The sequence below is a fragment of the Chionomys nivalis genome, chromosome 18 (assembly GCF_950005125.1).
Source record: "Chionomys nivalis chromosome 18, mChiNiv1.1, whole genome shotgun sequence".
Taxonomy (NCBI): domain Eukaryota; kingdom Metazoa; phylum Chordata; class Mammalia; order Rodentia; family Cricetidae; genus Chionomys; species Chionomys nivalis.
In genome coordinates, this window is record NC_080103.1 from 10,876,797 (window position 1) to 10,948,885 (window position 72,089).

Below are 72,089 nucleotides of genomic sequence, written 5' to 3' on the forward strand. Positions count from 1 at the left end.
CTGTGATTCGATTTCATTGGTCAATGTCTCTGTTTTTATGCCAATACCAAGCTGTTTTCATTAGTGTAGCTCTGTAACAGAGTTTGATGTCAGGGATGGTCATGCCACCGGAAGTTCCTTTATTGTATAGAATTGTTTTGGCAAGCCTGTGTTTTTCGTTTTTCCATATAAGTTTATTATTGTTCTCTCAAGGTCTGTGAAGAATTGTGTTGGGATTGTGATGGGGATTGCATTGAATCTATAGATTGCTTTTGGTAGAACTGCCATTTTTACTATGCTGATCCTCCCAGTCCAAGAGCATGGGAGATCAGTCCATTTTCTGGTGTCCTCTTCAATTTCTTTCTTCAAAGACTTAAAGTCCCTGTCAAGTAGATCTTTCACTCTTTTGGTTAGTGTTACCCCAAGATACTTTATGCTATTTGTGGCTATCGTGAAAGGTGATGTTTCTCTGATTTCCCTCTCTGCTTCTTTATCATTTGTGTATAGGAGAGCTATTGATTTTTTTTGAGGTGATCTTGTATTCTGCCACATCACTGAAGGCATTTATGAACTGTAGGAGTTCTCTGGCAGAGTTTTTGGGGTCACTTATATACACTATCATATCATCTGTAAATAATGCAAGTTTGACTTCTTTCTTTCCTATTTGAATCCCCTTGATCTCCTTATGTTGTCTTATAGCTATTGCTAGACTTCAAGCACTGTGTTGAAAAGATATAGAGAGAGTGGACAGCCTTGTCTTGTTCCTGACTTAATTTTTCTCCATTTAATTTGATGTTAGCTGTTGGCTTGCTGTATATTATATTTATTATATTTACTATTATATTATATGTTCCTTGCATCCCTAATCTCTCCAAGACCTTTATCAAAAATGGGTGTTGAATTTTGTCAAATACTTTTTACCATCTAATGAAATGATCATACGGTTTTTTCTTTCAGTTTATTTATATGATGGATTACATTGATAGATTTTCGTATGTTGAACCGGCCCTGCATCTCTGGGATGAAGTATACTTGATCATAAGGGATGATTTTTTTATATGTTCTTGGACTCGGTTTTCCAGTATTATATTGAGAATTTTTGCATCGATGTTCATGAGTGAGATTGGTCTGTAATTATCTTTCTTGGTTGAGCCTTTGTGTGGTTTAGGTATCATGGTAACTGTAGCTTCATAAAAACAGTTGGGCAATGGCTCTTCTGTTTCTATTATGTTGAACACATTAAGGAATATAGGTATTAGCTCTCGCTGGAAGTTCTGGTAGAATTCTGGATTAAAACCATCTGGCCCTTGGCTTTTTTTTTTGGTTGGGAGGTTTTTGATGACTTGTATTTCCTCAAGACTTATAGGTCTATTGAAATTGTTTAGCTTGCCTTGATTTACTTTTGGTGTGTGGTATTTATCTAAAAAATCTTCATTTCTTTACATTTTCCAATTTTGTGGCATACAGGCTTTTGTAGTAAGACCTAATGATTCTCTGAATTTCCTCAGTGTCTGTTGTTATGTCCCCCTTTGCATTTCTGATCTTGTTTTTTGAGTGTTCTCTCTCTGCCTTTTGATTAGTTTGGATAGGGGTTTGTCAGTTTTGTTGATTTTCTCAAAGAACCAGCTCTGTATTTCACTGATTGTTTTGTGTGTGTGTGTGTGTGTTTCTATTTAGTTGATATCAGCCCTCAGTTTGAATATTTCCAGTCTTCTAGTCCTCCTGGGTAAGTCTGCTTCTTTTTATTCTAGATCGCTCAGGTATGCTCTTAAGTCTGTAATGCTATTAACTCTGTTTTCTTTATGTGGACACTCAGTGCTATGAACTTTCCTCTTAGCACTGCTTTCATAAAGCCCCATAGGTTTGGGTATATTGTGTCTTCATTTTCGTTGAATTCAAGAAAGACTTTAACTTCTTTCTTATTTCTTCCTTGACCCAGGGGTGGTTCAGTAGTTGACTGTTCAGTTTCCATGAGTTTGTAGGCTTTCTGGGGGTTATATTGTTGTTAAATTTTAACATTACTCCATGGTGATCCGATAAGACACAGGTGGTTTACTTCAATATTTTTGTATCTGTGGATGTTTGCTTTGTTACTGAGTATGTGATCAATTTTTGAGAAGGTTTCAGGAGGTACTGAGAAGACAGTATATTCTTTTTTTTTTTTTTTTTTTTTTTTTTTTTTTTTTTTTTTTTTTTTTTTTTTGGTTTTTCGAGACAGGGTTTCTCTGTGGTTTTGGAGCCTGTCCTGGAACTAACTCTTGTAGACCAGGCTGGTCTCGAACTCACAGAGATCCGCCTGCCTCTGCCTCCCAAGTGCTGGGATTAAAGGCGTGCGCCACCACCGCCCGGCCAAGACAGTATATTCTTTCCTCTTTGTGTGGACTGTTCTATAGCTGTCTGTTAAAGTCCATTTGATTCATTCCATCTATTAGTTCTCTTATTTCTCTGTTAAGTTTCTGTCTGGTTGACCTGTCCATTAGTGAGAGAGGAGTGTTGAAATCTCCAACTACTAGAGTGTGGGGTTTCATATATGCTTTGAGTTCTAGTAATGTTTCTTTTATGTATGTGGGTGCTTTTATATTAGGGGCATAGATATTCAGGATTGAGACTTCACCTTGATGAATTGTTCCTGTTATGAGTATAAATGTCCTTCTCCATCTCTTCTGATTGATTTTAGTGTGAAATCAATTTTGTTTGGTATTAGGATAGCCACACCCGCTCGTTTCTTAGTTCCTTTTGATAGGAAAACCTTTTCCCAGGTCTTTACTCTGAGGTAGTGTCTGTCTTTGAGTTTAAGGTGTCTTTCTTATAAACAGCAGAATGTTGCATCCTCTTTTCGTATCCATTCTCTTAACCTGTGCCTTTTTATAGGTGAATTGAGTCCAATGATATAAAGCAATATTAATGACCAGTGGTTGTTAACTCTGGTTTTTTTTTTTTTTTGGTGGTAGTATTTGTGTGTTTCCCTTCTTTAAGTGGTGTTGGTGGAGGGTTATCAGATGTCTGTGCGATTGTGGGTATTTTTGGCTTCCTTGGGTTGAGGTTTTCCTTCTAGTACTTTCTAGCCCTTCTGTAGGGCTGGGTTTATGGATACATATTGCTTAAATCTGTTTTTGTCATGGAATATCTTGTTTTCTCCATCGATGGTGAAAGAAAGCTTTGCTGGGTTTAGTAGTCTGGACTAGCATCCATGGTCTATTTGTGTCTGCAGCACATCTATCCAAGACCTTCTGACTTTCATGGTTTCCATTGAGAAGTCAGGTTTAATTCTGATAGGGTTACCTTTATATGTTACTTGACCGTTTTCCTTTGCAGCTCTTAATATTCCTTCCTTATTCTGTATGTTTTGTGCTTTGATTATTATATGGCAAGGAGATTTTTTTTTTGATCCAGTCTATTTGGTGTTCTGTAAGCTTCTTATACCTTCATAGAAATATCCTTCTTCAGGCTGGGAAAGTTTTCTTCTATACTTTTGTTAAATATATTCTTCCAATATCAATTTTCTTAAAGAATACCAGGTAAAAAGCAGAGTGTGTATGAAGAGCAAAATGAAAAGTGTTCTTTGTTTCTTTGTGGGATGACAAAATAAGTCTGGTGAGCTATATATTTCTCTTGCCTACCTCTGACTTTTTCCCGACATCTTAGGGAGGCGGCAGTGTCCTTCCCACTCTCCGAGCTCTGTCACGCCGCCCAGGGGCGACAACAAGAAGAAAGAAGACCGAGATTCGGCCCAAAAGGACACAGGCCCAGTAAAGAACTCTGGTGGCAAGGCCAAAGGGAAGGAGTGGTCCAGAAGCAAAGTTCAGGGCAAACTCAACCATCTAGTCCTGTTTGACAAGGCTCCATATGACAAACTCTGTAAGGAAGTCCCTAACTGTAAGCTTTTTACTCCAGCTGTGGTCCCTGAGAGACTGAAGGTTCAGGGATCCCTGGCCAGGGCAGCCCTTCAGGAGCTCTTAGTAAAGGGCTCATCAAGCTGGTTTCAGAGCACAGAGCCCAAGTAATTTCCACCAGAAACACAAAGGGCGGGGACGCCCAAGCTGCTGGTGAAGATACTTAAGTAGGTTCAATTGGCTGTACATATAGAAAAATAAAACTATTTAAATCAAAAAACAAAAGAAAAGAAAGATAATGGACCTCTGTAACTGTAAGCCAGACCTAGTTAAATGTTTTCCTTTCTAAGAGTTGCTGAGGTCATGACGTCTCTTACAGCAACAGAACACGAAATAAAACTCAGACCAGAGAGGACACCAAATGAGGGAGGGACGACCACACCAAAGTGGACAGATTTCCAAGAACTGAAAACTATAAATCTTGGGAAAAGCCACGAAAGCACAATAACTCATGTTAGTAGCCATGAATAAAACTTAGGCTGGATTGTCGGCTATAGTCTGTAATTCTACAGAGGCTCCTAGGCAAGAGGACCAGGAATTCCAGTTACATCAGCCTGGGACCCTGTCAAAAACAGAACAAAACAAAATGGAAAAGGCAGTGGGCCTTATTTTTTAAAGCTGGATGAAAAGACTCTCCAGCAAGCCTATGAAGCCCAGCTCCTTCAACTCTGAATACTGTCCTCTGACCTTCATATCTGCACCATGGCTCCCTCTCCCTGTTCCCTTTCCTCTCTACCCCTCCCCTCACAGGCTTGCTGGGAGGAGAATTCACAGAAACTTGGTATAGAAGTTGACTTTTAAAAACTGTTCTATTGTAAGATACTTTAATACTTTTGTTAGCATACAGATATGAAAAAGGGAAACTCTGTTTGCTGACTGCCTGCTGCAGACGGAAAGGATGAATTTAGACGTTCTTTCCTATTTGATGTAAAATTTCCTCAGTGATGCGAGGGACATCAGTGAGGCTGTGAGTGAGGCCCTAGTGTGAGGCTGCCGCCAGCTCCTCTGCTGCTGTAGGTGAAGGAGTGGAGGAAGCGGAGAGGGGAGTGTTGTTGCCATCCCAAGGCTTGAGAGCAGCTCCCGGTGTTTGCAGAGCAGAGGAGAGCTTGGTGGATTTTCTTCCTTGCGGAGAGCTGGATGGAGTGTTGCAGGACCAGAGACAAATCATCTTGAATTTTCTCTAACCCACAAATAGCCAATGGCTGTTCACAGTCGTGTACTAACAGCCTTGTCGCTGGTTTGTGTACAGGCAGACTCCTATCTTCTGCCAATAGGAAGTCAGAGAAGTCAGGAAGTCAGAGAGCCAGCCCTACAGCAGAGGTGTCTCCACCACTGCATTTTACAAGGCTTTTGATGTATGGATTTCTCTGTTCTCTTCTACAGAAACACCATGAAACTGACACTAAGTCGGGACATGGTATCCGGTATGACCCGAGTCTGTGCTCCTGGTCCAGGGATCTACTCTTCTCTCTCTCGGCCTCCTAGGCTCCTGCATGTGTGCCGTGCACACATACAAACAGCACAAACACACATACACAAAATATGTAAGTGCTTTTTTCTGTGTTGTGTTTGTGGGGGATGGGCAGGTGTGTGTGTGCCCTGATCGTGTGTGGACGCCAGCAGACAGTTTGCAGCAGTCGGATCTCTTTCTGCTGTGCCTGTTCTGTGGATCAATCTCTTGGATGGTCAATCCTGACAGCAAGCCCTTGCCTGCAAGCCATCTCTCTGTCCCTTTAAAATCTCTCCCTCTCTGTCCTTCTCTGCCTCTCTGCATTCCCCCCACCAGACCCAACCCCTATCCCAGACAGGGTCTGTCTACATAGTGATGGCAATAAGAGCTTTGTGCCACCGTGCCTGACCCCCTTAAAACCTCTTTAGCCCACGTGCAGACATAATACAGCAATTTAAGGTTTTCAAATGATCGTATCGTTTATCATTGCATCATACACGACAATTTCTCTTCTGTTTGGGTTGAGGCCACACCTCAGCCCCTGGCATCCATATACACAAAAAGTCTGGAATGTTTGAGTGGAAAGTTCTACCTCAAATCCCCTCTTCTGGTATTTGCCTCTGTCCAGAATTCACCTCAGAGAAAGCCTGCCAAAGGGTGATCCCTCCTCAGAGATTCTCAAGACCACTCCCACAGGGTGTTTAAACTGCCACTCCCCCCAGGGACAAACTTGTGGTTTCTCTCTCTTATATCCTCATCTCCTCATTCAAAAACAGGGGCCTTTTCTGATTCAGTTTAATTTGGTCTGATTTGGATTATTGCATTGGTAGAGAGGTTTATTGGGTCGCAAAACCTTTTCAGAATGTTTTTGAAACAAGAATTTATCTGTTGCTTCAGGTGCAAAGAAGGATAAAATGATTCAGCTGAAATACTCATCCAATGATGAACATACACACCACAAAGGAGAAGTTATTGGGTGCAAGACAGGATCACAAGCCACACAACGGAACCCACTTTAACAGGTTTTTTATTTTATTTTATTTTATTTTATTGAGCTATACATTATTCTCTGGTCAGCTCCCTTCAACCCTCTCTCATGGTCCCCATGCGCCCAATTTATTCTGGAGATCTTGTCTATTTCTACTTCCCGTGTAGATTAGATCTACGTATGTCTCTCTTAAAGTCCTCATTGTTGTCTAGGTTCTATGGGGTTGTGATTTCTAGCCTGGTTTTCTTTGGTTTATGTTTCAAACCCACTTATGATTGAGGACGTGTGATAATTGTCTTTCTGGATCTGGGTTACCTCACTCAAAAATGATGTTTTCTAGTTCCATCAATTTGCCTGCAAATTTCAAGCTGTCATTATTTTTCCTGCTGTATAGTACTCCATTGTGTAAATGTACCACATTTTCCTTTTTCATTCTTTGGTCGAGGGGCATTTAGGTTGTTTCCAGGTTCTGGCTATGACAAACAAAGCTGCTATGAACATGGTTGAGCACATGTCCTTGTGGCACGATTGAGCTTCCTTTGGATATATATACAAAAGTTTTATTGCTGGGTCTTGGGGAAGGTCGTTTCCTCCAAAAGGGCTGTACCAGCTTGCACTCCCACCAGCAATGCAGGGGTGTTTCCTTTACCCCACAACCTCTCCAGAATAGATCATTATTGGATCATTTGTTCTTTTGACGACCGATTTCTTGAGTTCTTTGTATATTTTGGAGGTCAGACATCTGTCTGATGTGGGGTTGGTGATGATCTTTTCCCATTCTATAGGATGTCATTTTGTCTTGTGGACCATGTCCTTTGCTTTACAGGAGCTTTTCAGTTTCAGGAGGTCCCATTTATTAATTGGTTTCCTCGGTGTCTGTGCTGCTGGGCCTATATTCAGAAGGTGATCTCCTGTGTCAATGCATTCAAATGAACTTCCCACATTCTCTTCTATCAGGTTCAGTGTGTCTGGCATTATGTTGACGTCTTTGATCCATTTGGACTTGAGTTTTGTGCATGGTCATAAATATGGTTCTATTTTATTCTTCTACATGTTGATATCCAGTTATAAGCACCATTTGTTAAATATGCCTTTTTTCTATTTGATATATTTTGTTCTTTGTCAAAAATAAGGTGTTTAAAGTTGTGTGGCTTAATATCTGGGTCTTCATTTGGCTCCATTGGTCCTCCTGTCTGTTTTTAGGCTAATTAATAGAAATGGGTTAAAGTAAGAACTAGCAAGTCATTGGCCGAATAATAGTAATTAATATTAAGCCTCTGAGTATACTTTATAAGCAGTCATGGACCGGGCAGAACACAGAAAAGCTTCCGGCTACAGTTAATTGTGTTTCCCTTCAGTTTGCTCTTCATGATGATGTCATGAACATGTTGTACAGTGTGTGTACCACATTTTAATGGTAGGGAAATATATGACCTCAGGGATGCAATATGTCTAATTTTCTGTAGACTAGTGGGAATACAAGGAGCAGGCAATGACGTCCGTATCCACATCCAAGGTGCCATCTGCCTGTGTAGACCATGGCTGGAAAATCATTGTGTATTCCAAATTGCCTGGAAATTGCTGATATTGATCCACACCTGTGAGTTGTGGGTGTGCAGGACTGTGACAGCTCATTTGGCTAAAAAGAGTCTTAAGAGTGAAAAGTTGAGGGTATGGTCCCGAGTCCGGGCCCGGGACCCATGATCCCAAGCGTCGGCCAGTGAAAGACGCCTTCTTCTTCCTGCCCTCTTCTTTCCCTCGCTGGCCAGCACCATGGGATGTAATATGTGCGTTGTCCAGAAACCGCAGGAGCAGTATAAAGTGATGCTTTAGGTGAACAGGAAAGAGCTCTCCAAGCTGTCTCAGGAACAAACCCTAGAGGCCCTGCGTGCCTCCAAGGAGCCCCTGGTGATCCAGGTGCTGAGACGCAGCCCCCAGCTGCAGGGGGACAGCTCCTGCCTTGACCTTCAGCTGGTGGACAGTGGCACTCAGACCAACATCACCTTCGAGCATATCACGGCACTGGGCAAGCTGGGCCCACCCACCCCACCCATGGGCATCTTGGAGCCGTCCGTCCTCTCTGAGCTCCCCCCCCCATCAGCCATGAGTATTATGAGCCAGCGGAGTTCATGGAGGGCGGCCTGCAGGAGGCAGAAGGAATGGAGGAGCTGGAGTACAAGGAGGTGGAGCTGTGTAAAAACAGTCACCAAGACAAGCTGGGCCTGATGGTGTGCTACCGCACAGATGATGAGGAGGACCTGGGCATCTACGTTGGAGAGGTAAATCCCAACAGCATTGCAGCCAAAGATGGCCGGATCCGTGAGGGAGACCGAATCATCCAGATTAATGGAATGGATGTCCAGAACCGACAGGAGGCAGTGGCTATCCTGAGCCAGGAAGAGAACACCAACATCTCCCTGCTGGTGGCCCGGCCTGAGAGCCAGCTAGCAAAGCGGTGGAAAGACAGTGACAGAGATGACTTCCTAGATGACTTTGGGTCTGAGAATGAAGGGGACCTTCGTGCCAGGAAGCTGAAGTCACCCCCTGCCCGCAGACCGGAAATGATGAGAAGGGTGCTCCTGATGGGCGCCCGGGCTTGAGCAACAGCCAGGAGCTGGACAGCGGGGTGGGCCGGACTGATGAGAGTACCCGGAATGAAGAGAGCTCTGAACATGACCTGCTGGGGGATGAGCCCCCCAGCACCACCAACACCCCTGGAAGCCTGCGCAAGTTTGGCCTGCAAGGGGATGCCCTGCAGAGCAGGGATTTTCACTTCAGCATGGACTCTCTCTGCTGGCTGAGGGGGCAGGACTGGGTGGGGCTGACCTGCCTGGGCTCACTGATGAGGAGTATGAACGCTACCGGGAACTGCTGGAGATCAAGTGCCACCTGGAGAATGGCAACCAGCTAGGCATCCTCTTTTCCCGGGCCTCCAGTAGCAATGGTGCCCTGGACGTCAACCGAAATGAGAGCCTAGGCCGTGAGATGTCCATGCTGGAAGAGGAGCTTCGGCACCTAGAGTTCAAGTGCCGCAACATTTTGCGGGCACAGAAGATGCAGCATCTGCGGGAGCGCTGTATGAAGGCTTGGCTGCAGGAGGAGGAGAGCCTCTACGACCTGGCAGCCAGTGAGCCCAAAAAGCACGGGCTGTCTGTTATCTCTGAACTGCCAGAGAAATCAGACAAGGATAGCACCAGCGCCTACAACACTGGGGAGAGCTGCCGCAGCACTCCCCCGCTCATGGAGCCTTTGCCTGAGATCCCCCTGAAGCGATCTGCTGCAGGCAATTCCAATTTGAACCGGACCCCTTCTGGCCCTTCTGTCACCGCCCACCCCAAAGGGGCTTCTTCACCTGGAAGCCCTGCCAAGTTCCAATCACTCTCTCGGCATCCTGAGGTGGGCCGGAGACAGCACTCAGAGGAGCGTGTCCGATGCAGCACCAAGACAGGTGTTACTCTGGAGCATGTAGTTCCCGAAGGCAACCCTTACCTTTCCAGGCATCATCGTGGCCAGGAGAGCGAGCATTACCAGAGCTGTGTGCAGTTGACCCTGCCACGTACCCTGGAGGATCTGGGCCATGGCTCCTTGAGCTTGGCTAGTGGTCCTCGGGTGGGTGGGGTGGTGGCCGCAGCTGTCAAAGTACCCCCGCATGGAATGGAAGGTGAAGGTGAGAAGTGATGGAACCCGCTATGTGGCCAAGCGGCCTGTGCGAGATCGGCTGCTGAAGGCTAGGGCCCTGAAAATCCGGGAAGAGCGCAGCAGCATGACCACTGATGATGATGCAGTGAGTGAGATGAAGATGGGCCGCTACTGGAGCAAGGAAGAGAGGAAGCAGCACCTGATCCGAGCATGGGAGCAGCAGAAGAGGCGTGAGTCATGATGCAGAGCCGCCTGGAGTGTCTGAGGGAGCAGCAGAATGGCGACAGCAAGCCTGAGCTCAACATTATTGCCCTGAGCCACCGTAAGACCATGAAGAAGAGAAACAAGAAGATCCTGGACAACTGGATCATCATCCAAGAGATGCTGGCCCACTGTGCCCGCTCAGCTGATGGAAGAAGAATCTATAACCCTCTGCTCTCTGTCACCACTGTCTGAGCTGCCCCAGCAAGAGCCCAGTCCAGGCCTAGAGCGCCTGACTCTCACCCTCCCTTAGAATTTAGTGTGTGTCTATGTGTGTGCTTGCACGCTGTGCTCATGCACACGCCTGTATTTGTATGTGTGCACAGAACTTTGGTAGTAGAAAGCCCCTAGAAGGGACACTTGTCTTCCACCTATTTGCTGCTCCCCAAGAGGCTGTGTCAACAGCCAGCATAGAGGGCATACTCATAAAGGCCACCTGTGTGTGCCTACATGTTTGCATACATACACAGTGTTCTTGATATGTTCTTGGAGACAGGGAAGTCCGTGCAGAGAAGTGAGGTGGACTATCTTAAGCAAGAGAGAATGTCCAGCTTTTTGCTGAGCATGGTCTCTTCCCACCCCTGGAAGCCGCAGTTCCTTATAGACAAAGACAACCCTGAATTTTGTGGTTTTTCTCCTTTTCTGTGCTTGCCAATAGTTGTTTTCTGTTTGGTGGACCTGCTCTGGGGGTTGGCAGATCCTTCAGGCAGCCTGACAAAGGTGGACCACACCGAGTCTGGCTGGAAAGGAGGTTGGGAGGAAAAATGGGAGGGCTGGGTGGGAGGGAAAGGAAAGGGATGGGGAAGAATAGGAAGCAGCTGTCCTGGTGGACTCTACTCCGAGGAATGGCAGGAAGGATGTGAGTTGGCTTTTGAGGTGCACCCATGTGAGTGAGAGTGAAATCACAGGGATTGTGGGCACAGTATCCATCCAAAAAGAATTTGTTGACCCCCTGGCCTATGCCACCTGGAGCAGAGCCACTTTTAGTAACCTGAGCAAGAAGCTTAGATGATCAGGGGTTTGAGAAGCCAAACCCAATTGGCAACAGGGTAGACCTCACCTAGCCTAGAGATCTGGTGGGAGTTGGGAGGCCTGGACCCAGTGAGAAAGGAAGATGGGCTGAGTGAGAGACACCTAAAACCTCTTCCAGTGATGCAGCTCTCAAATGTGCCACTCGTTTGGTTTCTCAGTCTTGGTGAAGCTCATGTTGGGAAGCTACAGGAAACCCCTGTTCCCCATCTACATTCCAAGAATAAAGCAAGCTGCCTTTTTACTACGTTAAAAAAAATAGTGAAAAGTTGAAAACTGTCTTTTATTCATAAAACATTCATTGTATTCTATGGGTGCTTCAAAACAGCGGTCATTACAAACAGTGTACAGCCTTAGCAAACTACTAAAACAATGGAAATTACAAAAGAAATAACAAAATATAACAAAAATTTACACTAAAATGAAGAAAACCAAAAAACGAATGCACAGATATCATGAGATATAAACCAAACCAAAACAATCTAAATCATAACAAAAACAACCAACCAAACAAAATTAAAATTCCCACTTTCCCTTGGAATATTCTTTAAGAAAAAGCAAATCAATAACATGAGACACAAGGAAGTGGATTAGTCTCTGTAGGGAATATTCATCACCACCACTTGTGCGTGATAAGGGGTCAGTGTCAGCTTTGCACTAGAGAGAGAATCTTGGGCTTTTGGGTGTGGTCTCTCTGGATAGCAGTGTGACAGGGTCTTCCTTGTCAGATTCCACATCACTTACGGAGTCAGCTTGCAAAAGCCCTTGACAGTAGCTGACAGAATGACTCTTGCTCACCCAAGTATCTCCCTCCATGTTGTTTTGCCCACACTAGGGCCACTTGGTGATGGATGTTCGGTTTCTAAGTAATTTGTGGGGTGTCCTCTGAATCTCAAGCTTATTTCTGATACAGTCTTTTTTCTGGACATTGTAAGCCAACAGAGTTGGATCAGATTGTGGCTGGATCCTCTGATGATTGATTGATATTTGCCTCAATGTTGTGCTCACAGCAGAAAGGGACATGGCTTTTTCAGAGGAGGCCTGGATCCTGGAGTGTAGAATGTCATGCCTTCAAGGTGTCTCTGGTTTCCTTCAGGCTTCTCAGTTCTCTTACGAGGTGCTGTCAGAGAAGAAATAGAAACAGTCTCTCTGGGGCACAGGCAAGAAGAAAATCAGGGCCTATTCACGGATAGTAAAGAAAAGTCAAGGAAGGAAACCCACACTGTGAATCCCCTGGTTGGTGGGAATGGGGCTCCATGGTGGCTCACTTGCCTGGCACATAGCGCTCCTGCTGCAGCAGCTCCATCTGCAGGAGGCTCTCCTCCTGGGCTGTGGTCTGTTCCAGTTCATGCTGGAGATGTTCAAACCTAGAGGAGGAAGGCAGCTGGGACAGAGGCCTGGTGGGGCCCTGCCATGTCAGCTTCTGAGCCACCACCAGCTAGACAATCCATTGCCTTTTAGCTGAGCTCATTGACTGCTTCCCAGAGGGAAAAAGTCAGAGTGCACCTGGGATGGATTTTTTTTCAAAGTTTAAAAAATGTTGTAAGTTGAACTGGAAAATACAATGTGCTGGACTTGAAAAAAACAGCATTTTTTTCAATAGTCCAAAAATTATTTTGGAGAAATATCAGTATCTGAGTCCCAGTTCAGTAAAGATATTCCTGGCCTGAATTAGATACCAGGTGAATGTAAGCAACCTGTAAAACTCTATGACTGCCCTCTAGTGGAGGCTACATGGCACTGCAGAGAAGGCTCTGATTATCCCTACAGACAACCTGCATTGGGCTAATTTGTCAACTCCTAATCTGTTTATGGACAGAGTAAATCTTCTCACAGGAAACTGATGAACCCTGCAGAGAGCCTGCAATCAGCAGGAGTGTTCAGCATCCAAGTTAGCAAGAAGAATAAACACTTATCTCTAAATGTGATGATCCTGAAGGAAAACAAATTGGCAGACGACACACTGTCCTTCACAATTGACCACCTGCTTCTCACAAGAGAAGAAAGGAACACAATCCCCAGAAGACTAATAACCAAGCATATGGTTTCCTGGACAAAAGTTTCTGGTGTTTAACTAAATCATATTCTGATTTTATACCAGGATGTGGGTGTGAGCCTTGCCAAATACACTAAAACCAAAACAGAGGATCCACTAGCCTACAACTGCTTCTGTCAGTCCGTGCTCCTACCTGGCCTGGGACTCAGTGAAGTGATGCTGCAGCTTTCCTGCCAAGTCCCTTTGCTGGGTAACCAGTTCCTTCCGCTTCAGCAGGAATTGAAGGTGTTCCTCCAGTCTTTGATGTTCCTATTCATTAGAGGATTGTGTTCTTAGGACAAGGTTGTCTGCACACACATACCCATGTGTGCATGCATGTACACAAACACAAACAAACACACTTACACAGTCCTGATCATCACAAGTACATTGATGCTCACATACAAGCACACTGCATTGCATTCACATGTGTAGTTCCTAGCTAACACTAATGGAAGAAGAGATCACCTGGGATCCTATAAAGAAGAGAGTTAACTTCCATTAGCCCACACCCTCTCCCCCCCCCCGTATTCTAAACCAGGCACAGGGATGTGGTGATCTGGTGAGGATTCTGTACTTTTGCTCTGTTTTGATAAGTTTACATTCTATTTCTACTTGATATGTGTGTGTGTGTGTTGCCTGCCTGTGTGTCTATGCACCACATGCCTGCCTGGTCCCTGGGAGAAGAACACAGTGGGCAGAGCAGTCAATGTAGTGCTTGCCTTGTGCATCCAGTTCGCAAAATGGTGGATGCCAGGGTTCCTTGATCAGTTATCTAAGCTTGCATACAAGTTTTCCAGTCTGTACTAAAGGCTTAGTTCCGTGGTCCAGGATCTCTGCCTGATGGTGGACCAGCCCCTTCCTCTCACTCAGTGTTTCCCCATGGTCCAAAGACAGCAGCTTCCTCCAATAGGATCTCTCTGCACCACAGGTTACCTCATTTTGGGCCCAATGAGTTCAAGAAATGAGTTCAGGCTGGGCGGTGGTGGCGCATGCCTTTAATCCCAGCACTCGGGAGGCAGAGGCATGTGGATCTCTGTGAGTTCGAGACCAGCCCGGTCTACATGAGTTAGTTCCAGGACAGGCTCCAAAACCACAGAGAAACCCTGTCTCGAAAAAACCAAAAAAAAAAAAGAAATGAGTTCAGAAAACCAGACAATCTCTACAACCAGGATTCAAATAAACCTTTGCATCCAGTAAAATGATTATGCCAGGAATTTGTCTAAGTTACAGAAGAAGGCTGACTCACGGCCTAATGAGTGCATGTATTGCTTCATGCTTAACAATATTCCATGGAAGGGCTTGACATCATTGAATTTTTACTCATCAATGAAGGGCATTTGAATATTTTCTGGTTTGGCGGTGCTCTGAGGAATACTTCTATAACCCACGTGTCCCCTAGATTCTCTGTGGATCCTTACTTCTCATTAAGGGATCACTGGGTCATCTGGGAACTGCAATGCACATTCTGAAAAATTATAATTAGTTTCACTATTTTACTCCACTAGCAATAACTGAGAGTCCTCATTTCTGCCAATGCCGTCAGGCCAACTTTACATCCGTGTAAAGAAGCTTGGAATGAAAGCAGCTTTTGAACGCTACAGACACAGCACGCAGTGAGTGCTTTAGACGATGGTGAGCCTGAGTGGGCTGCACTAAGTCAGCCTGTTTTCACAGCTCAGCATGGCCATGGGACTTCTGCTGGAGGAGACACCTCTGCAGTTCAGAATCTCTAAAATGATAAAATCCAGACTCAAGATTGGACAAGGGTGAAAGGAAAATGGCCGCAGACAATGATGAGGAGAACAAAACAGGGTGCAGAAGTCGTTAGTGGGCAGTCACCTTTCACGCAGAGCACAGAAGGACACACATCCTCAACCGGGCTTTCCTGCTCTCAGGCACCTCGATTTGCCTCAGCAGCCTCTTTCTCACCTCCATGTCCTGCGTTACCTTGGTTTTCTGCAAAGGATTTCTTTGCAGATGAATATTTATGTCTCTAAACATCTGTTTTGTGGTCCTTGGTTCTAGTTAGCTGTCCAAAAGATGGGCAGCTCCTTGTGCTCTGTGACTGATACAAATTAAAGCTAACCACAGCAGTAACGGGACTTTGTATTAGCATTGGTCTCCATCATCCTTAAAGATGTCATCATTCCATGAGTGGACACACATATAAAGGCTCAAACACATATTCTCAAACCCACAAAGATACATATAAACACAACACACACACACACACACACACACCTCCTGAACCCAGAAAAGCAGAGGAAAAGACTAGAGTGTTGCAGCACCTTTCCGGCTGCAGGTCCTCAGTGCTGTCTCTCAGTGCTCTTAGACTCAGTCAGGCTTCTGCCCTCGTCTGAACTTCTTTCCCCTTTCAGGGAAGGTCTTCATAGCAAGACTCACTGATCATACAGGTGAGGGAAAACCTCTGGAACACCTGAGTTCGACCACAAAAGACCAAGTCCCAAAGGAAGAGGGTTGCACATGAAGCCTCCCGATAGCTCGAAGCTGACCCACTGAAGTCTCCTAAGAAACCTTACCCAGGCTCCTCCAGAGAAGACCTTGATAACACCAGAGAATGAGACTGACCCATGGTCATGACAAAACAACTTTGGACCATAACACAGAGCATATAATAAGAAAATAGCCCCAGAGAAGCCAGTAAGAGCCCAGTGAGGTCAGCACAGTGTTGTTCTGAAATGCAGCATTCTCTACAACTATGAGGGGGATCTGTACTAAGATATAACCATGTGCATGTTAGAATGAGCATCACAAATCAGCAAAGACATGGACTGCAGGTTGGTTCTGTGTTAAGAGTCCAATTAGACAAACCAGACATTTCCTGGGAGGTCGCCTTAGTTCGGTGAAAGGAAAGAAGTCCACTTTTTACTTTCAAATAGCTCTGTGGCTTGAATGTTTTTATTAAAGACTCATTTGTTCCAAAATAGTGAACATGTGAAAAATTGAGAAATATACCAAGTCTTTCCCTTTCTTACTAAACAAACCAGTAGCAATAAGATGAGACAGAAAAAGATAGGAAGCTCTACCTGTGAGGAGACAGGAGATCCAAAGATCTCTGGCCTGGTAGCTTAAGCAGAACAGAAATATTCTGTTCTATGAAACAAATGATCCCCAGGTCCTGGTCCTCACTCACTCACTCACTCAGTCACTCACTCACTCACTCACTCACTCAAAGCTCTGTGATTCTCCCTATGTGGCTCCCAGCATAGAACCCTTCCTACCGTACTGACACGTAGGTGTGTGATATGTGATACTAATCTCCCTCAAAGAACTGCAGCTTCTACCAAAGCTGAAATGTTTGTTTTCCAGTCAGGTTGTGTCTTCCAAGAGGTGAACTCTCCAGAAAGACTTTTGAAGGATCCCAGAAATGATCTATGATATGAAATGGAGGTGGTCAGCTGGGTAACTGAGTGGATGGTTACATGACGGTGTACATATGTGTGTGGGTATGTGGTTAGATAGGTGGGCAGCTTGCTCCTGCTGCCTCAGCTTACCTGCTGCTGCTTTGTCAAGAGGTCACAGATCTTCTCAAGGGCCTCCTCACAGAGCCTCTTTGTCTCCTCACAGGACTCTTGCAGGAAGATCTGCTCCTGCTGCAGCTTTCTGTTGTCCTCTCTCAACATGGCCACTTTTTCCTTCATCTCTGTCCTTTCCTTCAGAAGCCGACTGTGGAGGGTGCTTAACCATCACAAACAATGATGAGCTCCAGGCCATCTCCATCTGCCACTCCTACCCACTAATACCACCTTCCCTGCAAGGTCCCATGTCCTCAGACAGCCCAGACTGCAGCCCACATTAGCCATGCCAGTATCACAAGGTGCTGTACCTCTGAGAACAAGATTCTGCACTCCGAACACACACTGATCCTACACTGATCATGGTACTGGGAGAACATCAACAGGTATAGAACAAACATGATCTGAAGGAGGACAGAGAACCCAAAGGGAATACATTCCACATCTGTGTCCCATAGCAACAGGCTTTGTAAGCCCCTGTCTGAGTCCCAGACACAATCCATGGTGCAAACCATGTTTTCTATCTAGAAGCTCTGTAAGACGACAGGACAATTTTGGGAGGGGCTCTCACACTCCTTGCAGGTGGAAGAAATCAGTCTGGGAGGACAAGTACAAGGTAAACAAGCTAGAAGCACAGCCCTCACTTTGGTTCAAAGAGAAACAAGTGCAGCAGCTGTCCTTCCCTAGTGCGGGTCCCATCCAATCAGACACTCACCTGTAGGAGTTGGTCTCAGTCAGCTCCTTGCACCTGGAAGAGGCCTCATTAATTTCCTTGGGGAAATTCTCCAGCTCTGACATCTCCTTCTGATGATCCATATTCAGCTCCTCAAGCTCAGAATTCAGCCTGTGGTAGAGCATGAGTCCAGGAACAAAGAACCCCATGAACACAGTCCTCAGAACCCCATTGACATATGAACTAAGGCTGTGTCCTGGATAATCCTAGTCCAGTGGGTGTCACATCCTGAGTCCTCGGTACTAGGACCTGTTGATGTTATTAGACTTGTTTCTCTGTCCCAGGGCCAGAAAGGCAGAGCATCAAGAGGGAGATTGACAGGGCTACATGAGTTTCGTCAGTAGGCCTGGAGGAACAAACTAGCTCGTTTTAAGATGTCACAGGAGTCTGTGGTATGTGTCTGGGCCTACCTGAAAACTTTGATGAAATTTCTCTTGTCTTCAGAAAAAAAAGTATTTATTCTGTGTTCCTGTTATCACAAGGATGTCCAGAACTCATAATCAGGATTTCCATGATGGAGGAAGGTCATTGGCTAATAAAGAAACTGCCTTGGCCCATTTGATTGGCCAGCCTTTAGGTGGGTGGAGTAAACAGAACAGAATGCTGGGAGGAAGAGGAAGTGAGCTCATATGCCTTAGCTCTGCTCTCCAAGGCAGACACGATGCAGCCAGCTGCCAGGTCAGACTGCTGAATCTTTCCCGGTAAGACTGGTGCTACACAGATTATTAGAGATGAGTTGATCGGGATATGAGAATTAGCCAGTAAGGGCTAGAGCTAATGGGCCAAGCAGTATTTAAAAAAATACAGTTTGTGTGTTGTTATTTTGGGGCATAAGCTAGCCAGGCTATCAGGAGCTGGGGCAGCAGGAACACAGCCTGCAGCTCCCAGGCCGGCCCACAGCTGCTTCTACAGATGGTGCCCAGACATGGGGCACTGAATCTACAGAAAGCCTGAGAAAACTTGGGAAAGAATAGAGTAAAGCATGTTTTCTTGTTAGCAGCAATTTCTCGGGTCTGCTCTGTTTGCTAAAGGCAAGCAAGTGCTCTCATCTAAGAGAGGCTTCCTGACTCAGCTTTAGCTGCAAAACCCTGCAGCTCATTAAGAGGTCCTGCCACGAAACACTTAAATGGTATTGATAAAAGCTGAATCCATGCTTTTCGGTTTTCAGCCATAGCAGGAAAAAAGCTGCGCCGTTTAAAAATGCCAGTTTTCTGGGCCATCCGGCCAGGGCAAACTCTGACTTTCAAGCAGGCGGTCCTGACTACGGAGCTTTTGAGTGTTGCTTAATACTGTTGCAGCTTGCTTGCTGGCAAGGACCTTGAAACATTGTAGAGTTGTGGCGATGAACATGGCTACAGCAGGTACCTCAGCCATGAGGCTGGAAAGCTAAGAAATGGGCTGGATCCAGCCACCAAAGCCATGGCTGTATTCCTACCCATATTGCTCAGTAATTTAAAGACTCATGTGCTCAGAAAAACAGAGAGAGATACAGTAAAGAGAGCGGAGTGTCAAAAACAAAGAAAACTTCTACATGGTTTACAGTGTGTTAAAAATATATGCAGGCTAAAAGTTAAAGTTCTTAAAAGTAAAAAAAGGAAGAAAGAAAGTAGTTGGGTGTGGTAGTACACACCTTTAATCCCAACACTTGGGAGGCAGAGGGAGATTGACCTCTGTGACTTCAAGGTGTGGTAGCACACGCCTTTAATCCCAGTGCCTAAAAGGCAGAGACAAACAGATCTCTGTGAGTTCAAGGTGTAGTAACATACACCTTTAATCCCAATGCCTGGGAGGCAGACACAGGCAGATCTCTGAGAGTTCAAGGACAGCCTGGTCTACAGAGTTATTCCAGGACAAATATATACAGAGAATATAAAATATAAGTAAAAATAAATGAAATAGAGATTAAAAGAAAGCCGCACAAAGATGGAAAATACAATGAGAATCTTGATACTATATGCTATTATGCTCTGTTTGAATTGTTTGAATGCTGAGGAAGAGCAACAGATGCTAAAAGATATTTGTTTATAAATGCTGCTGAACTAATCCAAGATAGATATTTTCAAAATACCTTGACTTCAGAATTTGGATCTAAGGATATGATACTTTAGAAAAGAGTTTTTTCTTTAGTTTTCACAGAGGATGAGACTCTTTGTATTGCTTCTATCCCAATATGGTATGATGGACCACACCCTCCTGAAGGGTTGCTGTGAACACCTTCAAAAAATTACTTCTCTCTACTGCTGACTGAGATGAATCTAGAACACAGGTTAGACCGTGAAAGATCTGAATAACAGCGCCCCCATTCAGCATGAAACAGTTTGGAGAGAAATAACTGTGCCCATATTCCCAAATATTGTTTATAAATGTTCTTTCACATTTGAAGGGAGATATGATATAGGTATGAATAATTTGCATTAGTATAGATTTTGCTTTATTGATAGAGATTTAAGGTCAATTTTGTTATATGTATATGTATTTCTGCTCTTGATTAAGGTATTGTGATTGTGTAGTTCACTTAAAAATGTAATGTATATAGGTTGTTAATGGATAATTATCAATAATAGTCAAGCTTGTAGTCATGTTAGTTAGAGTTTACTAACTCTATGTATCTAGAGTTATGTATGTATATCTAGATGTACATAGATATATTTTAGATAGGCATTCTTCATATCTTTCAAAGACTACAAAATATGGCATTTTAATTGTTTTAATAACTTAGGGCTTTTCATGACAATGAGACACATCTGCTCCTGGCAGCACCAATCTACTTCAAGAGGAAGATGGGCGTTGAAGAGGCTCCTTATGCAGTTGGTTAGCCATTTGGGCAAGAAACTGCTCTTGCCTGGACTATTGTATAAAGTGGACACAGAGAACCTGCAGAGCGAGAGGACTACTGAACTTTCCTAAAGGTGAGATGATCTTTTGTGGTTCCTGATTCATGAAGGAGTCTGTGAGACATTCTGCAGGACACAGCAGATAGTGACTGAACTGCCTTTGAAATGTCCTGCTATATGGAAATGTCTCTGGATACTATGGGCCTGTAGGCCGAAGATGGATGCCCCAATGGTACAGAGGAACTTTGGGTGACTGTTCAGGCAGCAAGATGTCTCTGTGACTTCTAGAGTTTTGGAAGTTTCTTACTTCTTGTTTACTTAGGTAATATTATATCATTCTGGAGTCTTTGATGGAGTTGAAGAATAGTTAGTTATAGTTATAGTTTTCCTTAGTTATGATAAAGATAAAATAGATGTAAATATTGTAATTTTTACTTGATAACTGTTGTGTTATATGTAACTTTGCTATGTTAAAGTTAAAACCTTCCTTTTTTTGTTTAAACAGAAAAAGGGGAAATGATGGAGGAAGGTCATTGGCTAATAAAGAAACTGCCTTGGCCCATTTGATTGGCCAGCCTTTAGGTGGGTGGAGTAAACAGAACAGAATGCTGGGAGGAAGAGGAAGTGAGCTCATACGCCTTAGCTCTGCTCTCCAAAGCAGACACGATGCAGCCAGCCGCCAGGTCAGACTGCTGAATCTTTCCCGGTAAGACTGGTGCTACACAGATTATTAGAGATGAGTTGATTGGGATATGAGAATTAGCCAGTAAGGGCTAGAGCTAATGGGCCAAGCAGTATTTAAAAAAATACAGTTTGTGTGTTGTTATTTTGGGGCATAAGCTAGCCAGGCTATCAGGAGCTGGGGCGGCAGGAACACAGCCTGCAGCTCCCAGGCCGGCCCACAGCTCCTTCTACAATGGAGGAGACCATACAGTACAATGACTTTATAAACTCCCCAGGGAATTCCATTCGGTCACCAAGGCGAGCACAAAGAATGAGGGCAGGGATGCTCAAAGTTGAACTCCAGGGTGTAAACACTTTATCACCTGACACTCTGAGACGGACAAATCCTCAGCTCTGCTACCAATCTCTGAGTCACAGGGTCTGGACGGACACTCACACGAACACACACTATAAGGGAACCCCTCAGAGACAGTACAGAACACACCCAGACACCACAGCAGAAAGGAGATTTATTGACTCAGTAGAGCAATCATGGAATTGGGGAGGGGGCTTCCTCTGAATCAGGCAAGAGCTTAGAATAAGCAATGGGTGTTTATTTCAGCAGTAGATATTTAAGGAGATAAGGAGATTGGACAGCTAACCCAGAATAGCCAAATAATGAACATTGATTGCTGTACCCTGGTATTTGGTTTCAGGAACGAGTCAGTGACCAAATAATGATATGAACCCCGGGGACAAATTTTAGGAATTCAATTTAATGTTGTACCAAGGGTGAGGGAAGTGAAAAGGGAAAAACCTGCAACTGCCATATTGGCAATGTTTGGGCCCATTAGCCCTTCACTCACATAAACGCATACACAATTAGGATGCCAGAGACATGAGGTAGGTGGCATTATCTCAGAGTACAAGGAAGAAGGTCAGAGAGGTGCAGGGATGAGATCCAGGCCTTCCAGTCACACACTGAGATAAACTAAGTAGGACCAGGCCCTGCTCCCAGAGCAACCAGCTAGAAATCCCCCAGTCAAATACAAAGACTCCCTTGAACTCAGCACCCAGCATCTCTCACAAGCCAACAACTGTCCAGGCCTCTTTGAAATGCATGTTGTGAGCTCACACACTAATGCCACATCCATAGGATGTGACTCAGGCCACAGGTTTTGGTTCTCATTGGGAGGAAGCAGAACAGCCTGTGTCCCCATCTCACTCCTACCCAGGCTTCAGTTCTGCCTCTCAGATGCACTTGGGAAAAGCCCTTTGGGCAGGAGGACACCTTGGAGGTGCAGCCTCAAGTGCCGTGAGAAATGCTGGGTTGACACAGGAGGGTTAAGACAGTCACCATCTGGACATAATGACTACCTGTTGTTCACATCGTTGTTGGTATAATTGGCCAGGACTGCACGAAGTTCATTCCTTTCATTGGTCATCATCTGAAGCTGAAGGGTCAGTTCATCGACCTTGTTCATCTGTTGCTCCTGCTCAGTGAGCGAGGCTGAGGTCCGTGCCTTTCCAGTATTCCCTGTAGGTAGACAAACATCAGTGAATTTGTACAGTTAGATGGTACAGGGCCATGAGAGACCATGTTGAGTTCCTAGGAGAGGCCTGAGGAAGAGGGAATGCATGGAGCCCCCTGAAGACCCCAAAGAGTAGAACAACTATCCTCCAGTTGGGACCCATAAGCCATGTCTCCATCCCCAATCACTGTTGCTAGATATGTCCATCAATGTTGGGGAATATAATTTTCAGGTGTGTGACTTTTCTTTATGCTGCATTTGTTTAACTCTGGGAAGCTGTTACTGTGCTTGTTGTAATACCTGATAGTCCTAATAAAGAGATGAACAGCCGATAACAAGAGAGGAGCAGGGATAGGTGGGATTAGCAGGCAGAGAGTGTAAATAGAAGGTGAACTCTGAGAGGAGAGGAAGAAGAAGCCCAAAAACAAGAGTGGAGGACTCGAGGGGCCAGCGACCAATTCACTGAGCAGTCATGGAGTATGAGAGGAAGTAAGATTTGCAGAGGAGAACAATAAAAACCCAGAGACAAAAGGTAGTTGGGATAATTTAAGTCAAGAAGCACAGACAAGACACACACCAAGATAAGGCTGGGCATTCATAAGAAAGGAGCCTCAGTGTGATATATTTGGGAGCCTGACTGAGGGACGTTACTCTCTCTTTATAGTGTCACAGAAGCAGAAGAAATCCAGTGACAGTGAAGGGCAGGGCTGGACGGGAACCACTGTGGTCCCTCTGAGCTTCCCACTCAGAGGCCGAGGGAAAGCTGGGAGCCTCAGCACAGCAGTTGAAGCTTTGACCATTTCTGGCTCTCTGCCAAACACACCATGAAAAATCCTCGACTCTGGGTCTGCTCTTTAGTAACTCAGAAAAGCGGAAGAGGACCATCGCTTCCCAGAAACTCCCACCTCCTGAGTCCCACTCCTGAAAGGATCAAATTAAGCCTTCATCCTTCAGGAATCTCTGTCCCCTGCCCAGGACTTACTGCGCTTTCCCCAGAGCCGTTTATTTCTTGATGTGTGACTCAGAGACTGAAGGCCATCTTCCCTGTGCCTCTCTCTGCTCTCCCTGCGCTCTCCATCCTGTCTCCCAAGCAGCCTGTTCAGTCGTGTCAGCATGGCTGTGGGTGAACCACACAGACACTGAACGAATGCCTCAAGGGCAGTTGGCGTTGCCACAACACAGGTGACATCACAGAATTCCAGGCTCTCCAGGATACAGTAGAATGTCCAGGTGGGGGACTGCTGACGTCATATGATACAGCTATTAACCCCTGCTAATTACTTCTCCCAAAAGTGACCTGAAGCTAAGGTGCCATTTCCAAGAGCCTCTCTGGGGCCACAGGGGAAGGCGTTAGGCACATCTTCTTCCTAAAGCCAGAAATCTAGCCCTCTCCTTCTCACGTTTTATGTGAGAAGTTGAAAGCTCACTACCCAATCACTGCCCAGGGATGTTTTTTTCCCTTCTTAAGATCCACACTCAAGTAACATGAGAAACAAAGGATGCTTAGAAATGAGGTCAGGATAAAGGGAGGAGAACAGATGAGATCTCTGAGAAGACGCATAGGAAGTGATGAAAATTTCACTCAAAGTGTCACTAAAACTCAAGTTATGAAGTTGTTAATGAAGATGTGAGTAGCTCTTGACAGGTCTACCTGGAACCACTGAGCCCAGGTGAGCTTTCAGGTATTGAAAGCAAACAGTCGTGGACAGGGTATGATGACCCCAACCTTGAATCAATAGACTGAGGAAAGAGTAGTGGCAACCAGAGGTCAGTGTGCACCATCTAGAGGAGCCATTAGTGATGGAGACACAAGTGCGTGCACATACACACCCACACACACACCCACAAACACATAAATAGGAAAACTGGCACACAATCACACAATTCCGGTGCAGATCATGATGTAGATCACTGCTATGCTGTGTCAACCAGCAAACAAAAGCCAAATTCCTTGGTCTGCAACCACCTGTTCCAATCCCATGCTCTTCAATAGGTGGTGCTGCTATCTTTGGGAGAGCTTGAGAACAACAGGCAAAAGAAGAGACTTAGAGTTGTTACACAACACAGGTGTTTTATTTTTTTTTATTTTTTTTTCAAGATTTATTTATTATGTGTACAACATTCCTTCCATGTGTGCCTGAATGCCAGAAGGGGGCGCTGGGTCTCATTATAGATGGCTGTGAGCCACCATGTGGTTGCTGGAAATTGAACTCAGGACCTCTGGAAGAGCAGTCAGTGCTCTTAACCACTGAGCCATTTCTCCAGCCCAACACAGGTGTTTTATAGCCATCACCACCTTTCTATGTATCCTGACAGTCCCTGTAAAGAGAAGCCAGTTCATGGTCAGCCTGGAATGCATGATCTCCAGATATGACCTCTGCCACTCTAAGCAACATTGGCACCTGCAGGTACCACTGCATGGGACCTTGCTCCTCCCAGACCCTGCATCAATCTCCACAGTGTCCCTATCTGATACGAGTGGCTGTCCAGCTCCTCCCACTTTAGTGGAGTCTCGGGATCTGACCCTGTCTCTTTGGCTCCTCTCATGTCCACTCTGGATGCTCTGTTACCAAACTAGCCCCAGCTGGCCTGTGCCTCACATTCTCCTCACATTGGTCCGACCACATTGTTCCTCGTATTCCTGGCTCCTTCCTGCTGTGTCTGGTTCTTGCAGCGTCCATGCCTTTTCACCTCCACACCTCAAACACACATCGCTACATATGGAATTGTGTGTCAGTCCAGGCCTCATATATTTCTGAGAAGTTTTCCTGACACTGGAGGACCCAGAGCAATGCCGAGGGCCTGGCTTCATCCATGCCAGTAGTGTTCCATGTGAGAACTTGCAGCCAAAAATGGTGCTGAGCAAATCAGTCCTGTCCAGGCTGCCTAATAACTGTGTGACTGTGGGAACGCGCCTTTGCATGGCACCTCAGGTGGTTAGTGTCATTCACCTCCCTCGTGACCACATTCTCATGGTAGTGACCCAATACCAGACCCTGGGATGCTGGAGAGGAGTTCATTGATCGGAAGGAAGATGTGTGAGACACAAACCTGTCATTCCAGTGTTGGGGGTAACAGCATAGGAAGATCAGGAGTTCCAGACCAACCTGGACTACAGAAACTCTGGTTCAAAGAAGACAGGCAGAACAGGATGGGAGCTCAGTTGATGAGGGGGCTTCCCTAGGAGACATTAAACCCCAAGCTCCATTTCAGCACCATGTAAACATGCCTTGACATCCAGGAAGAAAGGGAGATCAGAGCTTGCAGCTTATCCTTATCTGCAGGGTGAGATGGAGGCCAGCCTGTGCTACATGGGAGCTGTTGGAAGAGAGAAAACTGGATTTTCAGGGCACAGGCAGGGAGACCCTAGGCAGAGAGATCTGCCTTGAGAGATGGAGAGATGGGTGACAGAGTTGGTGGCAGATGATAATTAGGGTGGCCCAGCACAGTCTTGGAGGGGTGCTGTCTCCAGGCTATTTTATCCCCCAGATGGCCAGAGTGGTCTCAGGAAGGAAGAACCAAGTGATCTGAGCCCTGTCGTGGGGTTAGGGGAGGCTCCATAGGGACCTTCTCTGCATGTTCAATTGGGAGAGACAGAAGCCAGAGAGAACTTCAGGACTTGTTGGCAGTATCTCAGAACCACTGCATGGAGAACTCACCATGTGTCTTCTTGGGCACCAGTTATGGATGCTGGGTTGTCGTAAGTAGCTACAATCCAGATGGATTGAAGGAGCAAGGATCGAATTTTCTGGTTGTGGAGGTCCAAAGTTTCAAATCCTCGACACCACCTCTTTCAGAGTCTTCAGAAGAAGGTTCTTTCCTGTCTCTTCGAGAACCTGGGACTTCGATGACGTGGCTCAGGTCCCATGGGGACAGGGAGGACACACGAAGGGAGGGCAGGACATAGAAAACAAGCTTCCCACTTACTGTGTTATTACTAAGACAAATACCAGATAGCAACATTCACCTGCATCATGCTGACACGACCAAAGCCAGGGTTAGGGGTCTTGGTCAAAGATGGTGCTTACTATGCCCTGGGGCTTACGGTGATTGACAGTGAAGGCGATTTTGTGAGTCCACCTGAGACAGCATAATTGACAGAGAAGTTTCCAAGCTGCAAACTGTACCAATAGTGTTTGAGTTCCTCCATGTCAGCGGGACTCTAACTAGGGAGACTTGATTCTGTGTCAAGACATTTGCTAGGGTGCTGGCAGAACTGGTTGTCAACCTGTAGAAGAATGAAAATAGATCCATATCTATCACCATGTACAAAACTCAAGTCCAAATGGATTAAAGACCTCAATATCAGTTGAACACACTGAAGCTGATAGAAGAGAAAGTGGGAAGTACCCTACAACATATGGGCACAGGAGACCACTTTCTACATATAACCCCAGCAGCACAGACATTAACAGCAACATTGAATAAATGGGACCTCCTGAAACTGAGAAGCTTCTGTAAAGCAAAGGGCACTGTCACTAAGACAAAAAGGCAATCCACTGACTGGGAGAAGATCTTCACCAATCCCGCACTGACAAAGGTCTGATCTCCTAAATACATAAAGAACTCAAGAAACTAGATGTTAAAATGCTAATTAATCCAATTAAAAATGGATTTTTAATTAACAAAACTGAACAGAGAATTCTCAACAGAAGAAGTTCAGATGGCCAAAAGACACTTAAGGTCATGCTCAGCCTCCTTAGTGATCAGGGAAATGCAAATCAAAACAACTTTGAGTTACCATCTTACACCTGTCAGAATGGCTAAAATCAAAAACACCAACGATAGCCTTTGCTGGAGAGGATGTGGAGTAAGGGGTACACTCATCCATTGCTGGTGGGAATGCAAACTTGTGAAACCACTATGAAAAGCAGTGTGGCGGTTTCTCAGGAAATTTGGGATCAACCTACCCCAGGACCCAACAATACCACTCTTGGGAATATAACCAAGAGATGCCCTATCATACAACAAAAGTATATGCTCAACTATATTCATAGCAGCATTGTTTGTAATAGCCAGAACCTGGAAACAACCTAGATGCCCTTCAATGGAAGAATGGATGAAGAAAGTATGGAATATGTACATATTAGAGTACTACTCAGCAGTAAAAAACAATGACTTCTTGAATTTTACATACAAATGGACGGAAATAAAAAACACTATCCTGAGTGAGGTAAGCCAGACCCAAAATGAGGAACATGGGAAGCATTCTCTCATAATGGGTTTCTAGTCATAAATAAAGGACATTGAGACTACAATTCGTGATCCTAGAGAAGCTAAATAAGAAGGTGAACCCAAAGAAAAACATATAGTTATCCTCCTGGATATTAACCTTCATCAGGCGATGAAAGGAGACAGAGACAGAGACCCACATTGGAGCACTGGACTGAAATCCCAAGGCCCAAATGAGGAGCAGTAGGAGAGAGAGCACGAGCAAGGAACTCAGGACCGCGGGGGGTACACCCACACACTGAGACAATGGGGATGCTCTATCGGGAACTCACCAAGGCCAGCTGGACTGGGTCTGAAAAAGCATGGGATAAAACCGGACTCGCTGAACATCGCGGACAATGAGGGCTGCTGAGAAGTCAAGAACAATGGCACTGGGTTTTGATCCTACTGCACGTACTGGCTTTGTGGGAGCCTAGGCAGTTGGGATGCTCACCTTACTAGACATGGAAGGAGGTGGGAGATCCTTGGACTTCCCACAGGGCAGGGAACCCTGACTGCTCTTCGAGCTGCTGAGGGAGGGGGAGTTGGTTGGGGGAGGGGGGGAAATGGGAGGCGGTGGCGAGGAAGAGGAAGAAATCTTTAATAAATAAATAAAAATAAAAGACATTAGCTTGGTGTAGGTTTATGCTGGCAAGAAGCAGCACACCAGACAGGAAGGACAATGATTGCTTTGAATGGGATTTGAACCAAGGTTGCTGCGGCCACAATGCAGAGTACTAACCACTATACAATCACAGCTATGTGCCTGATGTTGGGTGCTCACCAGAGTCTCTGTCAAATTCTGCCCTGTTCAGACTGGGAGGCTTCCTTCTGACTGGCCTGTCCTGCAGAAGTGAATTCTCCAACGGCTATGCATTGTGAGCTGCACCGAGTAAATGCATCTGTGCCTTGGATAGGTGGTGAGGGCAGTCACTGAGAAGTCCGTGGTCGATGCTACTCTTGAAGGTGCAGTATTTTCCCCAAGCACGTGATAGCCCTCTATGGCTCTTCTCTCCATGGTGGCTGGGGTGCCTGGGGACGAGGTGAACTGCTCTGGGTTCTTTCTGGAGAGCTGGGGAGCAAACCAGCCTTCCTGCACCTTCTGCAGATGCTACTCACCTGCAGAGGCCAAAACAGTAACTGCCAGTCCCTGGACTCCTTACCAAACATGACAGAGGCTGGCCGTTTATTGGATTTATTTTGGTCTTTCCACACCAAGTGGTTTTTGAAATAACTTGGTTCTAGGGTTTTGTTATTATGAATTACATTTTGGTCATTAAGCCGTATGGATATCTTCAGCCAGTGGTGTAAAGTTTACCTGTTTTGTTAAATTCTGGTTTATTTCTTGTGTTTTGGTGACTTGTCCATAATTTTCCTTTATTAAGAAAAGATTCCCACTCTCCCCTTCTCCTAATAAACCAGATATCAGGTGGAGGTTGTCCACAGGGGTCCCCTCTCTTCCCACACTGAATAAAAATTGGTTTTGTTATTTGCCCTGCTGTCTGTGCTATCTAGAAAGAGTAAGGGCTTCTTACCCCAAAAGAGGATCCATAACTAACTAGACCACATTATGGCCATGTTAAAGGCCTCCCATCTCCCCAGAGCTATAGGAATTATTCACTGCCGGTCTCATCAGACTCCATCATCTCTAAGGGAAATAACCGAGCTGACCAAGCTGCCAGGGCAGCAGCCTTCCATGCCCAGACTTACCTCAGTCACCTCAGGGGGTTCATACATTACGGCCCACGTTCTCACAGTCACCAACTGACACTTGGCCAATTCTGTCCAACCTACATCAACTCTTCATCCAAATAGGCTCTGTCTCACTTTGTCAAGGCTCACCTCTAACACACCCCGGAGGACTTAGAGTTCTTGAAAACTATCACTACCTCTTATAAATTCTGTCAAAAGTCAGATTCCAAGTCCAAGTCTCGTAGCTCCCTTTTCCCACCCACCAGGCCATGGACTCCTTCTAGGGACTGAGTGGCAGCTTGATTTTACTCATACGCCCACAGTCAGATGGGTTAAATTTTTACTGGTTTTTGGTAGATACCATGTCTGGGTGGATTGAAGTATTTCCCACCACTAACAAGAGGGTCCAGACAGTTTCTGATGTCCTTCTCCGGGAAATTAGTCCCCGTTTTAGAATCCCAACCTCTCTTCAGTCATTGTTTCAAAAACATTGTGAAAAGGTTTTGAGATGCAACAAACCTCTTCACGGACACAATAATCCAAATAAGACCAAATCAAACCGAATCAAAAAAAGCCCATGTTTTTGAATGAATGCTAACGCTCCCAGTGGCCTTCCAGACCCTCAGAGAGGAGATGCGGAAATAAGAGAGAGAAACCAGAAGTTTGTCCCGGGGGGGGGGGCAGTTTAAATACCCTGGTTGGTCTTCAGCATCTCTAGGGAGAGGTCACCCTTTGGCAGGCTTTCTCTGAAGTGAAGTCTGAACTGAGGCAACTCCCAGAGGTGGGGATTTGAGGTGGAACTTTCCACTCAAACATTCCAGACTTTTTGTGTATATGGATGCCAGGGTCAGGCTGAGGTGTTGCCTTGACCCAAACACACTATGTAGAGAAATTGCCGTGTATGATACAATGATAAACGATATGATCATCTGAAAACCTTAAATTGCTGTATTATGTCTGCACGTGGGCTAAAGAGGTTTTGGCAGAGAAGGACAGAGAGGGAGAGATTTTAAAGGGACAGAGAGATGGCTTGCAGGCAAGGGCTTGCTGTCAGGATTGACCATCCAAGAGCTTGACCCACGAAGCAGGCACAGCAGAAAGAGATCCGACTGTGCAAACTGTCTGCTGGCGTCCACATGCAAGTCAGGGCACACAACACCTGCCCATCCTCCACAAACACAACACAGAAAAGACTACTTACTTATTTTGTGTATGTGTGTTTGTCCCTGGATGTACATGTACACGACACACATGCAGGAGCCTGAGGAGGCCGAGAGAGGGCAGAGTGGATCCCCTGGACCAGGAACACAGACTCGGGTCACCCCAAATACCATGTCCCGACTTAGTGTCAGTTTCATGGTGTTTCTGTGGAAGAGAACAGAGAAATCCATACATCGAGAGCCTTGTAAAATGCAGTGCTGGAGACATGCTGTAGGCTGGTTCGAGGGAAGCTGGAGACCTCTGCTGTAGGGCCGGCCCTCTTGCTGCCTGACTTCTCTGACTTCCTATTGGCCGGAGATAGGGGTCTGCCGGTACACAAACCAGCGACAAGGCTGTTAGTGCAGGGAGGTCAGCAGCCCTTGGCTATTTGTGGGTTAGAGAAAATTCAAGATGATTTGTCTCTGCTCCTGCAACACTCCATCCAGCTCTCAGCAAGAAAGAAAATCCATCAGGCCAAAGGGACAAATGGGATGGGTGTGATGGCTCCCTTGGGCGCCGGTTGGGGGCGCGGTATATACAAATGAGGATCGCGCAGGGATGCTGCATTTGCAGCCTTTGCGGAAAGGCTAGGGATTTCCAGTGCAGCATGGAACGGAGCGGTGATCCGCGGGTGGCAGCGGGGCGCAGGAATCAGGTGTGCGTCCAGGGACGTCCTGAAGTCTGCGCGGCCAAGTGACCGTGTATTCAGAGCACAGGGCCGGTGGGGCTGAGTCATGGCAACGGGAAGTAAAGCACACTCACCCAGCTAAGTGAGCACTGTCAACAAGTCTTTGGTTTATTCAGGCGAGGGTGACCGAATTGCACTAGTGTTGTGCTGTCTCCTGTGGTTTCCCCAAATGCGTGAAACTTGATTGCATAATTTTTATTAATTTGCGACTGCATTTGTGGTCTCGGCTTCTGTCATTTTCTCATATTTGGGTCCCTTCGTTCCTTTCTTTTTCTTTCTTATATGTTTCTTTTTCTGTCTTCCTTTTTTTAAAAAAAAAAAAAGTTTATAATTTTGCCCATCCTTGTCAAGAAAACAAAAACATTGGCCTTAGAATTGGCATCTTTAGGAAATTACGCCCTGAGTTAGTGAGAACATCCCTTCAGGTCTGGAGTTTTTGTCTTAAAGTTCAGGAGCACTTGTAGGAAACTATGTCCCAAATTTTGGTTTGAGACTCCAGAATTTCCTTAATTCGTTCCTGCACTTAACCTGCACCAGACCCGGGCTCTGGACCAGCACACCCCTAGCTGAAAGACAGAAGCCTCTGGTAGAAAGCCATTCTACTGATTCATTCAAAACAAAACAAAACACCCCTCGTCATTTTATTATCTTCCTAACATAAACTGGCTTCCAACTGCATCAGCTCAGTTCAAAGAAATCTCTAGGGAACGCCCTGGGGCATCCCTGGGCTCCATCTCCTCTGGTCTCCGCGGTTCACAGCTCCCATCCCACCACAGGCCACCCTCGCCCCCGTTGATCCCTCTCCACTCCGGGTCTAGTTCGTCCATCTCCATCCGGTCCGGACTCCCTGGGCACTGGAACCGCACTCGCCGACTTTCCCACACGTGTCCCGCTGAGGTTCCAGCACACATCTGGAGTGACCAATCTTCGCGCGTCCGTGCTCGGGGTCTGCAAAGGACCGGACCCTAACTTTGGCTCCTTCCCGGAGTCCGGATGGGCGCCGGGAACGCGCGTCTGCCAACGTGGAGTCCACGGAGGCCACGAACCCCGGGTGACGGCCAGGTCTCAGCGTCCTGGAGTCTCCAGGTTAAAAACTTTCGTTGGAGCTGGGGAAGCTTCGGCAGGACACTCAGGACGCCGGGCCTGTTGACTTTGAGGCCTCCTGCTCTGGATGCTCCGTCATGGGTCTGTGGGTATCCCAGGTGTGGCCGCCGCAGTGATGCCTGGATCACGAAGGCGACCCGTCAGAGGTCTGTGCACCGTCTCTGTGGCGCAATTGGTTAGCGCGTTCGGCTGTTAACCGAAAGGTTGGTGGTTCAAGCCAACCTAGAGATGATGCCTTTTAGGCTTTTAACAAACAACTTTCTATGCTTACAGTCACTTGTGTGCTGACTTGACAACTGGCTCAGAATTTACAAAGCCCATGCAGAACCTTAGCTCCTGTATTTAAGTCATTCATCACCTTGCCTGTCACATGCTGTCTGGTAGGGAAATCAGCAAAGTCAATTTGTATATTTTTTTGATGGAAAGAGGTGCGGTGGGGAGGGGGACACCTGTGTACAACCACCTTCTATTGTCGTTGGTTTACTTGGGGGATGGGTACTGTGAGAATCCTTTCTTAATAAAGGAAAATTATGAATAGCAAGTCACCAAAGCGCAGGAAACGGACCAGGTTTTAATAAAACGGGTAAACTTTACACCACTAAGTTGAACTGGAAAATACACTGTGCTGACTAGAATAAAACAGCATACTTTTCCAATAGTCCAAAAATATTTTTTTGGAAGAATATCAATGTCTGAGTCAGATATTCCTGGCCTTGGTTAGATACCAGGTGAATGTGAGCAACCTGTAAAACTCTATGTCTGCCCTCTAGTGGAGCCGACACAACACTGCAGGGAAGGCTCTGATTATCCCTACAGCCCAGAACCTGCATTTGATTTTTAAAAAGTTTTATTTTTCTAAATAAATTGAACCTATTTATGTATCTTTATCAGCAGCTGGGGCGTGCCCGCCCTTTGTGTTTCTGGTGGAAATTACTTGGGCTCTGTGCTCTGAAACCAGCTTAGTAAATGAGCCCTTTAATAAGCAGCTCCTGAAGGGCTGCCCTGGCCAAGGATCCCTGAACCTTCAGTCTCTCAGGGACCACAGCTGGAGTAATAAGCTTACAGTTAGGGACTTCCTTACAGAGTTTGTCATATGGAGCCTTGTCGAACAGGACTAGATTGCTGAGCTTGCCCTGAACTTTACCTCTGGACCACTCCTTCCCTTTGGCCTTGCCACCAGACTTATTTACTGGGCCTGTGTCCTTTTTGGCCGACTCTCTGTCTTCTTTCTTCTTATTGTCACCCCTGGGCGGCGTGACAGAGCTCAGAGAGTGGGAAGGACAGTGCGGCCACCCTAAGATATCGGGAAAAAGTCAGAGGTAGGCAAGAGAAATATATAGCTCACCAGACTTATTTTGTCATCCCACAAAGAAACAAAGAACACTTTTCATTTTGCTCTTCACACACACTCTGCTTTTTACCTGGTATTTCTCTAGAATATTGGTATTGGAAGAATTCCAGCTCAAAGGCCCAGAAATTATATTCAACAAAATTATAGAAGAAAACTTTCCCAACCTAAAAAAGGAAATTCCTATGAAGGTACAAGAAGCTTACAAATACCAAATATACTGGATCGAAAAACAAAAAACAAAAAAATATCCCCTCACCATAAAATAATCAAAACACAAAACATACAGAATAAAGAAAGAATATTAAGAGCTGCAAATGAAAAAGGTCAAGTAACATATACAGGTAAACCTAGCAAAATTACACCTGACTTCTCTATGGAGAACTTGAAATCCAGAAGGTCCTGGATAGATGTGCTGCAGACACTAAGAGACCATGGATGCAAGCCTAGAATACTATACCCAGCACAGCTTTCTTTAACCATCAATGGAGAAAACAATCTATTTCAGGACAAAAACAGATTTAAGCAATACGTATCCACAAACCCAGCCTTACAGAAAGTACTAGAAGGTAAACCTCAACACAAGGAAGCCAACAATACCCACTATATGACAGACATCTGATAACCCTCCACCAAAACAACACAAAGAAGGGAAACACACAAACACTAACACCAATATAAAAAAATAAATAAATAACTGGGGTTAACAACCACTGGTCATTAATATCACCTAATATCAATGGACTCTATTCACCTATAAAAAGGCACAGGTTAACAGAATGGATACAAAAACAGGATCCAACATTCTGCTGTTTACAAGAAACACATCTCAACCTCAAAGACAGACACTACCTCAGAGTAAAGGGCTGGGAAAAGGTTTTCCAATCAAACAGAACTAAGAAACAAGCGGTTGTGGCTATCCTAATATCTAACAAAATTGATTTCAAACTAAAATCAATCAGAAGAGATGAAGAAGGACACTTTAAACTCATAACAGGAACAATTCATCAAGATGAAGACTCAATCCTGAATATCTATGCCCCTAATATAAAAGCACCCACATATGCAAAAGAACTAGAACTCAAATCACACATCAAACCCCACACACTAATAGTAGGAGATTTCAACACTCCTCTCTCACCAATGGAAGGTCAACCACACAGAAACTTAACAGAGAAATAAGAGAACTAATAGATGTAATGAATCAAATGGACTTTAACAGACAGCTATAGAACATTCCACCCAAACAGGAAATATACCTTCTTCTCAGCACCTCGTGGAACCTTCTCAAAAATTGATCACATACTTAGTAACAAAGCAAACATCCACAGATACAAAGAAATTGTAGTAACCACCTGTGTCTTATTGGATCACCATGGAGTAAAGTTAGAATTTAACAACAATACCACACCCAGAAAGCCTACAAACTTGTGAAAAGTGAACAGTCAACTACTGAACCACCCATGGGTCCAGGAAAAAATTAAGAAAGAAATTAAAGTTTTCTTTGAATTCAACGAAAAAAAAGACACAACATACCCAAATCTCTGGGACATATGGAAGCAGTGCTAAGAAGGAAGTTCATAGCACTAGGTGCCCATATAAAGAAAATGGAGAAGGCTCACATTAGAGACCTAACAACACACCTGAAAGATCAGAAAAAAAAAAAGGCAGACTTACCCAAAAAGAGTAGAAGACTGGAAATAATCAAACTGAGGGCTGAAATCAACTAAATAGAAACACAGAAAACAATCCAAAGAATCAATGAAACAAAGAGCTGGGTTGTTTTTTTTTTGAGAAAATCAACAAAATAGACAAACCCTTATCCAAACTAGTCAAAAGGCAGAGAGAACATCCAAATTAACAAGATCAGAAACGCAAAGGGTGATATAACAACAGACACTGAGGAAATTCAAAGAATTATTAGGCCTTACTACAAAAGCCTATAAGCCACAAAATTGGAAAATACAAAAGAAATGGATTTTTTAAAATAAATACGATATACCAAAATTAAATCAAGATCGGGTGAATAATTTAAATAGCCCTGTAAGTCGTGAGGAAATAGAAGCTGTCATCAAAACCACCACCCCCCAAAAAAGCCCAGGGCCAGATGGTTTTAGTGCAGAATTCTACCAGAACTTCCAAGAAGAGCTAATACCTATATTCCTTAATGTGTTCCACATAATAGAAACAGAGGAGCCATTGTCAAACTCTTCTTATGAAGCTACAGTTACCTTGATACCAAAACCACACACTCAAACAAGAAAGAGAATTACAGACCAATCAACTCATGAACATCAATGAAAAAATTCTCAATAAAATACTGGCAAACCGAATCCAAGAACACATCAAAAAATTATCCATTATGATCAAGTAGGCTTCATCCCTGAGATGCACAGCTGGTTCAATATACAGAAATCTATCAGTGTAATCCATTATATAAATAAACTGAAAGAAAAAAAACATATGATCATTTCATTACATGCCAAAAAAAGCATTTGATACAATTCAATACCTTTTATGATAAAGGTCTTGAAGAGATTAGGGATACAAGGATCATATAAAATAATAATAAATATAATAAAACAATATACAGCAAGCCAACAGCTAACATCAAATTAATGGAGAGAAACTCAAAGCGATTTCACTAAAATCAGGAACAAGACAATGCTGTCCACTCTCTCCATATCTCTTCAACATAGTTCTAGCAATAGCAATAAGACAACATAAGGAGATCAAGGGGATTGGAATTGGAAAGGAAAAAGTCAAACTTTCATTATTTGCAGATGATATGATAGTGTACAAAAGTGACCGCAAAAACTCTACCAGAAAACTGCTACAGCTCATAAATGCCTTCAGTGATGTGACAGGATACAAGATCAACTCAAAAAAAACCAGTAGCCCTCCTATACACAAAGGATAAAGAAGCGGAGAGGGCAATCAGAGAAACATGACCTTTCACGATAGCCACAAATAGCATGAAGTATCTTTGGGTAACACTAACCAAAGAAATGAAAGATCTATTTGACAGGAACTTTAAGTCTTTGAAGAAAGAAATTGAAGAGGATACCAGAAAATGGGAAGATCTCCCATGCTCCTGGATTGGTAGGATCAAATAGTAAAAAAATGGCAATTCTGCCAAAGGCAATCTATAGACTCAATGCAATCCCCATCACAATCCCAACAAAATTCTTCACAGACCTTGAGGTAACAATAACCAACTTTATATGGAAAAACAAAAAACCCAGGATAGCCAAAACAATTCTATAGAATAAAGGAACTTCCAGAGGCATTGCCATCCCTGACATCAAACTCTATTATAGAGCAACAGTAATGAAAACAGCTTGCTATTGGCATAAAAACAGACACATTGACCAATGGAATCAAATTGAATACCCGGTTATTAATCCACAGACCTATGAACATCTTATTTTTGACAAAGAAGCTAAAAATTAGAAAATGGAAAAAGAAAAGCATCTTTAACAGATGATGCTGGAATAAATGGATTTCAACTTGTAGAAGAATGAAAATAGACCCATACCTATCCCCATGCACAAAACTCAAGTCCAAATGGATTAAAGACCTAAATGTAAATCAGACCACACTGACCTGACAGAAGAGAAAATGGGAATCATCTACAATATGTGGACACAGGACACCATATAAGCCCAGTAGCACAGTCAATAAGAGCAACAATGAATAAATGGGACCTCCTAAAACTGAGAAGCTTCTATAAAGCAAAGGACACTGTCATTAAGACAAAAAGGCAACCTATGGAATGGGAGAAGATCTTCACCAACCCCATATCAGACAAAGGTCTGATCGCCAAAATATATAAAGAACTCAAGAAACTAGACATTAAAATTCTAAATAACCCAATTACTGAACTGAACGGAGAATTCTCAACAGAAGAATTTCAAATGGCCAAAAGACTCTTCAGGACATATTCAACTTTCTTAACTATAAGGGAAATACAAATCAAAACAACTTACACCTGTCAGAATGGCTAAAATCAAAATCACCAATGATAGCCTATGCTGGAGAGGATGTGGAGTAAGGAGAACACTCATCCATTGCTGGTGGGAATGCAAACTTGTGCAACCACTTTGGAAATCAGTGTAGCGGATTTTCAGAAAGTTGGGAGTCAACCTCCCTCAGGATCCAGCAATACCACTCTTGGGAATATATACCCAAGAGATGCCCAATCATACTACAAAAGAATTTGTACAACTATGTTTATAGCAGCATTAATTGTAATAGCCAGAATCTGGAAACAACCTAGATGCCCCTCAATGGAATAATGGATTCAGAAAGTGTGGCACATCTACACATTAGAGTACTACTCAGTGGTTAAAAAAAAATGATATCTTGAATTTTGCATGCAAATGGATGGAAATAGAAAACACTATCCTGAGTGAGAATACCCAGACCCAATAATATGAATATGGTATGTACTCACTCATTAGTGGATTCTAGCCATAAACAAAGCTCATAGAGCCTATAGTTCACGATCCCAGAAAAGCTAAGTAATAAGGTGAACCTACAAAAAAATATATATATAGATCCTCCTTGAAATTGGAAGCAGACAAGATTGCCAGACAGAAGTTGGGAGCATGGGGATGTGAGTGGGTGGGGGGAAAGGAGAAAGGGGGAGAGAGAGGGGAGAAGGGGAGGGTTGTGGAGAGCTTGGAAAAGGGGGAGGGTTGAGATGGAAGAAGGATGGATATGTGAGCAGGGAAGGAGATATCTTAATTGAGGGAGCCATTTTGGGGCTGGCAAGAGGCTTGGCTCTGGAGAGGTCCCCAGGAGTCCATGGGGATGACCCCAGCTAGGATCCTGGGCAGTGGAGAAGAGGGTGCCTGAACTGGCATTGTCTCATAGGCAGACTGATGACTATCTTAATATCACCATAGAGCCTTCGTCCAGAGACCGATGGAGATAGAGACAGAGACCCACATCGGCGCACTGAACTGAGCTCCCAAGGTCCAGTTGAGGAGTGGAAGGAGGGAGAACATGAACAAGGAAGTCATGACCACGAGGGGTTGGTCCACCCACTGAGACAGTGTGCTAATGGGAGCTCACCAATTCCAGCTGGACTGGGACTGAACGAGCATGGGATCAAACTGGACCCTCTGAATGTGGCTGACAAATGGTCAGAATGAGAAGCCAATGATAATGGCACTGGGATTTGCCTCTCCTGCATGGACTGGCTTTTTGGGATCCTATTCTATTTGGATGCAGACCTTCCTAAGCATGATGGAGGGAGAAGAGCCTTGGAATTCCCACAGGGCAGGGTGCCTTGCCCTGTCTTAGAACTAGAGGGATAGAGGGGAAGGGACTGAAAATTTTGATTGGTATTATTTATAAAGTAATAAAAAAGAGGGCTGGAGAGATGGCTCAGAGGTTAAGAGCATTGCCTGCTCTACCAAAGGTCCTGAGTTCAATTCCCAGCAACCACATGGTGGCTCACAACCATCTGTTATGGGGTCTGGTGCCCTCTTCTGGCCAGCAGGCATACACACAGACAGAATATTGTATACATAATAAATAAATAAATTTTTAAAAAAAGTAATAAAAAAGAAAGTTGTTACTAGGAAATAACGAAAACAAACGGAAAATAGGTATTGGCTTTTAGAAATTATTCCTTAGGAAATTAGGTACTGTGTTAATGAGAAAACTCTGAAAGATTTGAAATTTGGAATTTTCTTCCTGAAAGCCAGAGTACTTTTTGGCAACTGTCAAAATCTAGGTTGGTACTCCACTCCAGTCTTTCCCCCCCTTGGTTCCTGTACTTAACATGCACCAGACCCCGACTAGGGAACAGCACATCCCTTCTCAAAGCCTGTTTTAAATTCAGTATTCACTAAATGAATTACCCCAATTGATACTTTTTAGACAGCAGTTCTTGTCCTCCTCCTTTTCTTTCCTTCTTTCTTTCTTTTTTTTTTTTTTTTTTTGATTGAGGCTAGCTCACTTGCTGCCTGACTTCTCTGACTTCGTGTTGATAGAAGATAGGGGTTTGTCGCTACACAGGAAAACCAGCGACAAGGCTGTTAGGCTAAGGTGGTGAGCAGCCATTGACTATTTGGAAATTGGAGATAATTCAAGATGATTTGTCTCTGATCTTGCAACACTCCATCCAGCTCTCCATAAGCAAGAAAGTTCACCAAGCAAAGGGGCAAAAAGGATGCCAGTGACGTCACCCCTTAGTGCTGGTTGGAGGCGTGGTCTATGTAGATAAGGGGCGCGCAGGGACTGTCGCATCAGCACCATTTGAGGAAACACGCTGGATTTCCAGGGCGGCATGGAAGGATGCGCTGGTCCGCGGGGAGCATCGAGTCGAGTCGAAGGAATGGGGTGCGCGTCCAAGAAGGTCCTTGAGTCTGTGCGGCGAAGTGACCGTGTGTTCAGAGTGCAGGGCCGGTAGGGCTGAGTCTGGGCAGCAGGACAGCAAAGCATACTTACCTGGCATGGGAGATACCATGATCACGTAGGTGGTTTTCCCAGGAGGAGGCTCACCCATTGCACTTGGGGTGTGTTGACCCCTGCGATTTACCCAAATGTGGGAAACTCGACTGCATAATTTTTGTTAGTGGGGAATGCGTTCGCGCTCTCCCCTGGTATTTCCTGTTTAAAAGGTAGACAACTTCTTCCTACTGGTTTGTTTTTCCCTCTCTTTCTCGCTCTCTTAACTGTGTTCAGTCCTTCCAGGAAAACTTAAAACCTCGGCACAATCGTCCAGACAAGGCTGCACACACCAGGAGTGACCACCCCCTCGCAAGTCCCTGCTCGGGTCTGCAAAAAACCTAACCCTAAAACTCACTTGGGCTCTTTCGCGGAGTCCTGATGGGCTGGGAAGGCGACTCTGCCAGTGTGGAGTCCAGGGAGGCCCCGACCCCCGGGTGGCCTCGGGGTCCAAGCGTCCTGGAGGCGCCTGCATCCCTATGTTCTAGTTTTTTGGGTGAGGGAGGGTACTCTGACCACTATTGAAAGAGAAAAGCAGACATCAACCAACCCAGTCATAGAAACCTTGACCTACAAAATGTCATGTCTACAAAATATGAAGGACAAAAAGGTGGCATAAATCTTTGGGAATAGCCAACCAGTGTCTGAATTGACTTAAGTCCCACTCTACAAGTAGGAACTCACACCAAACACTTGCTTGAGTAACTAAGAATCAGAGTAGATGATAGATAGATAGATAGATAGATAGATAGATAGATAGATAGATAGATAGATAATAGAGAGATAGAGAGATAGATAGATAATAGAGAGATAGAGATAGATAGATAGATAGATAGATAGATAGATAGATAGATAGATAGCCCAGTAGTAGCCCAAAGACCAAGGGTAAAACCTTAAAAAAAAAAAAAAAAAAAAAAAAAAAAACAGTAGTATTTGCTTTTAACTTAGGTCTCTGGACTATCTGCTACTATCTACCTATATATCTATACAGACATTGAACTTCAATCTTAATGCAAACACCTTTACCATTTTTTTCCTGCACAATATGTAAAATTACACACATCACATAGCATATATGTGGGCCGCATGGTAGTTTGGTGCCTGTGGAGATCAGAAAAAGGAGGAGGACCCCCAGGATCTGGAGTTAAATAGGTGTGAGCCTCCATGTGGGTGATGGGAATCGGACCTGGATCCTCAACAAAAACAGTCAGTGCTCTTAACCAAACACCTAACTCTTTAACTGTTTATTATAAAGGCTGTTTCCCCTCTGTGTAGCGCTGGCTGTCCTGTGACTCACTATGCAGACCAGGCTGGCCTGGATCTTAGAGATCTGCCTGTCTCTGTCTCCTGAGTGCTAGGATGAAAGATGTACATCCAGAGGACTCTGAAGAATATAAATGTTTATACAGCAGTGAAGGGCAACTCTAAAAATAGCTGAAAGTTTATTTGTGTATTTATCACAATTGAAATAATTGTGTGTGAGACAGGGTCTTGCTATGTAGCCCAGGCTAGTACCAATTTCCTGCCCCTGCAGCCATCACATTTTGTGTGCTAGGCTGACCTGCCCGCAGTCCCACAATCAGACTCATTTTCAAGGAGCACCTGGGGTGTATGGTGAAGCAAACATCACACAAGACAGACTTGACACTTATGGGGCCATGAGAACCCCATTTCTTCTGCAGGGTCTGAACACCCACTGAAAGGTAAAGTTTCAACTCAGGACCCTCAAGACTAAGTTCTTAGCACACAAGAGACTTATTTACCCCAGAGGAACAGAGGGCAGGAAGTAAGAACGAGATATAGGAGATAGGGGATGAGGGGGAAGGGACGGGAACAAAGGAAGGGGACAGGGAGATTTTTCTGGAGACACAAAGACCTGATTCTTGATACAGACGAGACAGACTTGGCATATAGGGAAATGATGATTTATGAATGTAAAATGGGAACCCCTATGTTAGGATGAGGTCTTTAATTTTAATTGGACAGGTTGATTTGATGAGCCAACGGGGGCTTGGATGACTGGACTTCAATAATTGATTGCTGGACCTTGGTGGGTGGTCAGGCTCAGAAGGAGGAAAAGGCCATGTAAGGGAATAGACCTTTTGGGGTTTTCTCCAACACCGGGAATGGAAACCAAACCTCACACACATTGGACTAACACTCTACCTCTGAGCTATAGCCCACCACTGACCCTGCACTAGCGAGGCTAAGGCAGGCGGTTAGAAGTTCAGAGCAGCAGGGCTACTCATCAAGACCATGTCTCACATGAAGACATAATAAAGAACACACAAATTCAGAGGAAGGCAGAGATGGAGACTGGTGGGATGTGACCTGAGACTCAGGCATCCACGTCCCAGATCCTGGAAGAGGCAGGAAGGAGCCTCCACTTGGACCCTCTGAAGAAAACAGTCTCCAGGATTTGGGACTTTCAGTTTCCAGAACCAGAAAATTCCATCCCTGCTGCTTTAAGCCATGTGGATTGTAGCCACTTACAACAACCCAACACCCACTTCTAGGTAGTACACGGTGTATTCTACATGCAGTGGTTCTGGGATTCTACCAAAAGTCCTGAAGGTCACTGTGCCCTTCTGTATCTCCCAGATGAACATGGTGAGAAGGTCTCTGTGGAGCCTCCCCAACAGGGCTAAGATCATTTCGTTCTTCCTTCCTGAGACCACTCTCGCCATCTGGGGGGTTAGGTACCCTGGAGACAGCACCCCTCCAAGACCGTGCTGGGCCACCCTAATTGTCAACTGCCACAAATTCTGTCACCCATCTGTACATCTCTCAAGGCAGATCTCTCTGCCTGGGGTCTCCCTGCCTGTGTCCTGAAAATCCAGTTTTCTCTCTTCCAACAGCTCCCATGTAGCACAGGCTGGCCTCCATCTCACCCTGCAGATAAGGATAAGCTGCAAGCTCTGATCTCCCTTTATTCCTGGATGTCAAGGCATGTTTACATGGTGCTGAAATGGAGCTTGGGGTTTAATGTCTCCTAGGGAAGCCCCCTCATCAAGTAAGCTCACATCCTGGTCTGCCTGTCTTCTTTGAACCAGAGTTTCTGTAGTCCAGGTTGGTCTGGAACTCCTGATCTTCCTATGCTGTTACCCCCAACACAGGAATGACAGGCTTGTGTCTCACACAACTTCCTTCCGATCAATGAACTCCTCACCAGCATCCCAGGGTCTGGTATTGGGTCACTACCATGAGAATGTGGTCATGAGGGAGGTGAATGACACTAACCACCTGAGGTGCCATGCAAAGGTGCGTACCCACGGTCACACATTTATTAGGCAGTGTGTGATTATGTGCTGGTTTTCCTGTTTACGTGTGTTTGTGTGTGTATGTGTGTGTGTGTGTGCTTTTGTCTCCATCATAACGACTCCTCTAGATGGTGCACACTGACCTCTGGGTGGCACTATTTCCTCCTCAGTCTATTGATTCAAGGTTGGGGCCCTCATACTCTTTCTACGACTGTTTGTTTTCAATATCTGAAGCTCACCTGGGCTCAGTGGTTCCAGGTAGACCTGCCAAGAGCTACTCACATCCTCACTACCAACCTCATAGCTTGAGTGAGCTCTAGTGACATTCTGAGTGAAATTTTCATCACTTCCTATGCGTCTTCTCTTTGTTTTGAACCCTCCAATCTCTAAAAGTCTGAGGATCTGCACCAGTGCTTGTTCACTTCAGAGATCTCATCTGTTCTCCTCCCTTTATCCTGACCTCATTTCTAAGCATCCTTTGTTTCTCACGTTACTTGAGTGTGGATCTTAAGGAGAAAAAAAACCATCCCTGGGCAGTGGTTGGGAAGTGAGCTTTCAACTTCTCACATAACACGTGAGAAGCTGAGAGCTAGATTTCTGGATTTAGGAAGACAATGTGCATAAAGGCTTCCCGGTGGCCCCAGAGAGGCTCTTTAAATGGCACCTTAGCTTCAGGTCACTTTTGGGTGAAGTAGTTAGCAGGGGTTAATAGCTGTATCATATGACATCAGCAGTCCCCCACCTGGACATTCTACTGTATCCTGGAGAGCCTGGAATTCTGTGATGTCACCTGTGTTGTGGCAACGCCAACTGCCCTTGAGGCATTCGTTCAGTGTCTGTGTGGTTCACCCACAGCCATGCTGACACGACTGAACAGGCTGCTTGGAAGACAGGATGGAGAGCGCAGGGAGAGCAGAGAGAGGCACAGGGAAGATGGGCTTCAGTCTCTGAGTCACACATCAAGAAATAAACGGCTCTGGGGAAAGCACAGTGAGTCCTGGGCAGGGGACAGAGATTCCTGAAGGATGAAGGCTTCAGTTGATCCTTTCAGGAGTGGGACTCAGGAGGTGGGAGTTTCTGGGAAGCGATGGTTCTCTTCTACTTTTCTGAGTTACTAAAGAGCAGACCCAGAGTCGAGGAATTGTGATGGTGTGTTTGGCAGAGAGCCAGGGATGGTCAAGGCTTCAACTGCTGTGGTGAGGGCCCTCTGCTTTCCCTCAACCTCTGCGTGAGAAGCACAGAGGGACCACAGTGGTTCCCGTCCAGCCCTGCCCTTCACTGTCACTGGATTTCTTCTGCTTGTGTGTCACTAAAAAGAGGGAGAGTAACGTCCCCCAGACAAGCTCCCAAATAAATCGCACACAGAGGCTTCTTTCTTCTGAATGCCTGCCCTTAGCTTGGCGTGTTTCTTGTCAGCTCTTCATGACTTAAATTATCCCGACGACCTTTTGCCTCTGGGCTTTTATCTTTCTCTTCTATAAATCTTACACTCACTTTTACTCCATGGCTGCTGAGTGAGTTGGTGAATGGTCACCTGAGTCCTCCTCTCTTGTTCTTGGGGTGCTCCTTATTCTCCTATCGAGGTTCACATTCTCCGTATACTCTCTGCCTGCTGGTGCCTCCTATCCCTGCTTCTGTCTCACTATAGGCTGTCCATCTCTTTATTAGGACCATCCGGGTGTTTTGATAGGCACAGTAACACAGCTTCACAAAGTTAAACAAATGCAGCATAAATAAAGTCCCACACCTGAAAAAGAATATTTCCCAACATCGATGGACATATCTAGCAATGGTGATTGGGAATGGAGACATGCCTTATGGGTCCCAACATGAGGATAGTTGTTCTGCTCTTTGGGGTCTTCAGTGGGTTCCATGCATTCCCTCTTCCTCAGGCCTCTTTTAGGGACTTAACATGGTTTCTCATGGCCCTGTACCATCTAACTGTACAAATTCACTGATGTTTGTCTACCTACAGGGAGTACTGGAAAGGCACGGACCTCAGCCTCCCTCACTGAGCAGGAGCAGCAGATGAACAAGGTCGATGAACTGACCCTTCAGCTTCAGATGATGACCAATGAAAGGAATGAACTTCGTGCAGTCCTGGCCACTTATACCAACAACGATGTGAACAACAGGTAGTCATTATGTCCAGATCTCTGGTGACTGTCTTGACCCTCCTGTGTCAACCCCAGCATTCCTCATGTCACTTGAGGCTGCACCTCCAAGGTGTCCTCCTGCTCAAAGTGCTTTTCCTGAGTGCACCTGAGAGGCAGAACTGAAGCCTGGGTAGGAGTGAGATGGGGATGCAGGCTGTTCTGCTTCCTCCCAATGAAAAGCAGAGCCTGTGGCCTGAGTCACATTCTATGGATGGGGCAGCAGTGTGTGAGCTCACAACACACATTTCAAAGAGGCCTGGACAGGTGTTGGCTTGTGGGAGTTTCTGGGTGCTGAGTTCACTGGGAGTCTTTGTATTTGACTGGGGGATTTCTAGCTGGTTGCTCTGGGAGTTGGTCCTGGTCCTATTGTTCCATCTCAGTGTGTGACTTGAAGGCCTTGATCTCATCCCGGCACCTCTCTGTCTTTGTTCGTTGTACTCTGAAATAATGCGACCTACCTGCATGTCTCTGGCATCCTAATTGTGTATGGGTTTATGTGTGTGAAGGGCTAATGGGCCCAAACTTTGCCAATATGGCAGGGGCAGATTTTACCCTTTTCACTTCCCTCTCCCTTGGTAAACATTAAATTGAATTCCTAAAATTTGTTCACAAGGTTCATACCCTTACATAGCCACTGATTCATTCCTGAAACCAAACACCAATATCCAGCATTTAAAATTCATTATTTGGCTATTCTGGCTTTGCTGTCCAATCAGCTCTCACCAACTCATCCTAGCACAGACTTCCCCTATTCTCCTTAAAAACCCACAGTTGAAAAAACACCCATTGCTTGTGCTCAGCTATTGCCTGATACAGAGGAAGTCCCCCCGCCCCCGAATTCCATGATTGCTCTTATGAGTCAATAAATTTTCTTTGTGCTGTGGTGTCTGGGTGTGTTCTGGACTGTCTCTGAGGGGTTCCCTTACAGTGTGTGTGTGTCACCCAGACCCTGTGAGTCAGAGATTGGTAGCGGGGCTGAGGATTTGTCTGTCTCAGCGTCTCAGGTGATATAGTGCTGAGGCCCTGGAGTCCCACTTTGAGCATCCCTGCCCTCATTCTTTGTGCTCACCTTGGTGACCGAATGGAATTCCCTGGGGAGTTTATAAAGTCACTGTGCTGTACGGTCTCCTCCATGGAAATCCTGATTATGAGTTCTGGGCATCCTTGTGATAACGGAACACAGAATATACATTTTTTTTTTCTGAAGACAGGAGACATGACATCGCAGGTTTCAGGTAGACCCAGACACATACCACAGACTCCTGGGACATCTTATAAAAAGCTAGTTTGTTACTTCAGGCCTACTGAGGAAGCTCATGTAGCTCTGTCTGTCTCCCATTTGATGCTCTGCCTTTCTGGCCCTGGGGCAGCTTAGCAAGTCTAATAACATCAACAGGTCCTAGTACCAAGATTCAGGATGTGACACCCAGTGGACTAGGAATATCCAAGACACAGCCTTAGTTCATATGTCAATGGGGTTCTGATGACTGTGTTCATGGGGTTCTTTGTTCCTGGACCCATGCTCTACCACAGGCTGAATTCTGAGCTTGAGGAGCTGAATATGGATCATCAGAAGGAGATGTCAGAGCTGGAGAATTTCCCCAAGGAAATTAATGAGGCCTCTTCCAGGTGCAAGGAGCTGACTGAGACCAACTCCTACAGGTGAGTGTCTGATTGGATGGGACCCCACACCTGGGAAGGACAGCTGCTGCACTTGTTTCATTTTTAACGAAAGTGAGGGCTGTGCTTCTAGCTTGTTTACCTTGTACTTGTCCTCCCAGACTGATTTCTCCCAAGTGCAAGGAGTCTGAGAGCCCCTCCCAACATTGTCCTGTGAGCTTCCAGAGCTTCATGATAGAAAACATGGTTTGCACCATGAATGGTGTCTGGGACTCAGACAGGGGCTTACAGAGCCTGTTGCTATGGGACACAGATGTGGAATGTATTCCTCTTGGGTCCTCTGTCCTCTCAGACCATGTTTGCTCTATACCTGATGATTTTCTCCCAATACCATGATCAGTGTAGGACCGGTGTGTGTTTGGGTGCAGAATCCTGTTCTCAGAGGTACAGCACCTTGTGATACTGGCATGGCTAATGTGGGCTGCAGTCTGGGGCTGTCTGAGGACATGGGACCTTGCAGGGAAGGTGGTATTAGTAGGTATGAGTGGCAGATAGGGGTGGACTGGAGCTCATCATTGTGATGGTTAAGCACCCTCCCTCCACAGCCGGCTTCTAAGGGAAAGGACAGAGATGAAGGAAACAGTGGCCATGTTGAGAGAGGACAACAGAAAGCTGCAGCAGGAGCAGATCTTCCTGCAAGAGTCGTGTGAGGAGACAAAGAGGCTCTGTGAGGAGGCCCTTGAGAAGATCTGTGACTTCTTGACAAAGCAGCAGCAGGTAAGCTGAGGCAGCAGGAGCAAGCTGCCCACCTATCTAACCGCACACACACATATGTACACCGTCATGTAACCGTCCACTCAGTTACCCAGCTGACCACCTCCATTCCATCTAAGAGTTCATTTCTGGGATCCTTCACAAATCTTCCTGGAGAGTTCACCTCTTGGAAGAAACAAGCTGACTGGAAAACAAACCATCCTGCTCTGGTAGAAGCTGCAGGTCTTTGAGGGAGATTGGTAAATCACATATCACACTCCTACATGTCAGTACGGTAGGAAAGGTTCTATGCTGGGAGTCACTTAGGGTGAATCACAGAGCTTTGAGTGAGTGAGTGAGTGAGTGAGGACAAGAGCCTGTGGATCATTTGCTTGCTTGAACACAATATTTTTGTTCTGCTTAAGCTACCAGGCCAGAGCCCTTTGGATCTCCTGTCTCCTCACAGATAGAGCTTCCCATCTTTTTCTGTCTCGTCATATGCTAACTGGGTTGTTTGGTAAGGAAGAGAAAGGACTTAGTGTTTTCTATCAATTTTTACAGATTTTTACTACTTTGGAATTAATGAGTTTTGTAATAAAAAAATTTAATCCCCAGAGCTATTTTGAAAGTAAAAAGTAGACTTCTTTCCTTTCACCGAACTAAGGTAACCGCCCAGCAAATGTCTGGTTTGTCTCATTGGCCTCACAACACAGAACCTGCAGTCCATGTCTTTGCTGACATTGTGATGCTCACTCTGTCATGCGCATGGTTATGTCTTAGTACAGATCCCTCATAGCTGTGCAGAGTGCTGATTTCAGAACAACACTGTGCTGACCTCACTGGGCTCCTACTGGCTTCTCTGGGGCTATTTTCTTATTATATGCTCTGTGTTATGGTCCAAAGTTGTTGGGTCATGACCATGATGGGTCACTCTCATTCTCTAGTGCTATCAAGGTCTTCTCTGGAGGAGCCTGCGTAAGGTTCCTTAGGAAACTGGAATGGGTCAGCTTAGAGCTATCAGGAGGCTTCATGTGCAGCCTCTTCCTTTGGGACTTGGTCATTTGTGGTCAAGTTCAGGTGTGCAGAGGTTTTCACACCTGAATGATCAGTAAGTCTTGATATGAAGAACTTTCCTGGAAGGGGAAAGAAGTTCAGACGAGGGCAGAAACCTGACTGAGTCTAAGAGCACTGAGAGACAGCACTGAGGACCGCTGCCTCCCCCTGCAGCAGGAAAGGTGCTGCAACACTCTAGTCTTTTCCTCTGCTTTTCTGGGTTCAGGAGGTGTGTGTGTGTGTGTGTGTGTGTGTGTGTGCATGTGTTGTGTTTTTATGTATCTTTGTGGGTTTCAGAATATGTGTTTGAGACAATATATGTATGTTCACTTATGGAATGATGGACAACTTTAAGGATGATGGAGACCAGTGTTAATAGAAAATACTGTTCCTGCTGTGGTTAGCATTAATTTGCATCAGCCATAAAGCACACGGAGCTGCCAATCTTTTGGCATGTCCACACAGCCACCTAGAACAAAGGACCACAATACTGAACAAACTATAAGATTTTCAGGTTTTTGTAGAGGCATAAATATTCATCTGCAAAGAAAACCTTTGCAGAAAACCAAGGTAATGCAGGACATGGAGGTGAGAAAGAGGCTGCTGAGGCAAATCAAGGTGCCTGAGAGCAGGAAAGCCCAGTTGAGGATGTGTGTCCTTCTGTGCTCTGGGGGAAAGGTGACTGCCCACTAACGACTTCTGCATCCTGTTTTGTTCTCCTCACCATTGCCTGCCGCCATTTTCCTTTCACCCTTGTCCAAACTTGACTCGGTTAACTTTGTCCCTGGATCTTGGCCTTGATTTTATCATTTAAGAGATGCTGAACTGCAGAGGTGTCTCCCCCAGCAGAAGTCCCATAGCCATGCTGAGCTGTGAGAACAGGCTGTCTACTGCAGCCCACTCAGGCTCATCATCGTCTGAAGCACTCACTGCATGTTGTGTCTGCAGTACTGAAAAGCTGCTTTCATTCCAAGCTTCTGTACACTGAGATAAAGTTGGCCTGATGGGGGCTGGGAGAAATGAGGACCCTCAGATATTGCTAGGATGGAAAATTGTGTGAGAAGCCCTGTGAGAAGCTATGTATAATTTTTCAGAAACTTGAATTGCAGTCTCTAAATGATGCAGTAATCTCAAAATGAGAATTAAGGGTCACAGAGAATCTAGGGGACACCTGGTTTATAGAAGTATTCCTCAGAGCAACCCAAACCAGAAAATATTCAAATGCACTTCATTGATGAGTAAACATTCAATGAAGTCAAGCCCTTCATGGAATACTGTTAAGCATGAAGCAATAATGCACTCATTAGGCCGTGATTCAGTCTTTTTCTGTTACTTAGACAAATTCCTGACATAATCATTTTACTGGATGCAAAGATTTATTTGAATTTTGGTTTTAGAGATTTTCTGGTTTTCTTGAACTCATTTGGCCGAAAATGAGGTAACCTGTGGTTTAGAGAGTTCTTTTGGAGGAAGCTGCCCTCCTGGAGCCACGGGAAAGCACTGAGTGAGAACAAGGGGTTGGTCCACCATCAGGCAGTGGTCCTGGACCACGGAACTAAGCCTTTAGTACAGACTGGAAAACTTGTATGCAAGCTTAGATAACTGATCAAGGAACCCTGGCATTCACCATTTGTGGCCTGGGTGTACAAGGCAAGCACTACATTGACTGCTCTGCCCACTGTGTTCTTCTCCCATGGACCAGGCAGGCATGTGGTGCATAGATACACAGGCAGGCAAAACCCCCACACTTATAAAGTAGAAATAGAATGTAAACTTATCAAAACAGAGCCAAAGTACAGAATCCTCACCGCATCACCACATCCCTGTGCCTGGTTTGGAATACGGGGGAAGAGGGTGTGGGCTAATGGAAGTTAACTCTCTTCTTTATAGGATCCCAGGTGATCTCTTCTTCCATTAGTGTTAGCTAGGAACTACACATGAGGATGCAATGCAGTGTGCTTGTATGTGAGCATCCATGTACTTGTGATTATCAGGATTGTATAAACGCATTTGTTTGTGTTTGTGTACATGAGTGCAGACAACCCTGACCTAAGAACACAATCTTCTGATGAATAGGAACATCAAAGACTGGAGAAACACCTTCGATTCCTAAGGAAGCAGAAGGAACTGGTTACCCAGCTAAGGGACTTGGCAGGAAAGCAGCAGAATCACTTCACTGAGTCCCAGACGAGGTAGGAGCACAGACTGACAGAAGCAGTTGTAGGCTAGTGGATCCTCTGTTTTGGGGTCTCTGACCTGTTTGGGTTTAGTCTGTTTGGCAAGGCTCCCACCCACATCCAGGAAAAAAATACCACAGAATATTGATTTGGTTAAAAACGGGAACTTTTGTCCAGGAAACCATATGCTTGGTTATTAGTCTTCTGTAGATTGTGTCCCTTCTTCTCTTGTGAGAAGCGGGAGGTCAATTGTGAAGGACAGTGTGTCCTCTGCCACTTTATTTTCCTTCAGGAACATCACATTTAGAGATAAGTTTCTAATCTTCTTGCTGACCTGGATGCAGCCCATCCTGCTGATTGCAGGCTCACTGCAGGGTTCATCAGTTTTCTGTGAGAAGATTTACTCTGGCCATAAACAGATTAAATCCAGCCTAGGGTTGCTCTTACACTTTCCCTTGGGGAATCAGTCAGTGAGCTCAGCTAAAAGGTGCTGATGGATTGTCTGGCTGGTGGGGGCTCAGACGCTGACATGGCAGGGCCCCACCAGGCCTCTGTCCCAGCTTCCTTTCTCCTCTAGGTTTGAACATCTCCAGCATGAACTGGAACAGACCACAGCCCAGGAGGAGAGCCTGCTACAGCAGGAGTGCCATGTGCCAGGCAAGTGAGCCACCATTAAGCCCCATTCCCACCAACAGGGGATTCACGGTGTGGGTTTCCTTCCTTGACTTTTCTTTACTAGGGGTGAAAAGACCCTGATTTTGTTCTTGCCTGTGCCCCAGAGAGACTTTTTCTACTTCTTCTCTGACAGCACCTCGTAAAAGTACTGAGAAGCCTGAGGGAAACCAGAGACACCTTGAAGACATGACATTCTACACTCCAGGATCCAGGCCTCCTCTGAAAAAGCCATGTCCCTTTCTGCTGTGAGCACCACATTGAAGCAAATATCAATCAATCATTAGAGGATCCAACCACAATCTGATCAACCGCTGTTGGCTCACGATTTCCAGAGAAAAAACTACATCAGAAATAAGCTCGAGATACAGAGGACACTCCACAGATTACTCAGAGGCCCAACATCCATCACCAAGTGGCCCCAGTGTGGGCAAAACAATATGGAGGGAGATACTTGGGTGAACTAGAGTCATTCTGTCTGCTACTGTCAAGGGCTTTGGCTAGCTGACTTCATATGTGATGTGGAATCTGACAAGGAAGACCTTGTCACACTGCTATCCAGACAGACCACACCCAAAAGCCCAAGATTCTCTCTCTAGTGCAGGGCTGACGCTGACCCCTTATCACGCACAAGTGTTGGTGATGAATATTCCCTACAGAGACTAATGCACTTCCTCGTATCTCATGTTATTGATTTGCTTTTTCTAAAGAATATTCCAAGGGAAAGTGGGAATTTTAATTTTGTTTGTTGGTTGTTTTGTTATGTTTTAGATTGTTTTGTTTTGGTTTGGTTTATATCTCGGGATATCTGTGCATTACTTTTATGGTTTTCTTCATTTTACTGTAAGTTTTTGTTATATTTTGTTATTTCTTTTATTATTTCCATTGTTTTAGTAATTTGCTAAGGCTATACACTGTCTGTAATGACCGCTGTTTTGAAGAACCCATAGAATACAATGAATGTTCTATGAATAAAAAACAGTTTTCAACTTTTCATCTTAAGACTCATTTTAGTCAGGTGAGCTGTCATACTACTGTAAACACACAACTCACAGGCATGCATCTGTATCAGCAATTTTTCAGGCAATTTGGAATACACAATGGTTTTCCCGCCATGGTCTACACAGGCAGATGGCACCTTGGATATGGATACGGATGGCATGGCCTGCTCCTTGTATTCCCACTAGTCTACAGAAAATTAGACATATTGCATCCCTGAGGTCATATATTTCCCTACCATTAAAATGTGGTACACACACTGTACAACATGTTCATGACATCATCATGAAGAGCAAACTGAAGGGAAACACAACTAACTGTAGCCGGAAGATTTTTGTGTTCTGCCCGGTCCATGACTGCTTATAAAGTATACTCTGAGGCTTAATATGAAGTAAAATTATTCAGCCAATGACTCAGATTATTACTATCTAGTTCTTACTTTAACCCATTTCGATTAATGTGTGTGTGTTGCCACATGGCTATGATTTACCACTAATTCTCTGACATCCCACTCCTCTGGTGGCTACATGACATCTCCTGGACTCTGCCTTCCTTCTCTCTGAATCCCTGTTAGGATTTGCATAGCTGTATTCTGCCTGACCTTTGGCCAAATAAGCCTCTTTATTAACAAATGCTAGTAAAACATATTCACAACATACGAGGGGCATCTGACATCACACATCTACATTGTTCGTGGCCTATCAGGAAACGAGGACATTCAACAAAGAAATGTACAAAAGAAATCAGGAAATGCAAAGCAATCTGCCTCTGGTTTTCTTGAAATGTGAGTGATATGCAAAAGTGATAACCACACAGTAGAAATAATGTCCTTCATGACAAGTTGGGTCATTTTGTGATGCTTTTATTTCTACATGCAATTCCCTCGGTGGCCAGATGAAGGCAGTGGTTTTCATCTAGAAAGCACATTTAAGAGGTTTGTTTGCTGTCCTGTGTGTCTTCTTAGACAGCCAAAAGAGCTCTTAATGCATGAGCCATCTCTCCAGTCCCTGCACATGACTTTGTCCTCCCAGTCCTATGTGCTCTATTAATGGATTGGATCAGCTCCAACCAAAGACAGAAGTTTCTTGAGACCTGTAGGGACGGGTCCATGAAGCAGGCATGCTAATTGTCTTAGGCTGCCACACATCCATTCAGGGCTCACATAGGTTCCGAACCCAGCCCGAGCATTGCTGACTGTGTGATTGGAATGGATTTCTTCACCTCTTATCTAGGTTGTAATACAGGTTAGGACTGTCTAATCAAATGCAGAATTTTAGAAGACACTACTAGGGGTAGAGGTGGGGTAAGAAACCCCTTTTGATATTCTAAGTAAGCAATATTATGAGGAGACTTATGACTAGCTGGAGTAAAAGGAGCCTGTATCAGGGCCACATACCTCCTGTGGAGAGTGTTTCTGTGCAAGACTATAAAAAAGGAGAGAGATGGTGCATAGATAGATAGATAGATAGATAGATAGATAGATAGATAGATAGATGATAGCCCAGTAGTAGGTACCCAGAGACATAGGGCAAAATATTTTTTTTTAATAAACCAGTAGTGTTTGGTTTTATCCTAGGTCTCTGGGCTGTCTACTACTGGGCTATCTACTATCTATCTAACTATCTATCTATCTGAAAGACCTCTGGAGCAGGGAGACTCTCAAGTCTTGGGATAACACGACCCACCAGGAACTCACGAGAGACCATCCTTGCTGCAATCACACGAGGTTTATTGACAGGACAGGAACCAGTGCACTGGAACCAAAACTCATTTCCCACGCAGGAGTAGAGAGTTTGACCCCGAGTAGCTGGGAGAAGGAGTATTTAAGGGAAGAAACCATCCAAAGGGGGTAGGGAGGGCATCAATGGAAAATTGTAAAAATACCAGTGATCGTTGAAAAATTCTGAAAATACCAGTGATAATCACAAGGGAGTAACTTCCTATTTCTCAAGATTATAATCTAACTTTATCTTCACTGAAACGGTTAATATAGATTTTTGATTCTTCTCTCCCTGCTTAGATTTTTGGCTCTATTTTTTCTGCTAGAGGGGTCCGAATTTATCCAGGTCTTTCGTATCTTTTTATTTCTCTATCATATATGTGTGTGTGTGTGTGTGTGTGTGTGTGTATAATATCTATGCTGGTTCTTGGCTACACAAGCAAGTGCTGGATGTGGGTTCCTTCTTGTGGAGTAGGCCTTAAGTCACTTCAGACACTGGTTTGCTATTCCCACAAGTTCTGTGCCACCATTGTCCTTCATATTTTGTAGGCAGGACATTTTGTAGGTCAATGGTTTTGTGACTGGGTTGGCTGGTGTCTGCTTTTCTTTTTCTATAGAAACTAAAAGGTAGGGATGCAGGCTTCCTGTATGACTCAGCTTGACTTCCCCATGTTCCATGTGTGGATGTTACCTCAGCAATGAAACCCGCTGGTAATTTCTGGAGAGCAGCCCTGTGTCTTAGCAGCAGCCTGGGTGGTTTGGAGATTTCCATGGGGCACCCTTGACCAACAACTGAATTGAATGCAGCCCAGTCCTACCCCTGGAATCTTTGCCTGGTGAAGGAGATGGCCAGCTGAGACTCCATTACTAGGAGCCATCACTAGTAATAAGGGGGGGAGGACACATACAGGGAGGGCAGGGCGTATAAAACAAGCTTTCCCACTAATGTGTTATTACTAAGACATTCAGATAGGAACATTCAGACCCTGCATCATGCTGACACGACCAAAACCAGGGGTGGGGATGTTGCTCAAAGATGGTGCTTACTATGCCCTGGGCCTAGGGTGACTGACAGTGAAGGCGATTTTGTGAGTCCACCTGAGACAACGTGATTGACAGTGAAGACTCCAAGCTGCAAACTGTACTAATAGTGTTTGAGTTCCTCCCTGTCCGCGGGACTTGAACTAGGGAGACTGGAGTCTGGTCAAGACATTAGCTAGGCTTGGGTGCAGGGGGCAAGAAAGCAGCATTCCAGACGGGAAGGAGGACGATAATTGTCGTGATTCAGATTCGAAACGAGGTTGCTGTGGCCACAACGCTGAGTACTAACCACTATACTGTCATGTCGAGCCACTTGCTGGACGGTAGGTGCTCAGCGTGAACCAGTTTCCGAGGCTTCCTTTGAACCTGTCTGTCCTGCAGAAGTGATTTCTCTAATACAGTTGCTTTGCGAGCAGCATGAAGTGCAGGCGTCCGTGTCTCGGTTGGGTGGTGAGGGCAGTCGCTGTGAAGTCGGTGGGCCGATGCCACTCTTGCAGGTGCAGTATTTCCCCCAAGCACCTGAGAGCCCTCCATCGCCCTCCTCTCCGCGGTGGCTGAGCACCTGGGGGACGTGGGGTGCGAACTGCTCTGGGGTCCTTCCTAAGAGCTGGGGAGCAAACCAGCGGTCCAGAGCCTTCCATAGAGGCTGCTCACCTGCAGAGGCCAAAACCGACACTACCAGTCCCTAGAGTCCTTACCATACACGGCCGGGCCTGCCCGTTTCTGTGGTGTATTTTGGTGTTTCCACAACACATGGTTTTCCAAAGAAGTCGGTTCTAGGGTATTGTGATTAGGAATTACTTTCCGGTCGCCCTTGTCATATGCGTATCTTTAGCCGGTGGTGTAAAGTTTACCCGTTTTATTTAAATCTGGTCCGTTTCCTGTGCCTTGGTGACTTGCTGTTCATAGTTTTCCTTTCTTAAGAAATGATTCCCACTCTATCCATCCCCAAATAAACCAAAGACAGTAGGAGGGGGTTGTACACAGATGTCCCCCTCCTCACTGCACTTCCCCCATCAAAAAAAAAAAAAATACAAATTGACTTTGCTGTTTTCCCTGCCAGACACCAGGCTATAAATAGATAACGTGTGACAGGCTATTTATTTAAGTACAGGATTTGGGATTTTTGTGGGCTTTGTAAATTTCTGAGAAGAATGTAGGAGTGTGCACTTTTCAGTTGGCAAGTCAGCACACAAATAGCTGTAAGTATGGAAAGTTGTTTGTTAAAAGCCTAAAGGCTTTCGTCCCTGGGTGGGCTTGAACCACCAACCTTTCGGTTAACAGCCGAACGCGCTAACCGATTGCGCCACAGAGACGGTGTACAAAGTCTGTGCGGTCTCCTTGATGATCCAGGTGTCACCGCAGGGGCCACACCTGGAATACCCACAGGTCCACGGCCGAGCATCCGGAGCGAGGCCTCAAAGTCAACATGATGGGCGCCCCTAGTGCCCCGCGGACGCTTCCCGAGCCCGCGCGAACGTTATGAACCCGGAGATTCCGGAACGCTGGGACTCCTCCGCCACCCAGGGGTCGGGGCCTCCGGGGACTCCACGCTGGCGGACTCGCGGTCCGGGCGCCCATCAGGACCCAGCGAAGGAGCCCAAATGCCCTTTAGGGTCCGGTCCCTTGCAGACCCCGAGCACGGACGCGCGTGGGGCTGGTCACCCCAGGTGTGTGCTGGAACCTCAGCGGGACACGCGTGGGAAAGGCGGCGAGTGCGGTGCCAGTGCCCAGGGAGTCCGGACGGGAGGGAGATGGACGAACTTGACCCGGAGTGAAGAGAGAACGACGGACGCGAGGGTGGCCTGGGGGTGGCATTGGGGGCTGTGAACCGCGGGGACCAGAGGCATATCCGAGAGAAAGGTGCTTTTGAACTGATTTGATGAAGTTGAAAGCCAACTTATGTTAGGAAGATAATAAAATGACGAGGGGTGTTTTGTTTTGTTTTGAATGAATCAGTAGAATGGCTTTCTACCAGCGGCTTCTGTCTTTCAGCTACGGGTGTTCTGGTCCCGAGCCCGGGTATGGTGCAGGTTAAGTGCAGTAACGAATTAAGGAGTCTAGAGTTCTCACTAACCCAGGACATAATTTTCTAAAGATGTCTTTTTTTTTTTTTTGACAAGGATGGGCAAAAATACAGGCATTAAAAAAAGAAAGACAGAAAAACAAACACATAAGAAAGAAAAAGAACGGATGGTAACAAATATGAGAAAATGGCATAAACCGAGACCACAAACGCAGTCGCAAATTAATAAAAATTATGCAGTCGAGTTTCCCGAATTTGGGGAAATCACAGGGGCCAGCACAGCACTAGGGCAATTCGGTCACCCTCGCCTGAATAAACCAAAGACGGGTTGAGGGTGCTCACTTAGCTGGGTGAGTGTGCATTACTTCCCGTGGCCATGATTCAACCCCACCGGCCCTGTGCTTGAATATATGGTTACTTGGCTGCGCAGACTCCAGGACGTCCCGGGACGCGCACCTACTGCCTGGGCCCCGCTGCTACCCGCGGATCCGCGCTCCCTTCCACGCCGCACAGAAACTTTCTCGCGTGGCAGCCCCTGCGCGACGTTCATTACATAGACCGCACCCCCAACCAACACCCAGGGATGACATCAGACCCATCCCATTCCCCCCTTTGGCTTGGTGAACTTTCTTCCTTGCTGAGAGCTGGAGGAGTGTTGCAGGACCAGAGACAAATCATCTTGTTAATGGCTGTTCACCGCCATGCACTAAACAGCCTTGTCGCTGGTTTGTGTACCGGCAGACCCCTATCTCCGGCCAATAGGAAGTCAGAGAAGTCAGGCAGCAAGAGGGCCGGCCCTACAGCAGAGGTCTCCAGCTTCGCTGGAACCTGCCTACCTCATGTCTCCACCACTGCATTTTACAAGGCTCTTGATGTATGGATTTCTCTGTTCCTTCTACAGAAACACCATGAAACTGACACTATGTTGGGACATGGTATCCGGTGTAACCCGAGTCTGTGCTCCTGGTCCAGGGGATCCACTCTGCCCTCTCTCGGCCTCTTCAGGCTCCTGCATGTGTGTCGTGCACATGCACAATCAGGCACAAACACACATACACAAAATAAATAAGTACTCTTTTCTGTGTTGTGTATGTGGGGAGGGGCAGGTGTGTGTGAGAGCCATGACTCGCATGTGGAGGCCAGCGGACAGTTTGTGGCAGTCGGATCTCTTTCTGCCATGCCTGCTCCGCGGATCAAGCTCTTGGATGGTCAGGCCTGATGGCGAGTGTCCTCGCCCTTGCCTATAAGCCATCTCTCTGTCCCTTTAAAACCTCTCCCTTTCTGTCCTTCTCTGCCTCTCTGCATTCCCCCTCAAGCCCTCAAGGGTCTGTCTACATAGTGATGGCAATAAGGGCTTTGTGCCACTCTAATTTCCTGATTTACTTGCATCAGTGTGGAATGTAGGGGCTCCAGATATCACTGCTCCCCATACAATGTGAGGAAGGACTCAACTGATCCTTTTTATAAATTGAAGTGTCTTGCTTTGTGGATATTTGTTGTTAATCTCTTCCATAAAAAAATGCAAGCTCTTTGCCAATAAATGTTCATTTGTTGCCCATAATTTGTCAATTTCATCATTATTAAAAGATACTACTATTTCTGTTGGGTCTATTCCTGTTAATGACAAAGTCTCAATTTTTCTTTTAGAATCAATTCAGAAACCTTGTCTACATAGGTCTTTCATATTTTGATTCTTTCTTGTTTGTGAGGCTAAAATATCCATGCCAGAATATTTTCTCTCCACATAAGAATTCTGGTAGGAGAACGGGTAAAGGGTAGAATAAGTAGGATACGATCGAATTCTGGATCCAAACTATCCACATGTGCATTTTGTAGTTTTTTTCTCTACAAGAGCCAATTCTCTGTCAATTTCAGCTGATAATTTTCTTGAACTATTTAAGTCCTTGTCACTTTGTAAGGTTTGAAATAAATTACTTAGGGAAATATATGACCTCAGGGATGCAATATGTCTAATTTTCTGTAGACTAGTGGGAATACAAGGAGCAGGCCATGCCATCCGTATCCATATCCAAGGTGCCATCTACCTGTGTAGACCATGGCGGGAAAATCATTGTGTATTCCAAATTGCCTGGAAATTGCTGATATTGATCCACACCTGTGAGTTGTGTTTTTACAGGATTATGGCAGCTCATCTGCCTAAAAAGAGTCTTAAGAGTGAAAAGTTGAAAACTGTTTTTTATTCATAAAACATTCATTGTATTCTATAGGCGCTCCAAAACGGCGGTCATTACAGACAGTGTATAGCCTTAGCAAACTATTAAAACAATGGAAATAATAAAAGGAATAACAAAATATAACAAAAACTTACACTAAAATGAAGAAAACCAAAAAATTAATGCTCAGATATCCCGAGATATAAACCAAACCAAAACAAAACAATCTAAAACATAACAAAAACAACCAAACAAACAAAATTAAAATTCCCACTTTCCCTTGGAATATTCTTTAAGAAAAAGCAAATCAATAACATGAGATACAAGGAAGTGCATTAGTCTCTGTAGGGAACATTCATCACCAACACTTGAGCGTGATAAGGGGTCAGCGTCAGGCCTGCACTAGAGAGAGAATCTTGGGCTTTTGGGTGTGGTCTGTCTGGATAGCAGTGTGACAGGGTCTTCCTTGTCAGATTCCACATCACATATGCAGTCAGCTGCCAAAGCCCTTGACAGTAGCAGACAGAATGACTCTAGTTCACCCAAGTATCTCCCTCCATGTTGTTTTGCCCACACTGGGGCCACTTGGTGATGGATGTTCGGCTTCTGAGTAATTTGTGGGGTGTCCTCTGAATCTCAAGCTTGTTTCTGATGCAGTCTTTTCTCTGGAAATTGTGAACCAACAGAGGTGGATCAGATTGTGGCTGGATCCTCTAATGATTGATTGATATTTGCCTCAATGTTGTGCTCACTGCAGAAAGGGACATGGCTTTTTCAGAGGAGGCCTGGATCCTGGAGTGTAGAATGTCATGCCTTCAAGGTGTCTCTGGTTTCCTTCAGGCTTCTCAGTTCTCTTACGAGGTGCTGTCAGAGAAGAAATAGAAACAGTCTCTCTGGGGCACAGGCAAGAAAGAAATCAGGGCCTATTCACGGATAGTAAAGAAAAGTCAAGGAAGAAAACCCACACCGTGAATCCCCTGGTAGGTAGGAATGGGACTCCATGGTGGCTCACTTGCCTGGCACATAGCGCTCCAGCTGCAGCAGCTCCATCTGCAGGAGGCTCTCCTCCTGGGCTGTGGTCTGTTCCAGTTCATGCTGGAGATGTTCAAACCTAGAGGAGAAAGGAAGCTGAGACAGAGACCTGGTGGGGCCCTGCCATGTCAGTTTTTGAGCCACCACCAGCTAGAAAATTTATTGCCTTTTATCTGAGCTCATTGACTGCTTCCCTAAGGGAAAAAGTCGGAGTGCCCCTGGGATGGATTTTATTTTCTACGTTTAAAAAATGCTATAAGTTGAACTGGAAAATACACTGTGCTGTACTTGAAAAAACAGCATTTTTTCAATAGCCCAAAAATTATTTTGGAGAAATATCAATATCTGAGTCACAGTTCAGTAAAGATATTCCTGGCCTGAATTAGACACCAGGTGAATGTGAGCAACCTGTAAAACTCTATGTGTGCCCTCTAGTGGAGCCTACACAGCACTGCAGAGAAGGCTCTGATTAACCCTACAGCCCAGAACCTGCATTGGGCTAATTTGTCAACTCCTATTGTGTTTATGGCCAGAGTAAATGTTCTCACAGGAAACTGATGAACCCTGTAGAGAGCCTGCAATCAGCAGGAGTGTGCAGCATCCAAGTTAGCAAGAAGTATAGAAACTTATCTCTAAATGTGATGTTCCTGAAGGAAAATAAACTGGCAGACGACACACTTTCCTTCACAATTGACCTCCCACTTCTCACAAAAGAAGATGGGACTCAATCCCCAGAAGAATAATAACCAAGATTATGGTTTCCTGGACAAAACTTTCTGGTGATTAGTCAAATCATATTCTAATTTTTTACCAGGATGTGGATGTGAGCCTTGCCAAATACACTAAAACCAAAACAGGTCAGAGACCACGAAAGAGAGGATCCACTAGCCTACAACTGCTTCTGTCAGTCCGTGCTCCTACCTCATCTGGGACTCCGTGAAGTGATGCTGCAGCTTTCCTGCCAAGTCCCTTTGCTGCGTAACCAGTTCCTTCTGCTTCAGCAGGAATTGAAGGTGTTCCTCCAGTCTTTGATGTTCCTATTCATCAGAGGATTGTGTTCTTAGGTCAGGGATGTCTGCGCACACATACACATGTGTGCATGCATGTACACAAATACAAACAAATGCGCTTACACAATCCTTATCATCACAAGTACATGGATACACACATACAAGCACACTGCATTGCATCCTCATGTGTAGTTCCTAGCTAACACTAATGGAAGAAGAGATCACCTGGGATCGTATAGAGAAGAGAGTTAACTTTCATTAGCCCACACCGTCTCCCCCCATATTCGAAACCAGGCACAGGGATGTGGTGATGTGGTGAGGATTCTGTGCTTTGCTCTGTTTTGATGAGTTTACATTCTATTTCTACTTTATAAGTGTGGGGGTTTTGCCTGCCTGTGTGTCTATGCACCACATGCCTGCCTGGTCCCTGGGAGAACACAGTGGGCAGAGCAGTCAATGTAATGCTTACCTTGTACACCCTGGCCACAAATGATGGGTGCCAGGCTTCCTTGATCAGTTATCTAAGCTAGCATAGCATGTTTTTGAGTCTGTACATTAATGACTTAGTTCCGTGGTCCAGGACACTGCCTGATGGTGGACCAGCCCTTTCCTCTCACTCAGTGCTTCCCTGTGGCTCCAAAGACAGCAGCTTCCTCCAAGAGGAGTTCTCTAAACCACAGGTTACATCATTTTGGGCCCAATGGGTTCAAGAAATGAGTTCAGAAAACCAGAAAAATCTCTCAAACCAGGATTCAAATAAATCTTTGCATCCAGTAAGATGACTATGTCAGGAATTTGTCTAAGTAACAGAAGAAGGCTGACTCACGGCCTAATGAGTGCATTATTGCTTCATGTTAAACAATATTCCATGAAGGACTTGACTTCATTGAATGTTTACTCATCAATGAAGTGCATTTGAATATTTGGTGCTCTGACAAATGCTTCTATAACCCGGGTGTCCCCTAGATTCTCTGCGGGCCCTTACTTCTGCTTCTGGAATCACAGAGTCATCTTGGACTGCAATCCACGTTTCTGAAAAATTATACATAGCTCAGCATGGCTATGGGACTTAGGCTGGGGGGGGGCACCTCTGCAGTTCAGAATCTCTTAAATGATAAAATCCATGCTGAGCTGTGAGAACAGGCTGTCTAGTGCAGCCCACTTAGGCTCATCATCGTCTCAAGCACTCACTGCATGTTGTGTCTGCAGTGTTCAGAAGCTGCTCCCATTCCAAGCTTCTGTACACTGAGTTAAAGTTGGCCTGATGGGGGTTGGCAGAAATGAGGACCCTCAGTTACTGCTAGTGATGTAAAACTGTGCAGCCCTGTGAGAAACTATGTATAATTTTTTAGAGAAGACCGTGGCAGCACTAGAGAAGGAGACTGTCCCATGGTCATGACCCAACAACTTTGAATCACGACACAGGACATATAATATGAAAATAGTCGGTAGGAGCCCAGCGAGGTCAGCACAGTGTTGTTATGAAATCAGCACTCTGCACAGCTATGAGGGATCTGTGCTAAGACATAACCATGCGCATGACAGAGTGAGCATCACAATGTCAGTAAAGACATGGACTGCAGGTTCTGTGTTGTGAGGCCAATGAGACAAACAAAACATTTCCTGGGCGGTTACCTTAGTTCAGTGAAAGGAAAGAAGTCTACTTTTTACTTTCAAAATAGCTCTGGGGATTAAATTTTTTATTATAAAACTCATTAATTCCAAAGTAGTAAAAATGTTTAAAAATTGAGAGAAAACACCTAGTCTTTTCTCTTTCTTACTAAACAAAGCAGTTAGCATAAGATGAGACAGAAAAAGATAAGAATCTCTACCTGTGAGGAGACAGGAGATCCAAAGAGCTCTGGCCTGGTAGGTTAAGCAAAACAAAAATATTCTGTTCTAGCAAACAAATGATCCTCAGGCCCTGGTCCTCACTCACTCACTCACTCACTCACTCACTCACTCACTCACTCACTCAAAGCTCTGTGATTCTCCCTATGTGGCTCCCAGCATAGAACACTTCCTACCGTACTGACATGTAGGTGTGTGATATGTGATTTACTAATCTCCCTCAAAGACCTGCAGCTTCACCAGAGCAGGATGGTTTGTTTGCCAGTCATTTTGTGTCTTCCAAAAGGGGAACTCTCCAGAAAAACTTGTGAAGGATCCCGGAAATGAACTCTTAGATGGAATGGAGGTGGTCAGCTGGGTAACTGAGTGGACGGTTACATGACGGTGTACATATGTGTGTGTGCGGTTAGATAGGTGGGCAGCTTGCTCCTGCTGCCTCAGCTTACCTGCTGCTGCTTTGTCAAGAGGTCACAGATCTTCTCAAGGGCCTCTTCACAGAGCCTCTTTGTCTCCTCACACGACTCTTGCAGGAAGATCTGCTCCTGCTGCAGCTTTCTGTTGTCCTCTCTCAACATGGCCACTGTTTCCTTCATCTCTGTCCTTTCCTTCAGAAACCGGCTGTGGAGGGTGCTTAACCATCACAAACAATGATGAGCTCCAGTCCACTTCCATCTGCCACTCATACCTACTAATACCACCTTCCCTGCATGGTCCCATGTCCTCAGCCAGCCCCAGACTGCAGCCCACATTAGCCGTGCCAGTATCACAAGGTGCTGTACCTCTGAGAACAGGATTCTGCACTCAAACACACACCGGTCCTACACTGATCATGGTATTGGGAGAACATCATCAGGTATAGAGCAAACATGGTCTGAGGGAGGACAGAGAACCCAAGAGGAATACATTCCACATATGTGCCCATTAGCAACAGGCTCTGGAAGTCCCTCTCAGAGTCCCAAAGTCCATCCATGGTGCAAACCATGTTTTCTATCTAGAAGCTCTGGAAGCTGACAGGACAATGTTGGGATCGGACTCCTTGCACTGGGAGGACAAGTACAAGGTAAACAAGCTAGAAGCACAGCCCCAACTTTGGTTCAAAGAGAAATAAGTGCAGCAGATGTCCTTTCAATGTGTAGGGTCCCATCCAATCAGACACTCACCGGCAGGAGTTGGTCTCAGTCAGCTCCTTGCAATTGGAAGAAGCCTCACTAATTTCCTTGCGAAATTTCTCCAGCTCTGACATCTTCTGATGATCCATTTTCATTTCCTCAAGCTCAGAATTCAGCCTGTGGTAGAACATGGGCCCAGGAACACAGAAGCCCATGAAAACATGAATTAAGGCTGTGTCTCAGATTATGCTAATGCACTGGCTGTCACATCCTGAGTCCCAGGGACTAGGACCTGTTGATGTTATTAGACTTGCTAAGCTGCCCCAGTGACAGAAAGGCAGAGCATCACGAGGGAGACAGACAGAGCTACATGAGCTTCTTCAGTAGGCCTGGAGGAACGAACTAGCTCTTTTAAGATGTCCCAGAATTCTGTGCTATGTGTTTGGGCCTACCTGAAACCTGTGATGTCATGTCTCCTGTCTTCAGAAAAAAAAAAAAAACGTTTATTCTGTGTTCCTGTTATCACAAGGATGTCCAGAACTCATAATCAGGATTTCCATGGAGGAGACCGTACAGCACAATGACTTTATAAACTCCTCAGGGAATTCCATTCGGTCACCAAGGCGAGCACAAAGAATGAGGGCAGGGATGCTCAAAGTGGGACTCCAGGGCCTCAGCACTTATATCACCTGACACTCTGAGACAACAAATCCTCAGTCCTGCTACCAATCTCTGAGTCACAGGAGCTGGATGACACACACACACATGAACACACACTATAAGGGAACCCCTCAGACAGTACAGAACACACCCAGACACCACAGCACAAAGGAGACAAGTGTATCAGGCAAGTGCTAAGTGCAAGCAATGGGTTTTATTGTTCACCGGTGGGTTTTACGGAGACAAGGGGAAGTCTGTGCTAGAATGAGTTGGTGAGAGCTGATTGGACAGCTAAGCCAGAATAGCCAAATAATGAATTTTAATTTCTGGACCTTGGTGTTTGGTTTCAGGAATGAGTCAAATAAGGGTATGAACCTTGGCGACAAATTTTAGGAATCCAATTTTATGTTTTACCAAGAGAAAGGGAAGTGAAAAGGGCAAAACCCACCACGGCAAAATTGGCAATGTCTGGGTCTGTTAGCCTTTCACTCACATAAACCCATACACAAGTAGGATGCCAGAGACATGTAGGGAGGTCGCACTATTTCAGAGTACAAGGAAGAAGGGCAGAGACATGCAGGGTTGAGATCCAGGTCTTCAGGTCACACATTGAGAAAAACCAAGTGGGACCAGACGCTGCTCCAAAAGCAACCAGCAAGAAATCCTCCAGTAAAATACAAAGACTCCCGTGAATTCAGCACCCAAGATCTCCCACAAGCCAACACCTGTCAAGGCATCTTGGAAATGCGTGTTGTGAGTTCACACACTGCTGCCCCATCCATAGAATGTGACTCAGGACACAGGCTTTGCTTTTCATTGTGAGGAAGCAGAACAGCCTGCATCCCCATCTCACTCCTACCCCGGCTTCAGTTCTGCCTCTCAGGTGCACTCAGGAAAAGCACTTTGGGCAGGAGGACACCTTGGAGGTGCAGCCTCAAGTGACATGAGGAATGCTGGGGTTGACACAGGAGGGTCAAGACAGTCACCAGAGATCTGGACATAATGACTACCTGTTGTTCACATCAGTGTTGGTATAAGTGGCCAGGACTGCACGAAGTTCATTCCTTTCATTGGTCATCATCTGAAGCTGAAGGGTCAGTTCATCGACCTTGTTCATCTGCTGCTCCTGCTCAGTGAGGAAGGCTGAGGTCCGTGCCTTTCCAGTACTCCCTGTAGGTAGACAAACATCAGTGAATTTGTACAGTGAGATGGTACAGGGCCATGAGAAACCATGTTAAGTCCCTAAAAGAGGCCTGAGGAAGAGGGAATGCATGGAGCTCACTGAAGTCCCCAAAGAGCGGAACAGCTATCCTCAAGTTGGGCTCCTCACCATTGCTCGATATGTCCATCAATGTTGGAAAATAATATTTTCAGGTATATAACTTTTCTTTATGCTGCATTAGTTTAACTCTGTGAAGCTATGTTACTGTGCTTTTCTAAAATACCTGATGGTCCTAATAAGGAGATAAACAGCCAATAGCGAGACAGGAGCAGAAATAGGTGGGACTAGCAGGCAGAGAGTATAATTAGAAGGTGAACTCTGAGAGGAGAATAAGGATGAGCCCAAGAACAACAGGGGAGGACTCCAGAAGTCAGCCACCAACTCACTCAGCAGCCATGGAGTAAGAGTGAAAGTTAGAGTTACAGAAGAGAAAGATAAAAACCCAGAGGCAAAAGGTCGTCGGGATAATTTAACTCTAGAAGAGCTGACAAGAAACATGCAAAGCTAAGGGCAGACATTCATAAGAAAGAAGAAGTCTCTGTGTGTGATTTATTGGGAACTTGTCTCGAGGACGTTACTCTCTCTCTTTTTAGTGACACACAAGCAGAAGAAATCCAGTGACGGTGAAGGGCAGGGCTGGACAGGAACCACTGTGGTCCCTCTGTGCAGAGGCAGAGGGAAAGCAGAGGGCCCACAGCACAGCAGTTGAAGCCTTGACCATCCCTGGCTCTCTGCCAAACACACCATCAGAAATCCTTGACTCTGGGTCTGTTCTTTAGTAACTCAGAAAAGCAGAAGAGGACCATCGCTTCCCAGAAACTCCCACCTCCTGAGTCCCACTCCTGAAAGGATCAACTGAAGCCTTCATCCTTCAGGAATCTCTGTCCCCTGCCCAGGACTCACTGCGCTTTCCCCAGAGCCGTTTATTTCTTGATGTGTGACTCAGAGACTGAAGCCCATCTTCCCTGTGCCTCTCTCTGCTCTCCCTGCGCTCTCCATCCTGTCTCCCAAGCAGCCTGTTCAGTCGTGTCAGCATGGCTGTGGGTGAACCACACAGACACTGAACGAATGCCTCAAGGGCAGTTGGCGTTGCCACAACACAGGTGACATCACAGAATTCCAGGCTCTCCAGGATACAGTAGAATGTCCAGGTGGGGGACTGCTGATGTCATATGATACAGCTATTAACCCCTGCTAACTACTTTACCCAAAAGTGACCTGAACCTAAGGTGCCATTTAAAGAGCCTCTCTGGGGCCACCAGGAAGCCTTTATGCACATTGTCTTCCTAAATCCAGAAATCTAGCCCTCTGCTTCTCACGTTTTATGTGAGAAGTTGAAAGCTCACTTCCCAACCACTGCCCAGGGATGGGTTTTTTTCTCCTTAAGATCCATACTCAAGTAACGTGAGAAACAAAGGATGCTTAGAAATGAGGTCAGGATAAAGGGAGGAGAACAGATGAGATCTCTGAAGTGAACAAGCACTGGTGCAGATCCTTAGACTTTTAGAGATTGGAGGGTTCAAACATAGACCAGACGCTATGAGGTTGGTAGTGAAGATGTGACTACCTCTTGGCAGGTCTACCTGGAACCACTGAGCCCAGGTGAGCCTTAAGATATTGAAAGCAAACAGTCACAGAAAGAGTATGATGGCCCCAACATTCAATCAATCGACTGAGGAGAGAGTAGTGTCGACCAGAGGTCAATGTGCACCATCTAGAGGAGTCGTTAGCTATGCGGACGCAAGCACACACACACACACATAAATAGGAAAACCGGCACATTCACACAAATATGTAAATAGAAAACCAGCACACAATCACACAGTTCCGGTGCAGAACGCGATGTCGATCACTGCTATGCTGTGTCAACCAGCAAACAAAAGCCAAATTCCTTTTCTGGAGCCACGTGTTCCAGTTCCCATGCTCTTCCATAGGTGGCACTGCTAACTTTGGTACAAGATACATTAGGAGATCATGTGAAGGGCAGGCAAGGGGAGAGACTCAAGAGTTGTTGCACCATACAGGTGTTTTATAGCCATCACCACCTTTCTACGTATCCTGACAGTCCCTGTAAAGAGAAGCCAGTCCATGGTCAGCCTGGAATGCATGATCTCCAGATATGACCTCTGCCACTGTTGACACCTGCAGGTACCACTGCATGGGACCTTGCCCCTCCCAGACCCTCCATCAATCTCCACAGTGTCCCTATCTGATACTAGTGGCTGTCCAGCTCCTTCCCACTTTTGTGGAGTCTCAGGATCTGACCCTCTTTGGCTCCTCTTCTGTCCACTCTGGATGCTCTGTTACCAAACTAGCCCCAGCTGGCCTGTGGCTCACTTTCCCCTCACACTGGTCCAACCACAATGTTCCTCATATTCCTGGATCCTTCCTGCTGTGTCTGGTTCTTGCAGCTTCCATGCTTTTCCACTTCCACACCTCAAACGCACATCGTTACATATGGATTTGTGGGTCACTCCAGTCCTCAGATATTTCTGACAATCCTTCTTTGCTGTAGCAGATGGTTTTCCTGACACTGGAGGACCCAGAGCAATGCCGAGGGCCTGGCTTCATCCATGCCATTAGTGTTCCATGCAAGAATTTGCAGCCAAAAATGGTCTGAGTAAATCAGTCCTGTCCAGGCTGCCTAATAATTGTGTGACCGTGGGAATGCACCTTTGCATGGCACCTCAGGTGGTAGTGTCATTCACCTCCCTCGTGACCACATTCTCATGACAGTGACCCAATACCAGACCCTGGGATGCTGGAGAGGTGTTCATTGATCGGGAGAAAGATGTGTGAGACACAAGCCTGTCATCCAGTGTTGGGGGTAACAGCATAGGAAGATCAGGAGTTCCAGACCAACCTGGACTACAGAAACTCTGGTTCAAAGAAGACAGACAGACCAATGGGAGCTCAGGTGGTGGAGAGCTTCCCTAGGAGACATTAAACCCCAAGCTCCATTACAGCACCATGTAAACCTGCCTTGACATCCAGGAAGAAAGGGAGATCAGAGCTTTCAGCTTATCCTTAGCTGCAGGGTGAGATGGAGTCCAGCCTGGGCTACATGGGAGCTATTGGAAGAGAGAAAACTGGATTTTCAGGGCACAGGCAGGGAGACCCCAGGCAGAGAGATCTGCCTTGAGAGATGGAGAAATGGGTGACAGAGTTGGTGGCAGGTGATAATTATGGTGGCCCGGCACAGTCTTGGAGGGGTGCTGTCTCCAGGGTACCTTATCCCCCAGATGGCAAGAGTGGTCTCAGGAAGGAAGAACGAAATGATCTGAGCCCTATTGTGGAGTTAGGAGAGGCTCCACAAGGACCTTCTCACCATGTTCATCTGGGAGAGGCAGAAGGCCACAGTGACCTTCAGGACTTGTTAGTAGAATCCCAGAACCACTGCATATAGAACACACCATGTACCTTCCTGGGCACCTAGAAGTGGGTGGTGGGTTGTTGTAAGTAGCTACGATACACATCACTTAAAGCAACAGGGATGGAATTTTCTGGTTCTGGAAACTGAAAGTCCCAAATCCTGGAGACTGCTTTCTTCAGAGGGTCCAAGTGGAGGCTCCTTCCTGCCTCTTCCAGGATCTAGGACGTGGATGGTCTGAGTCTCAGGTCACATCCCACCAGTCTCCATCTCTGCCTTCCTCTGAATTTGTGTGTTCTTTATTATGTCTTCATGTGAGACATGGTCTTGATGAGTAGCCCTGCTGGTCTGAACTTCTAATCGCCTGCCTCAGCCTCGCTAGTGCAGGGTCAGTCCTGGGGCTATAGCTCAGAGGCAGAGTGTTAGTCCAGTGTGTGTGAGATACTGAGTTCTATTGCCCTCTGTGGTCTTTCCTCCTTCTGAGCCTGACCACCCACCAAGGTCCAGCAATCAAAGTCTTGAAGTCCAGTCATCCAAAGCCCCAGTTGACTCATCAAATCCACCTGCCCAATTAAAATTAAAGACCTCATCCTAACATAGGGGTTCCCATTTTACCTTCATAAATCATCATTTCCCTATATGCCAAGTCTGTCTCGTCTGTATCAAGAATCAGTTCTTTGTGTCTCCAGAAAAATATCCCTGTCCCCTTCCCTTGTTCCTGTTCCTTCTCCCTCATCCCCTATCTCCTATATCTCATTCTTACTTCCTGCCCTCTGTTCCTCTGGGGTAAATAAGTCTCTTGTGTGCTAAGAACTTGGTATTGGGGTGTCGTGATTTGAACCTTTACCTTTCAGTGGGTGTTCAGACCCTGTAGAAGAAATGGGGTTCTCATGGCCCCATTAGTGTCAAGTCTGTCTTGTGTGATGTTTGCTTCACCATACACCCCAGGTGCTCCTTGAGAATGAGTCTGATTGTAGGACTGGGGGCAGGTCAGCCCAGCACACAAAATGTGATGGCTGCAGGGGCAGGAAATTGGTACTAGCCTGGGCTACATAGCAAGACCCTGTCTCACACACAGTTATTTCAATTGTGATAAACACACAATTAAAATCAGCTATTTTTAGAGGCACCCTTCACTACTATAAAAACATTTATGTTCATCAGAGTCCTGGGGATATACATCTTTTACTCAGGAGACAGAGGCAGGCAAATCTCTAAGTTCTAGGCCAGCCTGGTCTGCATAGTGAGTTACGGGTTAGCCAGGGCTATACAGAGGGGGAAAAAAGCCTTCATATTAAACAGCTAAAGAGATAGGTTTTTGGTTAAGAGCACTGGCTGCTCTTGCAGAGGATCCAGATTCGATTCCCATCACCTACATGGAGGCTCACACCTCTCTAACTCCAGATCCTGGGGGTCCTCCTCCCTTTTCTGATCTCCTCAGGCACCAAACTACCATGAAGATTACATACATGCTATGTCATGTGTGTGTGTGTGTTCATATTGTGTCAGAAAAAAATAGTAAAGTTTCCATTAAGGCTGAAGACTTAAGTTCAATAACCAAACAGTACTGGTTCATTAAAAAAAAAAAAGGTTTTACCCTAGGTGCCTGGACTATCTACTTCTGGGTTAACTACTATCTATGTATCTATCTATCTATCTATCTATCTATCTATCTATCTATCTATCTATCTATCATCTATCTATCTACTTTGGTTCTTGGCTACACAAGCAAGTGTTGGGTGTGGATTTTCTTGTGGAGTGGCCTTAAGTTAGTTCAGACACTGGTTTGCTATCCCGCAAGTTCTGTGCCACCATTGTTCTTCATATTTTGTAGGCAGGACAGTTTGTAGGTCAAGGGTTTTGTGACTGGGTTGGTTGATGTCTGCTTTTCTCTTTGAATAGCG

The 72,089-nt window shown here is 45.5% G+C and overlaps 3 non-coding genes and 2 pseudogenes across 3 annotated transcripts; 4 read left to right on the forward strand and 1 right to left on the reverse strand.

Annotated features, from left to right (window-relative positions):
• The window catches only part of LOC130889978 (40S ribosomal protein S25-like), a 5,968-nt pseudogene extending 1,929 nt beyond the window's left edge, over positions 1–4,039 (forward strand).
• A 4,044-nt stretch (positions 4,040–8,083) lies between these two features.
• LOC130890064 (PDZ domain-containing protein 4-like) lies at positions 8,084–10,405 on the forward strand (annotated as a pseudogene).
• Positions 10,406–32,627: 22,222 nt separating this feature from the next.
• Positions 32,628–32,701, forward strand: Trnan-guu (transfer RNA asparagine (anticodon GUU)). The gene has a single exon. It is a non-coding gene; the product is annotated as a tRNA-Asn (tRNA).
• Positions 32,702–40,272: 7,571 nt separating this feature from the next.
• LOC130890278 (U1 spliceosomal RNA) lies at positions 40,273–40,434 on the forward strand. The gene has a single exon (XR_009058720.1). It is a non-coding gene; the product is annotated as a U1 spliceosomal RNA (small nuclear RNA).
• A 16,539-nt stretch (positions 40,435–56,973) lies between these two features.
• Trnan-guu (transfer RNA asparagine (anticodon GUU)) lies at positions 56,974–57,047 on the reverse strand. The gene has a single exon. It is a non-coding gene; the product is annotated as a tRNA-Asn (tRNA).
• Between the last annotated feature and the right edge of the window lie 15,042 nt (positions 57,048–72,089).